Raw genomic sequence first — 55881 nt, forward strand, 5'->3', positions numbered from 1 at the left:
CAACCGACTAAGTCACTCGGGTGCCTCTGTTCAATCATACTTTAAAGTGTTCAGAAAGAAAAGAGGGCTTATTCATTTTAGAAAAGTCGAACGTTAGAAACATAAGGAGGTTCATGAAGTGATTCAGTGTTGCGAATATGTGTATTCATCTTCTGTTAACATTGAAGGAAATGGGCCCAGAGGCAACTTAAATTTTTTCTCCTCGGAGCAGCCTTTTGACCACTTTACTTAAGCAAATCTTTCCTCTTATTCATAATCGTTGTACTCAGCTCAGTTTGGTCAAATGATCACAATCCGTAAATAAATACTTATTTGTTGGTCTTTTTGTTTACCGTCTCTTCTCCCCCGCAAGACGCTCAGCCCCATGAGGACAAGAGCTGTATCTGTTTAACTCACAACTGCAAACTCAGAGGGCAACGGAGTGCTTGGCTTGTGGTAGATATTTCAGTATTTTTTGAATGAATGAATAACCAACGGATGAGAGTTGAGAACATTTTGTCTTAAGTTCAAAGACTGTCAGGTGTCGTAAAAATCTGGGACCTGTACCATTGTGTGTGTAACCGTGTGTGTTTTCTTTCTGCTTTTGAAAGAAGGAAGGAAATGGAATCCTTATCCTGAAATATCCTTCATAGGGGCCAAGGTCAGGCCGTCCTCAGGCAGCCACTTTAGCATTGAGATCATGCTGAGCTGAAAACAGGCCCAAAAGACTCGGGAAGAAACTTTGAACTCCCCCATCCCCCACCAAAGAATTTTTTTTTTTTGAGAGAGAGAGAGAGGGCACAAGTGAGCAAGGGGCAGAGAAAGAGAGAGAGAGAGAGAGAGAGAGAGAAGTGGGGTTCCCCCGAAGCAGGGCTCGAGCTCACCCAAAGTGGGACTCAGGCTCAGCCGATTCTCCCTTACCAAAGGATTTAGACAGAGGACCTATTCCAGGAAGAGAACCATTAGCACAGAGGGATACAGCATAATATGACCTAGGGGTGGCACACAGGGAGGAACTTGGTTAGCAAAGTCTGTGAGAATTCTTCTCTATGTCCCATTGTTTCTGTATGGGCCAGCAGACATCTGTTTACCCAAAATTTACTCTTTTTCATTTTTCTGTGAAGTGACTTCCTTCCCTTTGAAGTCCCAGCCTCCTATCCCCTTCTCCTTATTTCCAGATGACATAGATACCTCATTTTGCCTGTCTTTGGAACGTTCCATGCATATATGGATTCTCTGTATGTACCAAATTAAGTTAGATTTTCTCCTGTTAATCTGTCTCATGTGTAGGGACCAAGAACAGGCTGTCCCCAAGGTGGGCTACTTTGGCATGAAGATTATTTTGAGTGAAAAGCAATCAAAAGCCAGCAGACTCAGGAAAAGCTGTTTACCTCCCCCTCAACTGCCTGCCTGTACCAGGAAGAGCTTTATTTTATTTTATTTTATTTTATTTTATTTTAGAGACAAAGTATGAGTGGGTGGGGGAGAGGGGCAGAGGGAGAGAAAGGGAATCTTTTTTTTTTTTTTTAGTTTTTTTTTTCAACGTTTATTTATTTTTGGGGACAGAGAGAGACAGAGCATGAACGGGGGAGGGGCAGAGAGAGAGGGAGACACAGAATCGGAAACAGGTTCCAGGCTCTGAGCCATCAGCCCAGAGCCCGACGTGGGGCTCGAACTCACGGACCGCGAGATCGTGACCTGGCTGAAGTCGGACGCTTAACCGACTGCGCCACCCAGGCGCCCCAGAGAGAAAGGGAATCTTAAGCAGGCTCCACGCTCACTGTGAATCCCCATGTGGGGGCTTCATCTAATGATCCTGGGATCATGACCTGAGCCGAGCAGGACGCTCAACTGACCGAGCCACTCTGGTGCCCCAGGAACTGAGCTGTTAACAGAGATTCCATTTTACCTAAGAAACGTACCTGCCTAATAGGGCATATTTGTTCTCCAAACCTTTCCTCTCACCTTCCCGCCAACGGCCTTCCTCCCCTCTGTATCCTCAGACTCCTACCTCTTTCCTGAGCTCACATAGGCTTCGTGTGGCCTCACTGTCTTTGGAATTCCATGTCTGTGTGGCTTCCCTGCGCGCGGAAAACTGAATTGATTTTCTCCTGTTAATCTGCCTCCTGTCAGTTTGATTCTTAGTCCAGCTGGAAGGACCTCGAAGGGCAGAGGGAATTTTTCCTTCCCAACACCTTCTCAGTAGTTTGTTGGCGTCTAGCCTTGACACCCTATAATCGGTTTCTTCCGCTGAAATTTTGGAAGCACCACTCCTTTGGTCCAGATACACTGACTTTCTTTCATGTCCGCTCACCATGTCGAAGGGTCTTGGCACAGGCTCTGCCCTCTGCCCTGGCTCTGCTTTCCTGTAAGTAGCGCTTACTCGCTGTAGATCTCAGCGCGATCATTGCCGTGTGGGAGAAACCTTCCTGGATCCTGGCAGCACCCCTGGTGCTGGTTACCACTGCACCATGCATCTTTCTTTCCTACGAGTCATTGCCACTGCAGTGGTGTTTGAAGAATAATTTGACTCTTGGCCTCTAAAAAGGAAACTCTCTGCCCTCTCTACTGCACCAACTAAAGGAAGACTTCTCTGTTCTTTCCTGCTCAAAGCGAACACATCTGGCACTAAATTTTGCGTGGCTCTTTCACCCACACCAACCGGTTCTCCAACGCCAGCTAGGAGTCCTACGGTTCAATAAAATTTTGATAACTATCAGCGTCAGACCTGACAAGTGAAGGGCTCAGTCCCAAGAGACTGCCTGCTTCAGAGGCCAGTGGCAGGTTTGGGCGCGCCATACTTCTGACCAGCCCACGGTGGTCTAAGGGTTCCCACAACCCTCTCCTGGGAGTCAATAATTTGCTAGAATGCTTCACAGAACTGAGGAAACACAGTCTTTGTATGGAGGTGTCATTAGGTGGGCACGATCGATTAATCATTGGACATTGGTGACAAAACCTTACCTCCAGCCCCTCTCCCATCCCTGGATGTTGGGATAGGAGGTAGGGAATTTAGCGGAAATGGGGTGGCAGCTCCAACCCTCTAATCATTTTGTGGGTTCCTCTGGCAACCAGCCTACACCCTGAGGCTATCTGGGAACCTTCAGCCACCAGTCACCTCATTAGCTTACAAAAAGACACTTATCTCTTTGAAGATTCCAAGGGTTTGAGGAGCTGTGTGGAAGGGAAGTGGGAGGCAGACCAAATTTATATTTATTATTATCTCTCAATATCATAGTCTCTCTCATTAGAATTAAGCGCCCTGAGGACAGAGACCTCTGTTTGGTCCCTGCTCTATTTTCTGTGTCCGGCACAGTACCTGGTACTTAGTGATGCTCATTAAGTCCCGCTGAGTGAGTCAGTAATAAATGCATGCATGCCTGGGTAAGTGAATACCTACCTGACACCTTTTTCTCTCCCCAACCAGACTTTCTATATTTGAGAATCCAGTATCAGCAGCTCAGAAACCCCAAACCACACTGCTTTGGGTGCTTGCTGCCTTTGATGACTCTTGATGTGAAAGATGGCTTTCTGTCCTAACAAGCAGGCGGTTTCCTTTACCTGCTAGTTGAGCTCATGAGGCAAAGCCTTTTTCTGTACGTGGGTTTGGTAAAGGTCTTACTGAGGGTCCAGACTCCAGATCTATTGGGATTCCTGGGCTCAGTTTTGTCACTGGTTTAAAAAGGGGGGCTAACTCTAGTTATTTCACCGTTTGAACTGGCTTAAAGGAGAGGGGGTGGGCACGGATGCATTCTGAAGCCTGTCAGTCATTACTCTCCCCTCCCAAGCTTCGCCCACTCTAAAGCTACTCCACCCTCAAACCACCTTCTCTGAGGCAGAGTAATCTTTTCCTCTGATCATCACTGTCCTAGGGGCTTCTCTCTTCTTCTCACCTCATTCTTAGCTGGAGGAGGCACTTTCCATCCTCCTCCACAGCACCCCGCCCCCAAGATAGGGGTCTCAGACTTTCCCCTCAACTCCTCACAGTGCGTCACACCTCTTTATTCTCACTGAACATTTATTTAAAACTTCTTCCACTCCATTATGTAAGACATGATTTCTCATTAAAGAACATTTGGAAAATGAAGATAAGCAGAAGAAAACTAAGCCACCTAAGATCTCACTTGCCCCGCCCCACCCACCTCCAACCAGCGTTAATATTTTGATGTTTTCTCTTCTAAGTTTTTCCTTGCATTGGTATTTTTAAAACATAGTTGTAATCATACATCACATTAAATTTTACTTTCTACTTTTTCTCACTTGTGACGTTGTAGGGGAGGGAAAATAATCTCTATCCATTTCTGGGTTCTGTGGCTGAGACCCTCCACCTCTCATACCAAAAGATTAACAAGAGAAAAACAAAACACAAGTTTAATAACATATATACAGGGGAAATACCCAGGATACTGAACAAAACTCCCCCAAATGGCCCAAGCCACCATCTTAAATATCATCTTCAACTAAAGGCAAAAGAAAGATGTTTTGAGGGAGAAGCCCTTTATGGGAAATTAGCAGGAAAAGTATCATAAAGGGTATGGTTGTCCTGTAGATTTAAGTTGGTGCCTCCTCTGTTGATAAGATTCTTTTGTAATTCAGAGCCATCCTTCTCTTTCTGGTACAGGAGGGAGACACCTGTACATATGGAGCTTTCTTTCATGGATGTAATTGTCCCTTACAAGAAGGACAAAAGATCGTCTCTGTCTGCGGTTTCTTAAAAATAATCAGCTCAAAATAATCCTTATGCTCAAGAAGCATACTTTGAGGTGGCACATTCAACGACCCTTCAAAGTCAAAGTCATAACATTTTCTAGTTTTATAGCCCATAATTCCTAATGTCCCTGTTCGCTTCACCTTTCCTTGTGGGTAGACTCTTCGGTGGTTTCCAGAATTTCACTATAATAAATGGGAAAATAATGCATAATCTTTGTATGTAAATCTCACAGTGTCTTTTTGAGACAAGATGATTCTCAATCCCATTCTTTGCCAGGGAGCTTTTTTTTTTTTTTTAAGTTTATTTTGAGGGAGGGAGGGAGGGAGGGAGAGAGTGTGTGTGCATGCTTGAGTAGGGGAGAGGCAGATAGAGAGGGGAGAGAGAATCCCAAGCAGGCTCTGTACTGTCAGCATGGAGCCCGCCATGGGTACATGAATTCATGGATCGTGAGATCATGACCTGGGCCAAAACGAAGAGTCCAGCGCCTAACCAACTGAGCCACACAGGTGCCCCGGGAAGCATTGTTTCCAAGTTCTTTCAACACTTGGGGGAAAATACATTTCCATTTCCCCCATCTCTTCCTGCCCCCTTTGCTGTAAACCAGTGTTGAAAGACACTTCTAGGTCCAAGATGGGCCACCTCTGTTCAAGGTACCATGGAAGCAAATCAAAACTTGAATACCTTTTGTGTCCCTGCAAATGTTCCACTTGATCAGAAACTCAGTGGCATTTCCAGTCAACCAACCTCCAAATGCCAAGCCAGCTTGGGACCTTCTCACTCCAAACAAGGCTGGCTATGTGGCTCTAGTCAATCAGATGTTTTCTATTTTTCTCTTCCTTGTTCTTTATTCTTTATCCTATAAAGGCTTCCTGCCTTCTACTCCATTGTGCAGTTCTCTGAATGGAGACTGCCCATTTCATGAAGTGTTTAACAAAGTTTGTTTGTATTACCTACTTTTTAAAATTATTTTTTAACTCCAGTGTGGGGAAGCAGAATATACCACCTCAAAATGTGCCACTTTGGCATGTGGATTACTTGGAACTGTCATCAATCAAGACCCAGCAGGCTCAGGAAAAGCTTTTTGCCTCTCCAAATTCTAATTCTAACAGAATTTAGAAAGGGGGTCTGTACCAGAGAGAGAGCCATTACCAGAGGTAATGTTTTCATCCAAGAGACTTATCTACACAGCAGGGCAAACATTGTGTACAAAACATTTGCTCTTCTCATCCTCCTGTGAATCACCTTTCTCCCCTTTGAAATCCTAGGCCCCTACCCCTTTCCTTAGCTCAGGATAGTATTAAAGCCTCAATTACCTGACTGGCTGGGTCTCATATTTTTATGTGGCCCCCGAACATACGAAACCAATTTTTTTTCACCTGTCAATCTGTCTTGTCAATCTAATTGTTATACCAGCCAAAGAACCTAGAAAGGAAGAAGTGAAAGTTTCTCCTCCCCTGCACCAGACACCTCCCTTTTAAGGGCTGATTCTCTATTTTAATGCTTCTATATCTTATCTAAGTTGACTTGCAGGAAGTTAACCATTTTCCCCCCTGTATTATTCCCTTCCCAAGCATCATCAGCCATATATGAATCTTGTACTCCGTACCATGCACTTAATACTGGTTTCATATAATCCCACACTGCAAGCCCTATAATGGCTTTAGAAATGAGAAAATAGAAACAAGAAATGAGAAAATAGTCTTTGGCAAAGGCCACTCTGCTAGTAAGGGCTTTTGACTCCAGACTGCTTGTCTCCAAAGCTATGCCGTTTCCCTCATGCAACACTTGGGAAGAGGGGGATCCACTCCTCTCTAGCCTTTTTTTTTTAAATATCTATTTCTTGTGAGATACACACACACACACACACACACACACACACACAGTGCGAGCAAGGGAGGGACAGAGAGAGAGGGAGGGGCAGAGAGAGAGGGGGACACAGAATCTGAAGCTGGCTCCAGGCTCTGAGTTGTCAACACAGAGTCTGACTCAGGGTTTGAACCTATGAACCATGAGATCATGACCTAAGCCGAAGTCGTATGCTTAACTAACTGAGCCACCCAGGTGCCCCCACCCCTCTCTAGCTTTGAGTCCCCGTCTTCCTCATCCTCTGGTGGATGATGGGTGGTGGAGTGGGCACTGCTTTTTTTCTAGCTTTGGTTGTATATGGCAGTTTCTCTTTGCCTCAATTTCAACATTTGTAGAGTGGACACAAGTACCTAGGCCAGCTTGTCCTGTAGGAGTCATGTGAGCACCCATAGGATAAAACTTTACTTCACATGAAAGCAATTGGCTCCTTGCAAGAGGTTGTGGGATGTGGATGGGGGTGGGAGAGGGGCGTCATAGAAAACTCACCTGTTGTTGGGATGTTCACCTTACTCAGGAAGTCCCTACCCTCCTAGCCAATTATGCCCTGTTTCCATGTTGCCTCTTCAAATGCTTTATAAAATTTGCTCTTTTCCCAAGTCCCTTGAGAAGAGTTTCCACTGCTTGGGAGTCACTGTGCTCCCCCGATCCGTGCGTTGCTTTCTTTTGAATAAAAGACATTAAACAAAACTGTTTTCGTTTTGTGATTTGGCAGTTCAGGCCCCCTCAGACCTGGAGCATCAGATCCCTTCCCACCATTTTCCTTCAAGATGCGTCCATAAATATACCAAAAGTAACTATCCTCCTCCCCACGTTTTTCATTTCATTAAAAAGGGAAACTCTATGAGGGGCGGGGATTACATACATTTTATTTGCCAGACTGACCTGGCGGGGATTCTCAATAAATATTGGTTGAATGAATTACACAACTTTAAATATTTATACATGATCACCTCTAGTTCTGCGTCTTTTATAATAGATTCGAAGTGTGTCCTCAGGTTCAGTGTCTCCATTGAGATGGGCTTTTGTACAGCCCTAAGGCACGACCTTCTCACCTACAGCACGGAGTGTAAATAGAGCTGAGGCAGCAGTCCTTGTCTTCAGTCCAGACACACTTTAGAATTTCCATCCGGCCAAACATAGTCTTCTGCCTGGCTTCTCTGTCCTTGTGTTCTTTGACCTCCAGGTCCTGTGGATCCACACTTGGCTCTCCGGTTATTGGGGATTTGTGGTGAGACCTGCTCCTAATGCCCACAGAGGTCATTCATGAGGAACCAGTTTCATAAGGGCAGAGATCACACCTGACCAAAATCAGTGTAGGCTCAGCACAGTGCCGGGAACACGGTTAATGAGGTGGCTAGTGAATCCCTTTCTGGCCACTACGTCTGCTTCTTCTGGAAATGTCTGCCATTCCTATATTCTTGCCCTTTTGGCTGCCAGACTCTAGGTCTACTCCTGACCTCCAAGCCCTAGAATGGGAGCTGTCATTCTTACGACGGACGCTGCATTTACATTTTGTGGAGACACTGCTAAGCCCCTTGCTTGGGGTTGGCTGATAAACTCACCATCACATTTCCAGGAAGAGATGGTTACCCATTCATGGTTTGAGGACATTTCTCAGGAGTGGATGGAATTAGGAACTCATCTGAAGGACCTCAAATCTGAAGATAGTCGCTCTGGAAGGAAGTCAGTAATTCATTCTTCCTTGATATTTCTGGTCAATTCAGTGATTTTTTTTTTTTTTATGGTGAAAAATTTTATATTTAGATTTAGCCAGCTGGACTCAGTTTAGATGATCCCAATTTTGTTGGCAACATCCAAAACATCATAGTCGGGAGCCAGTCGAACATATGTTTCCTTTTCTCCATCAGGCCTGATCAGAGTGTTGACCTTGGCCACGCCAATATCGTAGAGCTTCTTCACGGCCTGTCTGATCTGGTGCTTGTTGGCCTTGACACCCACGATGAAACAAGTGTGTTGTGTCTTCCATTTTCTTCTTCACGGCTGACTCGGTAGTCAGGGGGAGCTTGATGATGGCATAGTGGTCAAGCTTGTTTCTCCTGAGGCTGCTCTTCCCAGGATATTTGGGCTGCCTTTGGAGACGCAGTGTTTTGGGCCGCCGGAATGTAGGTGACGTGCAGATCTTCTTCTTTTTTTATGACTGTGGACACCTTTCAGCACTGCTTTCTTGGCCTTCAAAGCCTTTGCTTTGGCTTTGGCTTTGGGAGGGGCAGGGGCTTCCTTCTCCGCCATCTTCATGAGGCAGAAGCAATGCACTGCTGTTTAGTTGACAATCTCATAGGTAAATAACGTTGGTGTGTCTGGGGATATGGGTGTAGAGTCGGGCTCCTCCATCTGTTAGGCAGATATAAAGATCAGAGGTAGAGGTGGGAGGGCTCTGGATCCCACCAGAAGACCCCACCATCCCAGACACTCTTCCTAGCCAGGGTCACCCAATTATTACTTAAGTTCCAACCACATTTATCTTGTTGAATGCTTAATGAACTGCACTTTACTTCCAATAATCCTATTGCTTTTCCTAAGTAAAATGCTAACTAAGCAAAGTGCTTTGCCCATCCTCATCTTTTCTGATCTGGTTGGGAGGAGAGACAGGACAGTATCACTACTTCTGCGAAGCGTGATCTGTGAAGGATTAAGCTTTAAAGCTTAGCACGTTAGTAGTTTGACTAGGGAGAGGGTGCGAACACGATGCAACATAGCTAGACCAAAGAAAAGCAGCAGAAATTTCTCCCACCTCCGGCTTACTGGTGGTTCAGCAGCAAGCTGGCATTGCCTCCCCAGCCCTCTGAGGCATGACCCAAGCCTTGGACTTTTCTCAACCCAAATCTTCGGGATCCTGCTGATTTTCCCTAGAACTTCTTCTCTCCCTTTCTATTTGTTCCATATTACCCCATTCAACTCCTAAAACAGAATTCGCATTTATTCTGTTTATTCTTGGGTAACCCTCAGCAAAGAGAATGGGAACATACCGGGGAAACGTTTAATATCAGAGAATACAAGATCTTTGGGGCCCAAGACATTTTTCGCTAAGCTTGAACCAGGAAAAAGGATGAGACAAGTGGGGTGAATCTCAGCTCTAAAGCTTCTTACCTTTTGAGGTATTTGCACTGAGAAATAAAGTGTTTTTTCTGGATTTTCCTCTGGAATAGTTTTCTATTAAAAAAAAAAGAAGAAATCATAGGGTCAGCTCGACAAGGCCAAAGAGACACCCAGAGTCTAGAGAAGGGAAAGCAGAGATGGGAGAAGGGGCAAGAAGGAAGAGAGGTTCTGGACCAGGAATGGGGAAAGGAGAAGCTCTTGTTGGTGAGTGTTATTATAATTATTAATAACTTCTTTTCAAGAAGACATTGCCTGATTTTTCAACTGTGCTGTATTTAAATAAGTTTAAAAATATGTAAGATATAGAAGTCCTGTGAGCTATGAGCAGCCTACGGTGATGGAAGTATAATGGGAAGTAATATTGTTAAAGTTGCAAGTAAATTTTTCCATTAGCCTGAAGGGTCCTTGGAGCAAATATGTGAGGATCACTGATGGGTCAAAACGACAGAACTGCATTATAACTTAAACATCAGGCCAGAGTCACGCTTTTCTACCTGCCGTCCTTTGAAAAAGAAATTGGGCCTGTTGAGTGGCCCTTGTGAGCTGTGGAGGGAAGGGAAGATTCCATGGATCACATGGTGAGCATTACTGGCTGGGTCAGAAACAGAGGCCACCAAAATCCTGCACAAGACAGAATTCATAAGGACTTGGGGAGACACATGGGGTTTCAAGGACTATACATCCTCATAGCCATGTTACCCAAGTCCATGCAGAAATTTCAACTAAAGCAAGAAGGGCCTTAGAGAATAAGATCAGGCTCCAGGAAAGATAGAAAAAGGACTCACATCAACGCAAGTGATTATGTCGTAAACTGGGGTCTCTCCAGACGGGGGGTAGTAGTTAGGAATTTCCTGATGAGTGTCCATTCTCTTTCTCTCTTCAATGGACTCTGAAAGTGAGGCGGGAGAGAATCAGGGCCAAACCTCCTTCCACTCACCACCCCCACCAGCTCACCCCCTGGAAGACCCACTTAAGGTTACTGCCATGCTGAGTCCCTACAACTGAAGGGTGTTTCAGGACATGGGACTCTCAGTGCTACACTCAGGGAGATCCCACGATGAGCTGGTTACTCTCAGCACTTCACTTCCCAATTTTTGGACCAAGTCAGCCAAAAGAGGAAGCAGAGCAAGTCAGAAATGCCTTCAGAACTCTTTCAAGAGGGAAGAAAGATTTTAACATTTGCAATTTATACACAACTGATGCTTAGGTCCCTCCCCAACACCCCACACAAACAGTATCAGTGGGAACCTGAGAAAACAAATCAGCAGGGCTTAGGGATGCAGAGCCTGGGATATGGCACGGAAAGGGGCAGAGACAGACTTCTCCAGGAGGAATGCATCTAGACTGAGGTACAGAGTAAAGACAGGTCTCTGGAGTTGGTCCGGTGACGAGGGCCAGAACTGGTTTGGGGCCTCTGACAAGGATGGGGATTGGAAGGGCTGATTAGGGTGTGCCGCTCTATGGGACCTCAGAGTTGGAGGCTGTCACCTCCCGGGTCGGGGGAGCAGAGTCAGCAGTGTGGGGTTTGTGTCATCAGGAGAGTCACGCCAGTAAGTCCCTTTGGGGGAAGGGTAGGGGTGGCACTGGGGAGGGAACTGGGAGGAGTTTGGTCTTAGGGGAGGAGTTAAGGACTCCAGCACTCTCTTACTCCAGAACTAAGGAGTGAAGGTTGATTGTGTTCTCCTTGAGGACACAGAGTATGGCTTCTTCATTTCTGTATCCTTAGTGCCTAGTATTGAGCCTGGCACACAGCTCAACGTATGTTTGTTGAATAAACGAGGGAGCACATGCACGGATGAGGCTGAAGGCAAAAATAGTGTATGCTCTACCTTTTCTTTTTTCTCTCTGCATAATCAACAGAACTGGCATCAGTGCAAAGGCAATGATCAGCAACAGCACCCCCAGGGAAGCCAGGATCATGGAGGATTCTGAGTCAGCAGCCGCACCTTTAAAGATAGAATAGGTGGGGGCACAGGGAAGGGAGAAGAGTCAGATAGGGAAAATGACCCAACTTTTGAGGCAAGTGCCACCTCCCTCCCAGTCTGGTAAGTTCCCGGGGGTCTCCAGTTTTCATGGGCTGTTCCCAAGGGGACCAGGGACTGAAGAAGGTATAGGTCCTGAGACCAGAGGCCCCTGGAGAGAGAGAGGAGAGAGAGTCACCTTCACAGAGCTTCCAGGCAAAGATGGGGTTTGAAGAGTTGCTGCTGATGGGGTTCCGGACCACACAGATGAAGATCGTGTCCCTTTCTCCCAGCCTCCAGGATATGGGGAGGATGGAGCCATTATGGGACTCATTGGCTGCCTGCCCCAGGGACTCCCAGCTGTAGGTCACATCCTCTCCTCCCTGGTCCATGAAGCATGTCAGGTTGGTGAGACAGGTGCCATTCTTATTGTTCTGCAGACCCATGGTAACTTTGGGCTTTGACAGGTGTTCTGCAAAAGAGAAACAGACCACCAAGGGTAGAAACTATGCCTTTTCTGAATTATTCTTGTAGATCTCGGACTGAATCTCTGTGGTGCTACAGAGCAGAGAGGGAGCAGCAGTTCAGGGAAGAATTCTTATTCTTATCTGGGAAAGAGCTACCTAGGTCTGCTTTCCCACAGCTACCTAAAAGCACCAATAGCAGTAGAAATAATAATAATACAACAAGAAAGCAGCTGCCGTTTTCAACGCACAGCTATACGGCCAGCCTTGTGCTAGGTGCATCGTAGATGGGAGCTAATTTTATCTTTTCCAGAGGCTCCCCATTCTTCTGTCCTCAGGCTTCCTTGAAGCGACTTTCGCTTTACTCTCCGGGAGAGAATAGTGTGGGAATAATACCTCTGGTGTCCCCCTCTCTCTCTTCTGCTCACTGTTCTCCCCTAGAGAATGAGCAATTTGCTCATTGAGATGGTGAGAGCCTGACATCCACCCTCTACATTTCTCTACTACATCTGTCTACTTTGCGCTGTTACGATTTCTGTTTAGATGTGGTTTGACCTTTTCCCCCTCCCCCAGCTAGTCTGGCCACATAACGCGTGTCCCCCTGATCCCCTCAATTATGTCTATATGGAGGGCCACCTGGCTCAAGGTCCACAGCCTACATCTTAAGGGCAAACCTGGAGGCCCATCTCCTGGCATCCCTTGTACTGTAGCATCCTTGTACTGAATAGTGAGACAACTATTCTTACAGCTGGTTGAGTCATTGTTTTGTAAGTTCATCTTCCCTGAGTGATCTAGAGTTGGGGGAAAATACTTCTCCTATCTAGCTTCGTCAGAAAAAATAACTGATATTTTTTATCTTCCTCCTGATTCTTGTGTCCATTTCTCAATTGGTTGGCGTTGGTAGGGGAGAAGGTGTAATTGATGTTTATACACAAAAGTCTTTCTAAGATAGGGATCACTTTCTTCCTCATTACAGATACGGAAACGGAGTTTCATAGAGCTGAAGTAACCTGGCGAAGGCTATGCAGTTAGTAGGTAGAGCAGCCAGCATTTGGCTTGTGTGGTCGCTGTGTCCCACATCATCCATTGTCTATACTGCATTGCCTCTCGCGGTCTCTGAACAGGAAGGGAACTTAGGTGTCAACTACATACACTTCATCCATACAAGAGTTCCCTCTTCCACATTCTTGCTAAGAGTTCATCCAACCTTTGCTTGAACAGCTCCAATATCAGAGTTTACCACCTTATGAAAACAGTCATCCACTTTGGGAACCGATTCTGCTCACCATAGACACGCAGCCTATACTCCTGGCTGAAGGAGTCTTTGAGGGAAGAGCTGTATATCACCATGCGGTAGTCACCAGAGTCATTCTTACTCAGTTTGCTGAGCTTCAGGGAGTAGTTTCCTTGTAAAAACTTCACCCTTTCCTTGTTACGACTGTGGGTCACTATGACGTTGGCTTGTCTGTCTGGCATTTTCGGCTCTATGGTGACGAGAGGGGTTGTGTTGAACGTCCAGACGATAGTGTCTATCTGAATTCCTGGGAGCTTCAGAGGGAAAGTCACAGACCCACCAAGGTTACCAACCAGCTCCTTCGGGGCTCCAGAGGTTGCTGGCCCTGCAGAGACAGAGAACCGTAAAATAAACCCACGTCCCTGCCCTTGTCACCAATTATTCGTCTGCTTTGGGTCCTGGGAAGGTCCTGAGAAACCCTGTGGTGCCAACCCAACCAACCTCTGGGAAACCCTTTGAAACCTCACTCACACGAAGGCACTGAGGTCAGAGCGCCTTGCCTGAAAGCAGCGACTGCAGGCGAACCCATCCCTTCCCAGAGACCTCAGTCTGGGAGGACCACACTCTGAGGTAGGTCATAAGGCCCGGCTCCACCCTTGACAAGTTCCCGTTAGGGGACAAGTGGGGAGCTTACTGTCCCCTTCCCCCAGACTCCCTTGGGAGAACTGATCTGGATGCAGAAGCACAGACCAGACACTGGGGAGGGAGCTCTAAGTTCCTAATGATAACAATATCTGGGAAACTTGGTCTTCTGTTTTAGGGTAGATTAAGGTGCCTTCAAGATCATCCCTGAGTGAGGTTCTCATTGACCTGAATTTCAGTGTCCTTCGTTGAGTGGAAAGGCAAGGGGTGAGTTATTGGATGCCCTGCAGTATGTCCAGGGGCACCCGTGATCCTTACGCCCAACGATTAGGACTTGTAGTGAGGCTTATTGGACTCTTAAAACAATGCTTAGAGGAAGGATTCATATATATATATATATATATATATATATATATATATATATATATGGAACTTGAGCCACAATGAGGTTAAATGACTTGTTGAAATTACAGTCTGTAAGAGGGAAAGCCCACATCAGTACCCACAGGGTCGAGGTCTTATAGGTCACTGTTTACAGATGAGAGAACTAAATGCCAGAGGCTGAGAGAACTTACTCAAGGATCACGAATAGTGGTGAACCAAAACCAGAACCCAAAGCTTCTGAAAGGTGTTCTCCGTAAAAGCACAAAACCCAGTTTTCTTCCCTTCTGCCTCTTACCGTAATGCGTCACGCTGAAATTTCTAAGAGAATTTTTATTAGTTCCATCACGGAAAGCACAAAAAGGAAAAAAAAAAAAACCAAAAAACGAAGAAAACCTTTTTTTTTTTTTAACGTTTATTTATTTTTGAGACAGAGAGAGACAGAGCATGAACAGGGGAGGGGCAGAGAGAGAGAGGGAGACACAGAATCGGAAACAGGCTCCAGGCTCTGAGCCATCAGCCCAGAGCCCGACGCGGGGCTCGAACTCACGGACTGTGAGATCATGACCTGAGCTGAAGTCGGACGCTTAACCAACCAAGCCACCCAGGTGCCCCGAAGAAAACCTTTTTAAGTCATCTCTCTGCCCAGCGTGGGGCTGGAACTCATAACCCCGAGATCAAGGGTTGCATGCTCTGCCTACTGAGCCAGCCAGATGCCCCAAGAAAATCTTTTCCAAATCCAACAGAGCATCCAAGCTATAGGTTGCTGACCATTGTAGTATAACGAGGTAACTGCTGGTCCCCGTTATGACTTTTGTAGGCTGCTTGCCCTTTTGCCGTAGTTGGTCCTTCGACCATAAAAATATTAAAAATTATATTTTATGACTGCATTGGCATAACGATGAATTGTAATGCCAGCTGGATTCATTATTATATATTACTTGTTATCATTATACTTACTTTTCTTCTGATTCTGAAATTAAAACTATCGTAGGTCCCGGGCCCTGTGCCTCAGTGGCTCTGTATGATTGACCAAGCATCCAGGTTCTATTTCTATATGTTGCCATACTTTTTAAATCGAAGTAGAGTTTCATGTTGGTTTTAGGTGTGCAACACAGTAAGCCAACAATTCTATACATGACGCAGTGTTCCCTATGATAAGCATAGTCACCACCTGTCACCAGACTAAGTTATTACAATATTATTGACTCTAATCCCTGTCCTGTACTTTCCCCCTGTGACTTATTTATCTTATAGTTCAAAGTTTGTACCTCTTAATCTTCTTCACCTATTTCACTCCACCTCTCAACCTCTCTGGCAACCACCAGTTTGTTTTCTGTATTTATGAGTCTGTTTCAATTGTTTTGGTTTTTGGTTCCACATATCAGTGAAATCATATGACGTTTGTCTGTCTCTGTCTGACCTCTATCACTTAGCGTAACCCCCTTGGGTCCATCCATGTGATTGCAAATGGCAAGATCTCATTCCTTTTCATGGCTTAGTAATATTCCATCATGTATATACATCACATCCTCTTTATCCATTCATCTATTCATAGACACTTGGGTTTGCTGCCACATCTTGGCTATTATAAATAATGCTGCAATAAACAAAGGGGGGTGTATGTATCTTTTCAAATTCGTGTCTTCGTTTTCTTTGGGTAAATACCCAGTGGTGGAATTACTGGGTCATATGATATTTCTGTTTGTAATTTTTTGAGAAAACGCCATACTGTTTTCCACAGTGGGTGCACCATCTACATTCCCACCAACAACGTGCTAGGATCGCCTTTTCTCCACATCCTCACCAACACTTGTTATTTCTTGTCTTTTGGATCCTAGCCATTCTGATAGGTGGGAGGTGATATCTCATGGCGGTTGATTTGCATTTCCCTGATAATTAGTGATGTTGAGCATCTTTTCATGTGTTGGTTGGTCATCCCTACGTCTTCTTTGGAAAAATGCCTCTTCAGGTTCTCTGCTCATTTTTCGTTGGATTATTATTATTATTATTTTAGCATTGAGTGTTACCATAATATTTTCTACCCCTGTGGCACCGCTGTAACTTATCCCTCTTCTAGTAAAATACAAATTCCTGTACTGGCCTATCCAGATATCGAAAATGGCTGCACTATTTTTTCCATAGTCTCTGTTACAACCCAACTACTCTGACAGAGTTCCCAATATAGTTGCTATGTATTAAGGTTGAATCCGTGCCCATCCCTTGTTGTAAAGATTATGCCTAATACGTAAAACGATCCTGAAAACTCGGAATTTTGATCCCTTTGCACAGGGATCAGCAACCTATAATCCATGGGCCAAATGTGGCCCGCTGCCTGTTTTGGTAAAGAAAGTTCAAATTGAACACAGCCATGTTCTTTTGCTTACGTAGTGTCTCTTGCTGCTTTTCCATTACCAAGGCTGACTTGAGAAGTTACAATAGAGATTATATCCTCTGCAAAGGCTAAAATATTGACTATCTGACCCTTTACAGCAAAAGTTTGTCAGCTCATGATTGGATGAGAAAACCGAGATTCAAAAAAAACCCTAAGTAACTTGTCCAAAGGCACAAAGCTAGTAGGTGATGATTTGTTGAGGATTTAACCCAATGTCCCCCCATTGGTTTAGTCTGAAGGCCCTGGGGCATTTGTGCCAGCTCTAGCCCTCTCCCCTTCATCAGCTCCCAGGAGGGCTCACATGTCAACCCTGAAGACTTTGGGCCTCACAGATCCTGGTTTCCCCTTCATGTCCTTCGGTGAACTTCCCTCAAGCCTGAGCTGAGCTGCCGGTGCCCCAGAGTAAGGGAATCTGATGCCACTAAATGTTCACCTAGTCCCCCTAGTCGCTCGATCACAGTTTTGGGATCTTGACCAACCTTTTTTTTGGGGGGGGGGTAAATTTGTGTCCAAAAGTACTGGCTTCTTCCCAAACTTTTTCTTTGCAGGGGAGGGGGTTAAATTTATGGCTTCTTCCCCTGGGTAAATGCCTTTTGAGGGGCTGATTCCTGTTCGAAACATTTCTGGCCCCTTGTCCCCATAATTTATCAGTCAGTGCCTGTATATTTTAGATCCATCAAGCCTTTATTAAATCATTATGTTAAATAATCTGATTTTTCAAAAAGCTTCTTCCCTGCATCTCTAATACTGAAGTAGGATGGTTTCCAGTGGTTTAACCATCTCAACGGGTGTCTAAACAGTCCCAGTACATGCAACAGACAAAGTCCATTTTGTTTTCAATTTTTGACGGATCCACTAATGTTTGTGTCCTTTTACTTCAACAATAAGGTGAATATTCTGCCGTCAAATGAAGGCTGGGTATCCCCTGGCCCTAAATAGGTGCAATCCTGGATTTAGGGCACCTTTGAATAATATCATTTTCGCATGAGGTTTGGGGGGAGATGTGTAAGCTGGGGAGGTGGCAAAATGCAAGGATGTGGCTTTAGTGGCTGTGTGCACCCATTAAGGCCATGCACGATTATTCTTCTCACTTGTTCACACATGTGGTTCTATTTTTGCAGGCTGAATGTCAAGAGCTGCAGATTTCGTGTGGCTATATATATATATATATATATATATATATACCATGCCTCCAAATTCATTGCTCCTTGTCAGTATGAAATTGGAAGACCTCACGGTGCAAATTGCCCACAGGAGCCTAGAGGGAGTCTATCGTTCCACCTTAATTGTATCTTCAGGATGAAAAGACGGGTCATGAAAGAAGAAAGTGGTTCCATGCCATTCCCCAAATGTGAGTTCAGAGGATAGGGGGCCGGGTGGGTGAGTCCTAACCAGTTTTATTTCCTCCTCTGTGGAAAGACCTTCCCAGAGTTTCACAACTCAGTTTTGCAGAGTTGGTGGGGGGAAAAGGGATCCAGAAACAAGAGACTTCTCTTCTCAGTATTTCAAGACTGAACCGAAGCTTCGCGTTCTGATTGGCTTTTCCACCTGCCCTGATCCTATCGAATTGTACCATGCCTAGGTAGGTCATGGTTTCCTCTTTCAGTCACTCCTTCCTCTAGCAAGGATTTATTTTGCTCCACATTTGTGCCAGGAGTTCCATATTTGTGTCTAGGAGCTGAGGATATAACTAGGGAGCAACTCCTACTCATGGGGTCAGGAGATAGTCATTAATTAACTACCTGTATGGGTTATAAAACGGGATGTAGCAGGCGTTTGGGGAACCTACAGTAGGGAAAGTGAACGTGATCTGTAAGATTGGGACACTCTAGAGATTGAGTGGATACTAACACCTACCAAAAAGGCCCAGGAGGATTGGGCCTCAAGAGGCTCATCTACCCTCCCACCTGGAGGACCAGTGCAGTGACTGTCCTAACTCGCCTCTTCCGCATCCACCTTACCCATTCCTCATTTTGTAGCAGCTGCATGGGTTGGGTAAGACTGACAGGCGCCTAGCTCAAGGGGTAGCCTTCCTCTGGCATGGTAATTAGCTCAACAGTATCACATGACCGGGGCTGACTCATCAAAAAAGGCCAGGGCTTTTGCTCAAGGGCAGGATGACCCTATGATGCCGTGAGAAGACATGACGTCACTAACTACCACCGGACAAGCAGCCAGCCTCCCTCACCTGACTCCCAGTTTCCTTTGTACCCCACATTTTTTTGTGCTTTATCCGTCTCTCTGCCCGTCCAAGTATTATTCAAGACCCATAAAGCCCTTTCCTGAGCAAGCCTCCACTTTTTTCTCACGTCCACCCCCTGAAATTTACCACACTTGATTTTCTACTTTAAAGTCCCCAGAAGGAGTTATTCCGCTGGGCGGTGGGTGAACGTACCATTTGTTGACCAATAACTGGTCACCTGGTGGTGAGGTCTGGGGTCACACCCAGGGAGGGATGGGGATGGCCAGGCCGTATGGAACAGTGTGCAAGGGGTAGTGCTCTGGCCTAACGGGGAGCCAGGAGACCCGGGTTCATTCTGGTTCCTCTGTGATAAGCAACAAACACCTGGTATCACTCTTTAGCTCCTAAACTGGTTTAATGGGCGTTAGGCTTTTTTATTTCTGAAAGTAACTCCATGAGATAGAGGTTACTAAAACTTCACCTTATTGATGAGGACACTGGGGCTCCAAGATGCTGAGTGATTTCCCCACGGCCCCGATCCGAGAAGTGGTGGATGTGGGACGAGAAGCTAGCGGGTCCTTCTGTCTCAGAGGCCTAAGCTCTTCACACGGCTGCCTTGCCACTGAGCACTTTGAGTTTCAGTGTTTTCAGCTCTCATAGAGAAAAATAACCTTTATTTGCCAGAATTTGGGGTGGATGAAGGGGCGACATGCATTTGAAAGCATTTTGAGAAGTTCAGAGCCGTCTGCCAACGGGGGGTGGGGAGGGGAGCCTTATCTAGGAGACAGGCCTTGAGAACACTTCTCATTTTTACTTCTCATTTCCCTAAGGATGGCTAGAAGTGAGAAACAGATTTCCCCAAACTTCTTTGGTTGGCTTCTCAGCAGGATGAACTTCTCAGAAGATGGTCTGGAGCCTAATGCTTTTGACCATTCGCTGGCTAATTCACGGCAGAATGGTTACGCCCAATCACCCCGCATGGTAAGAACTCCCGCAGCAAACGTCCCCTGCCAACCTGCCTTTGGAGGTGGCGGGGGTGGGGGGGGAGCTGGAGCAGGAGGCCCTCTGCCTTCTGTCCCGGCCAAGACTCTGATGTTTTGACAGCAGGAGCATCAGCCCTAAGACACTGTTCACAACAGGAAGGGACAACAGCTCCTCCCCTTTGTCACGTATCTTTCCTCTGGGTTATCACTTCCTCCACCGTAACCTGTTTCCCCCCACAAGACTTAAGAGATGAGTGGAGAAGGGGGGAGCTGGGTGGCTCAGTTGGTTAACGGTCCATTAACGGTCCATTAGAATGTACCAGCATCTCATGGCATCCTCTTCATGGAAGCCAGAGCATCTCAGAGCCGGGAGAGACCTTAGGGACTACGAAGTCCTATCCCACCTCACAGATGAGGAGACTGATGCTCCCTCCAAGGGTCACAGTGACGTGTTCTCAGTCAGTGGAGCCAGGACTCCTCAGGCAGGGCTTCCCAAGCTATGCCCCCGCCACCCCTGAGGCCGGTGGCAGTGCCTCAGGGTGTTTCTGGAGAGCTGAGAGAAGGTCCAGGGGGTGAGAGATGGGGAGGGGTGATGGGAAGGAGGCTGGGGAACTCTTCTTGAGACAGGGAGGCTTCCACTCCGTGCAGTAATTTACATGTTTGATTCTGCATAAGGTTGTGTTTCATAAAAGCAAACTATTGCTTAAGAAAGAAAAACACCAATTTTGGAAACTACTGTTCCTTACCCAACTTCCCCTTACCTCACCTACCACAGAAAGAGGATTTTAGATCAGTCTTAGGTACGTGAGACAGAGGTTGCCCCTCGGTCATCTACACCCCCACTCCCTCTTGGCTCTTCTGGTCTTTTCAACATCTCCTCAATACCTGCTCACCCACGTTTTCTGTTTTCCTTTTTTTTTTTTTTTTTTGGAGAGGGGTGGTGGAGGGGCAGAGGGAGAGAGAGAGAATCTTAAGCGGGCTCCACGCCCAGCGCCGAGCCTGACGTGGGGCTTGATCTCACAACGGTGAGACCATGACCTGAGCTGAAATCAAGAGTCGGATGCTTACCTGCCTGAACCACCGAGGCTTGTTTTCCTTCTTTAAATTGTCTCCTCGGGGCGCCTGGGTGGCTCAGTCGGTTAAGCGTCTGACTTCGGCTCAGGTCACGATCTCGCTCGAGGTTTGTGGGTTCGAGCCCCTCGACGGGCTCTGTGCCGACAGCTCGGAGCCCGGAGCCCGCTTCGGATTCTGGGTCTCCCTCGCTCTCTGCCCCTCCCCCGCTCACGCCCTGTCTCTCTCTCTCTCACTCTCTTTCTCAAAAATAGAGAAACATCAAAAAATTTTTGAAAACATTGTCTCCTCAGCCCCGCTGTATCACTTAGTCCTCCCAAAATCCGCAAGCGAGAAGCAGACTATTGAGCCCATTTTCCAGATGAGAATCCTGAGTCCACAAGCGCGGTTTCTTGGCCCCTCTGAACATGGCCAGGGTGGTTCCTGTTGGTACATCCACATCCTGAGCCTGGAGTGACCTGCTCTCTTCCTGGGCAACTTCAGTCCCTACCTTGGCCTCGGGTAGCTGGAGAGGTAAGGAATCTCAACAGCTCTCCTGGGGAAGATTCAGCTCAAATTCGCAATTACAGAGGGCTTCTCCGGGGTCCAGCGCATTGTCAGGCAACTGGGTATCATGAAAAGAACACTAGCTTTGGAAACCCAGTCCCTGCCCTACTTTTTAACGGCTGTACCATCTCGCCCAAGATACCTGACCTCTCCAGCCCGAGTTTGCCCATCTAAGAACGGAGGGTGATGACGTCTATCTCACAGGCTCATGAGGACACGGTGTGAAAAACGTCTTGGATGCGCAGCAGGAGCATAATGCATGCGATTAGTACTGTACGTGTTTGGTACCTGGTATCTCATTTAAAACATCACAATAATTCTGCAAGTTAGGTTATGTGCTCGCGTACAGAGGCCGAGGACCTTACTCACGACAATACGACGAGGTCAAACCCGGGGGTCCTTGTCCAGGGCTGGCACTGCTTCCTCTGCCCTGCCCACTAGAGGCCCTAGGACAATCGTGGACTCCCTTCGACCACGGGGGTGTGTAGCATCCAGTGCTGCCCACAGCTCGAGTTCCAGGTAAGCACCTGGGGGTTTGAAAAGCCCCGCTGTTTCCTCCCCCACTTCACATTTTTCAAGTTCCACTTCTGATTACTGTTTCTATTCAGGGAGCCGTTTGTAAAGCGAAAGCCCACGGTAGGACCACCTGCTTCGAACCAGGAGCTTCCTAAAAGCATGCAAAATTCTAATGAACTCAGGGAAGGCGAGGGTCTGCTGATGCTGAGCACGCAGTGAGGTCGGGAAGGATTGGGAGCAGCGACCGACTGTGTGGTCTGGGGCAGGTCGCCGCAGGAAGTCGTGGGGTGCCCACAAACGGACCACCTGTGCCAAGTCCCCAGAAGGAGACCTCATGGGGGTGCCCTGCGAGTTGGGTGACTGGAGAGATAGTCCTAACTGATGGGGCTCCAGGTCCTTTCTGAGAGCTCTGAGGTTAGTAACATCTTCAAAGAGTAGAACCCTTGGGACCGGAGAAGCAACAGCCTCAGTCCTTCGTGTTAGTAAACATAAAGTGCCTACAGTAGGAGACGCTCTTCTGAGTGGACACGGGTTGAATTGGCCTGGTTAAGAGAGAAAATTCAAACCTTTCCTGCCATTAACCTGCCTGTTATGCACAGTCATTGAAAATATCTTTCTAAGTATATTTAAAACCTATTTTTAAATATGGACTTCTAAATATTTAAAAAAAATATATACTTATAAATAAGGAAACATTCACCAGTACGCTCTCATTTTGATTTTAAAGTTGCCCTCCAAGGGAAGGAAGGCTGAGGCTCGGGGAAGATAACATCTTTTATTTAATTCATGGCAGAACACAGGTCTTTCTGATATTCAGCACCCTTCCTTCAGCCCTTCCTTCCCTGGGACAGTCAGAAGGGGCGACTGTCCCCAGAGCCATTCCTTCTCCTCTCGTTTCTTCCTGTCCTCTGATTTAGAGGCCACGAGATGCAGAAAATACTATGAGATGAGGGAGCAGAACTTCCTGAGTTGGCCAGAGTCCCAGAGTGGACCCCAAAGCCTAGAGGTGTACAGGATGGGGAAGGCAGTCAGGACAACAGGACGGTCTGGACTCACCTGGATGTTGGCAGAGAAGGACAAGGATGAAGCATGCTAGGTAAGCAAGCATGTTGTCTGGATGTCAGTCACTCAAATGATTCTGCCTCCTTCGCACTGTGCACACACCTCTCCTTTAGCTGACGTTTTTATAGGAGGGACCATGAAAGTGACATGTGACCATGAGCTGTCTCTAGTTTTGTTTTTTTTTGTTTTTTCATGCTTGTTTCACTTTAGTTGTAGGTGGTCAATGAAAGGTGTCAGGAGTGAACTGAGTCCCAAAGGTGATGCAGATCCCATTTTACAGAGAAGAAACCCGGCTCCCAGAGGCTAGGAATTGATTAAGGCCACACAGCCAGTCTTTTCTGCTATATTACATCATCTGTCAGATATTCAGAACAGAGGAAATGGAAGCAAAGAGAAGGTCAGAAGGAGGAACAAAGGGTGGCACAGGGAATAATAACAGTATTTATTGGGCTTTGCTAAATCCCAGGAGCATATGCATTTTTTGTTTTTAATTCCTGTGAGATACCACCATAATTCTTATTTCCTAGACTTGAAAGTGAAGGCTTGGACAATATTACAGCAAAATTAAAAATTAAAAAGTTAAAAAATTAAAAAATTAAAAAATTAAAAAGTTATTTTCATTAAAAGAAACCATTATGAGAGGCAAAAAGGCAAGCCATATAGTCTGAAAAGATATTTTTAATACTTTAATTCCACAAGAGTCTTATATCCATAATACATAAAGAAGTCTTACATATCAATAAGAATTAGGCAGATGACCCAATGCATAAGCGACTGAAATAGATACTCCATTAAAATTTTTTTTTTAAGTTTGTTCATTTATTTTGAGAGGGAGAGAGAGAGAGAGAGAGAGTGGGGGAAGGGCAGAGAAAGAGGGAGACAAAGAATCCCAAGCAGGCTCCTCACTGCCAAGGCAGAGCCCAACATGGGGTTCGATCCCACAAACCGTGAGCTCATGACCTGAGCTAAAACCAAGAGCTGGATGCATGACAATCATAAATGTGTCTCACTAGTAATCACAGATCTTCAAAAAGCAGAAAAAAAAAGTTTCTCTTGGATAGAAGCCCAGGAGTATGATTGCTGAGTCAGATGGTAAATGTCTGTTTAATTTCTTAAGAAACTGACCATTTTCTAGAGTTGTAACATTTTACATTCCCACTGGTACTTTCGGACAGCTTTGATTCTTCTATATCTTCATCAGCATTTGCTATTGTTACCATATTTTATTTTAGCTGTTTTAATAGATGTGCAGCAGTATCTTACTGTGGTTTTAATATTTAGTATTTAAATCTCTGATCCATCTTGAGTTGATTTTTGTATAAGGTGTGAGGTTTAGATTGAGGTTCATTTTTTTCTGCCTGAAGATGTTCAATTATCCCAGCACCATTTGTCGAAAAGATAATCCTTTCTATATTTAAATGATTTTGCAATTTACGGAGAAATCACGTGGCCATACTTGCATGGGTGTATTTTGGGTTATCTATTCTGTTCCATTCGTTTACATAATGGGATTATTGTTTACTAGAGCCCAAGTCTACCATTTTATTATTTCTTTGTTTCTCCTTCTTTTTAAATTTTTTTTTTCAACGTTTATTTATTTTTGGGACAGAGAGAGACAGAGCATGAACGGGCGAGGGGCAGAGAGAGAGGGAGACAGAGGATCTGAAGCGGGCTCCATGCTGTCAGTACAAAGACCAATGTGGGGCTGGAACTCACGAATCGTGAGGTCATGATCTGAGCAAAAGTCAGACCCTTAACCAACTGAGTCACCCAGGTGCCCCTTGAATGTTTTTTATAGTTTCATTTTGATTTATCTACAGTATATATATTTTTTAATGTTTTATTTATTCTTGAGAGAAAGAGAGAGCACGAGTGAGGAAGGGGCACAGCGAGAGAGGGACACAGAATCCCAAGCAGGCTCCAGGCTCCGAGCCGTCAGCACAGAGCCCGACGTGCGGCTCAAATCCACGAGCTGTGAGACCATGACCTGAGCTGAAGTCAGACGCTCGACCGACTGAGCCACCCAGGCGCCCCATATCTACAGTGTATCTTGAACAGATTTTTAAATGGCTGCTTTATGCATTTTATTACACGTACATAAGTTATGGTCTACTGGTATTGACAGTTTACCAGTTCAACTAAAGTGTAAAACCTTACTTGTATTAGACTCTTTTACTATCCTTTCCTGATAACTTATCTTAAATATATCCTTTATATACATTGAGGACCATGTAAGGTAATGTTATAGTTTTTGCTTCAATTATCAAATATAATTTAGAAAACTCAAGAGGAGAAGGATAGTCTATTATATTTATCCATATATTTAAAAAATGTTTGTTTATGTATTTATTTTGAGGGGGGAGGGACAGAGAGAGAGAGAGGGAGAGAGAGAATCCCAAGCAGCCTCCACCCTACGTGGGCCTCAAACCCACAAACCGTGAGATCATGACCTGAACTGAAATCAGGAGTTGGACGTCTAACTGACTGAGCCACCCAGGTGCCACCTCTCCAGCTTTTAAAATTATCTTGTGGTTGTGTTTTATATACAATGTCCAGTATTTTTATCTGTACTTAGTGGGGAAAATAAAGAGAAATGTGTCTACCTCATCTTTTCTGGAACGAGGAGCACGATCATGTGTTTTTATATCCTTTCTCTCTTCTGACTCCAATGAAATCATGGTGAAATCTTTTAAAAGGACTTTGTTAATTTGTGAAATGAATTCAACGTGGATAACTTTTCTTTTTTTTTAATTTTTTTTTTTTAATTTTTTTTTCAATGTTTATTTATTTTTGGGACAGAGAGAGGCAGAGCATGAACGGGGGAGGGGCAGAGAGAGAGGGAGACACAGAATCAGAAACAGGCTCCAGGCTCTGAGCCATCAGCCCAGAGCCTGACGCGGGGCTCGAACTCACGGACCGCGAGATCGTGACCTGGCTGAAGTCGGACGCTTAACCGACTGCGCCACCCAGGCGCCCCTTTAATTTTTTTTTTAACGTTTATTCATTTTTGAGACAGAGAGAGACAGAGCATGAACGGGGGAGGGGCAGAGAGAGAAGGAGACACAGAATCGGAAGCAGGCTCCAGGTTCCGAGCCATCAGCCCAGAGCCTGACGCGGGGCTCGAACTCACGTACCACGAGATCGTGACCTGAGTCAAAGTCAGACGCTTAACCGACTGAGCCACCCAGGCGCCCCATGGATAACTTTTCTTATCTGACTGGAAAAACACGGTAATGATGGAAGAAACATTTTCAAATCTATTAAAGTCTATAGCCTTGTTGAAAACTAAGATAAACATACATCTAAAAGGAACCTTGATACCAAATTTATGAAAAGACAGGAAAAGAAAATTATGGACCTGTGTCCCTTATAACATAGTTGCAAAGATCCTAAATGAAAGGTTAACAAATCACATCTAGTGGCATGTCGAAAATATGTCATGATTAAATATCACTTATTCCAGGAATGTGAGAATAGGCCAATATTATAAACATTTGTCAGTATAATCCATCACATTGACTAAAGGCAGCATAACGTATGATTATCTCAGAAGCCATAACAAAATATTTGGTAAAAGTTAATATTTACTCATAATTTAAAAAAATTCGTGAATGGGGCGCCTGGGTGGCGCAGTCGGTTAAGCGTCCGACTTCAGCCAGGTCACGATCTCGCGGTCCGTGAGTTTGAGCCCCGCGTCGGGCTCTGGGCTGATGGCTCAGAGCCTGGAGCCTGTTTCCGATTCTGTGTCTCCCTCTCTCTCTGCCCCTCGCCCATTCATGCTCTGTCTCTCTCTGTCCCAAAAATAAATAAACGTTGAAAAAAAAAATTTAAAAAACTCGTGAAAAACTATAGCAAACATCATACGTAAAGGCTGAACATTTAGAAGCAATACTATCGAAGTCAGGAATAAGATGAGAATTGCTCTAGTTACGGCTACTATTTGTTAATGAACTAGTGTCTTAGCCTGAGCAATGAGACAAGAAAAATAAATAAGCTGTATGTGGTTTAAAAAAAGAGAGAAATATTACCACTATTTTCTGATCACATCACTGCTGATATAGGGAATGCAAAAGAAACTGCAGACAAACTATGAGAACTGATAAGAGAGTAAACAACGACTCCAGCAGACAGCCATAATTTTACACAGGTAATTTTTCTCACTTGGCTTACAGGTTGACACCTGTTTACTTATCTTGATCTAGTTTGATGAAGAGATAGAAGGGTATTTCACCCAATGTTACACAGAATTTTATTAGTAGAGTCAGAATACAACACAAATATTTTGACTTCAAGCCAGTGATTTTTCCATTATGAGGTATCACCCATTTGTAAACATACTTCCACAAATGTGGACATGGCAGAGACAGCAGCTTTGAAATACTGCGATTTCGAATGCTGACCTTCTTGGCAAAAAAATGAGGTTGGAGAGGAGGTGTTTCACGGAAATCCATCCAGCCATGGTTTTGAAGCAGATGCCTCATTCTTATTTAATTTCACTTTAGTGATTCCCACCATGGCTTTCCTTGTCCTAGAGCTGACCAAGCCAAAGTTTATGGGAAGATAGGAAAAGAAACTATTTTGATACGAGAAGCAGCAGAATTGGGCAGAATGACATCAGTGAAAAATCCTGGGGCACCCCATCAAGCCACATGTGGAGACAGAAACTAAAACAATTTTCAGGCTGTGCTGAAACAGAAAATAACTACTTTTGTAACATAACACATATTAACAGCATGTGTCATTTAATCATTTTCTCTTTTTAAATTGGCCCATGAGACCCCATTCTTTCTTGGTTGTCTCTTACCCAAGCCTTCTCATTTTCCTTTGTTTAATGATGCAAATTTCCCCCCTCCATGAATATTGAAAAGTCTCTGGCTTTAGTCCTTAGACTCGCTCATTTCTTTATTTACCCCAATTCCTTAGTCAATTTCATTCAGTCTCTTGGTTTGAAATACCCAATTTTGTTTTCAGCTCTGACCTCTTTCCTGAATTCCAGGCTTGTGTATCCTACACTGGGTCTCCATTTGAATGTACGAGGCATCCCAAACTCCCCCTGTACCAAATCAAACTCTTGCTCCCCTCCCTCTTACCTCCTCCCCCACTTGTTTTCTTCATTTCAGTAAATTATAGCTCTAGTCATTAAGGTTTTCATGCCAGAAAATTACAATTATCCTCGACTCCACTTTCTCATATCTCATATCCATTCATCAGCAAATTCTATTGTCTTGACTTTGGAATATGCTCAGAAACAGACTGCTTCTTATCAGTCTTACCAACCATCACCACTGCCATTTCTTGCTCACACTATTGCAAAGGCTATTTAATATCCTTGCTTCTACCTTGGTCTCCTGGAACTTATTCTTCACAGGTCACTAGAATGATCTTTTTTTTTTCTTTTTGAGAGAGAGAGAGAGAGAGAGAGAGAGAGAGAGAGAGAGAGACCTCGTGAGCATGTGCATGAGTGTGGGAGGGGCAGGGGGTAGTGAGAGAGAGAGAGAGAGAGAGAGAGAGAGACAGAAAGAGAGAGAATCTTAAGCAGGCTCCATGCCCAACTCAGAACCCAACTCAGGGCTTGATCTCACGACTTGATTTCACGACTGTGAGATCATGACCTGAGCTGAAATCAAGCTTAACTGACTGAGCCACCCAGGTGCCCCTAGGGTGATACATTTAACACGTACACCGAACCATGGTATTTTCCTGCTTACCAGATCACTTAGGATAAAATGCAAAGTACTTTTCAAGGCTTCTGACCCTACATGATGGCTCTTAGTCACCTTTCTGATGTCATCTCCTAATTCTTTCCCCCAGCCTGTTCCACGCCCGCCACGCTAACCACGTCACTGTTCCTGAATGCCCCAGGCACACCCCAAGGCTTTTGCACTAGAAGAAAGCTCTTCCCTCAGATATCCACGTGGCTTTTCCTTCCTTAAGATTTACTTAGTATTACTTATTAGAGGGGGTTTCCTTGTCCCCCTGATAAACTATCACTCCCTGATCTTTCACTTTCTTTTTTTAAATTAGAAACATTTTTTCTTCTTAACTGTTTATTTATTTTGAGAAAGAGGGAGGGAGGGAGGGACGGAGAGAGAGGGAGAGAGAGAATCCCAAGGAGCCTCTGCACTGTCAGCACAGAGTCCGGCTTGGGGCTTGAGCTCACGAACCGTGAGATCATGACCTGAGCCAAAATTAAGAGTCTGACGCTTAACTGCATGAACCAGCCAGGCACTCCTCTTTTACTTCCTATTCCCTTACATTATTATTATTATTGTTGTTGTTTTCTGTAGTATTTACCACACTAAAATCCAAAAATCGTAAGAAGAAAGACTTTGTTTTGCTCACTACTCTATTCTCAACAACTAGAACGTTGCCTGGTACATAGCAGGTCCTCAATACATGTGTTGAGTGAATGAATGACCGTCCGGAGTAATAGAAATTGAGTAATTGTGAATGACACCCACCATTCCTTTTTTTCTATTTGGAGAGGAAAATTGGGAGTAGAAAAGGGATGAGATTTTTCAGGGACTCAGAACTCTATCATGGCAGAGCAGAAGGTGGGGGAAGACTCTAGGGGATGAGAGAAAATAATGCTTGTATCTTTCCAGGGGGAAATCTGTGTCGTCTCAAAGCGAGAAATGGCTGTTGCTTTAAACCCTGACAGTACTGTTACAGCTCATGTCGTTTTAGAAACGTCTCTTTCAAGATTATTTCTTTTTCAAAACACCTGTGATTAGAGTATGTTTATGCAAAGTGACCATGTAGCAAACACTGCAGAACTTTTCTTATGATGTGATTTGGCACCCGATTATCATGTAATGGTTTTCTGTGTGAAATTACTCGGTGTGGCATTAAAACGTGAAATAGAGAACTTCAGCTTCCGAGCTAAAAACTATACGGGAGCATTTCGAGAGCTTTCTCACTGATACACTTTCACCACAGTTTCACAGGATTTTTGGACATCTTCAATAGAATGCGTTTTCCAACTCACTGTGAAATAGTGAAATTAGTGTTCAAAAGCCCCCGGGAATGCACGTATATAATAGCCTGATACTCGGAGACTTCATAGAAACCGGCTGCGGTCTAATGAGAATATACTACTTTCTCACTGGCCCGTGGCTTCCCTGCAACCCAGTTGTAGAGTCTATACTCCTGGTGGCAGAGCCACGCTGAAATTGCCAAGCCCAGTGCTGGAAGCTGGGAGCAGATTCCTTTCTTCTCTGGGCCCCGGCTCCCTTCCTGACGGCTCGCAAGTCTGGACTCTGGTAATTGCCGCGTCCGGCTGTGTCAGCGAAGTTTCAGACTGTGACTATGCTTTCCTGAAACTGTCTCCAGTTTCCAAGAGTCACCTCAAGCGGCCAAAGGTGAGAGAGAATCATTACCAGATCGCACGTGTCTTTCGTGCATCCTGGTTTCTATGCCGCTTAACCTGTCTCAGTTTCACCGATCACGCGGCATGTCCTTTGGGGAAGGAGGCTCTAGAAAGGAAGGCTTTTGTGTGTGTGTGTGTGTGTGTGTGTGTGCGTGTGTGCCCAGATGTGAGCAGATTCCCACACGCTGACATCGGACACCCAATGATCTACCTCAATTACCAGGTATGGCAGGGGACCCTCTCGAAGCCCACACCCCTGGTTGGTGCTCCTCATCTGTCCTTGACGCAACTTATATCACCCGCTGGGTCAAGGGTTGAAAACACAGTCGAGAGAAATGGGTCTGCCGTCACAGAAACCGAGCTCTGTGGTGGGAAATACACACACAAGACAATAACTACCATGCCGAGGGCAAGGACTGTGATGGGTCAAGTCCAAGCGCAGAGTAGTCCTAAGGTGGGGTCTGCCAGTATGTGTCATCTTGCTCCTATGATTCATTGTTTCTTCAACTGTGGAAGTAGAATAATACTGCCTCCTCATACCTACCTCATGGGTTGTGGTGGGGGCAGAGCTGCGGTGGGCGTGAAAGAACTTTGTAACTCTAAAGGGCGATAACACGGTGACTACAAGGCATGCGGGGTGGCGGTGGGAGGGCATGGCCTCCTGACAGCCGTCCTACACAGGGATCCTAAAGGTTTCACGGCGTGTGGAATTATCCAGATATCTAGAGCTCAGACTGGTCCCCGGGCAGTTCAGAACTTCCGAAACGTGAAAAGCAGGACAGGAGAAAGGAGAGAAGAGGAGCTGTGCTGACCCTGGTCTGGTGCCTGAATCAGTGGAGACTCACTCAATCCCCAAAGACTGGGAAGTGGTCTCTTTAGGCAGGGCCGGTCCCAGCCCCCCTCTCTCTGCTGGTCTTCACTCCGGTATCTCAGAACGCGGGTCTTCTCTGGGTCTAACCTCTATTTCCCCTGCTTTCACGTACCATCTTTTCCGTTTGGTCGGAGGAGAAAACCATTACAAGCTTTCTCTGACACTTCTCCATCCAACCCCTTTGAGGGGATGGGACATGGGGGAGGAGGTGAGGTAAGAAATGTCCAATACGCTTGCTGTCCATCCGTGTGCCCACAGATGGTCCATATTCCTTGTCATTCACACCAGAGCTGTCCCGCTTGCCTGGCTCAGCAGGACTGATGTCTCTCCCTCTCTCGTGCTGGCAGTGTTGCCCAGAGAGTGGCTAAGCAGACAGATGTTCCAGCCACGTGGCCCACACTTGAGTCCTAGTTCTGTCCCTCCCTCCTTGTTTGGTCTTGAGCAAGGCGACTGAGGTTCTATGCCTCAGTTTCCTCGCCTGGGAAATGGGGATAACCGTAGTCCTTAGTCCACAAGATTGTGAGTATTAAATGAGATCATCTATATTGACATGGCATAAAGACTACCTCATAGTGAGTCCTCAATAGACATTAGCTATCTTTTTAATTGGCTCATTTAAAGCAGCTTCTAATCACTTATAGAGAGCCAGGCACAATTAGATGAAGTCCGAGTTCCAGACTTCATGAGAGGAATCCTGACGAACCACATGCCTGGATTGTCTCTCCAGGTGCCTTCTGCCTTCAGTGTTGGTGTTCCAACACCCCCCACCACCCCCAACACCACTACAGAGAAGGCACCTCACCTGCCCCCTTCAGGTAAGCCACAGTCCCTCTAACTAAAACTCATCTCAGATTCCGTAACTCTTTGCTGCCCTCTGCTAACAGAGGTGTGCCAGGATTGGGTGGGGACGGATGGGGGAGGTTAGCGGGTGGCTGAGGGGTGTGTGGGGTGTCAAACGTGCAAACGTGAGGTGTCTGCTATACCTCGTCCCTGTTTTCACAGGGCTTGGGCCACCAGTTGCAAATTCTGACATTATATTCGTATCATGTAGATTTTCTACAAAGAAGAAAGAGAACTTGGCAGAAGGTCACCATTTGTCAGTTGCTTCGTAGCTGTGCAAAGTAAAACAGATTTACAAAACACTCTGGGAGACGTGTCGTGGGGCTGGGGGCCCTACAGGTTAGTGCAGGCTCCATAGGTTAAAAAGCCTCAGCCCCATGAGAATGGCCCCGACTTCAGACACCAAGTCCAAATAGTAGGTCCCCAGGTTACCCACAACTTCTGTCCAGCGAGGCTACAAATTGAAGGTTCTAATGACCCGTGTTCCTGGATTCGATTATTTGCTAGAACAACTCCCAGAACTCTGAGAAACGCTTGTGTTGACCGGTTTATTATATACTAAAGGATATGATAAAGGATACAGATGAGCTGCAAGGTGAGGAGATGTATTAGGCGAGATCTGGGAGGATCCTGACCCCACGGAGTTGGGATGTGTCACCAGCCTAGAAGCTCCTGGAATCTCATACTATTGGGATTTTTATGGAGGCTTCATCACGTAGGCGTAATCAATTATTAACTCCATTTCCAGCCCCTCTCCCCTCTCTGGAGAATGTGGAATGGAGCTGAAAATTCCAAGCATCTCATCTTGGCTTGGTCTAGACCACAAATCTCCAGGATTCGCAGTTTCCACAATCTAAAAAGAGAATCACAGCTTGAGTGATGTCTTTTTGATATTGGCCCTGGAAGGTCTAGAATGCCTGATTCAAGTGTCTAATACATTTGATTTGGGAGGACATCTTTGGGTTTAAGGGAGAAGGGAACATTACAAAATTAGTTTCCCTACATAACAATATGTTTGTGCCAGGTGGCTGATGTGTGTCAATATTAGGGGATCTCTCTTCTTGGGAACCGAGAGCGGTTTCAACGAGGGAACTAGAGGGGAATGCTGTCCGCACCCCCTCCCCATTTCACTCTGCTTCTGAGACCTTCTGCTAGTGACATTTTCACCTCTCCCCCATCCCCAAAAAGTGAAGCATGTTAACAACCACACCTTTCAAAGAACCTAAAGCAGGGGCGCCTGGGTCAGAGTCTTGATTTCGGCTCAGGTCATGGTCCCATGGTTCCTGAGATTGAGCCCCGTGTTGGGCTCTGTGCTGACAGCCTGGAGCCTGCTTCGGATTCCCTCTCTCCTCTCTCTCTGCCCCTCCCCTGCTCGTACTCTGTTTCTCTCTCTCTCTCTCTCTCTCTCTCTCTCTCTCTCAGAAACACCTTTTCCCTTTGGGTGTCTCCTCTCTTTTCTTTGCAGGAGCCTTTCCGGCTTGGTTTCTGGCTTTGCAGGAAGGGTGTTAGCAGACACACTGTGGTCCTTCTCTGTGGTCTTTCTTGGTTCTCTCACCATGAACTTTGTTCTTGGGGGTCAGAGGGGGGGGGTCAGAGGACATAAATGTGGGGTCGGGATGGGCGGTGGATGACAGGCTTTGGCCAGTCTGAAAACTGCTTTTCTTTCCCTTCACACTGTTCACCGTTGTTTCAAAAACCAATATTGTTGTGAAGTTTAGACTTTATGCACTTACTTCTTCACGTTCTCATTTGTTTCTCTACTCAATGCAAACTGAGATTTTCTCCCAGGATTCATTGGAAATTGGTGATTTGTTAAATCCGATGGAGGCCTTATTCCTTTTGAATACGAAGGAACAGATGAGAATAGGAATGGAGAATGAGAATGTCTATTGTAAAAAATCAAATCATAAAGGGTAAAAACTACTCAAGCTTGCCACCCTAGCGGGAGACAGACACTAGTGTTCAGTTTTATGTAAATTATTTCAAATTATTTTGTATTCCTATGAGCTATATTATACACAACGCTCTCCACGTGAACAGACTGTGACAAAACAGGAGTGTATCATATGTATTTGCTTATAATTTTTTTCCTCAACAATATATCACAGACATTCCTTTTAGATGAAAACATTCTGTTCTGTCTCATTCTGTATTATGACTCCATATCGTCCCACGGATGTGTTTATGTTGGGATTTTTCATGCAGTCTCCTTTTGGTTGGTATTTGTAAGTTATTTCCAACTTCTTTTATTATAAATTCTTTTGTAATGAACATTCTTTTATGTTTCATTTATCCTCGTGCAATTGTGCCATTATGTTTCTATATAGATTATTACAAGCAGAACAATGTACGAAGCGTATTATATAGTGAAAAATTTGACAGGTAACACCAAATTTCCCTCCACAAAGCTTGCATAATTTATATTTCCATAAACAGTGTATGTGTCTGATTTCCTCTGATTTTTTTCATCACTGGAATCGAGCAATTTTTTTTTTCTAATTTGATAGTTAATATTATCATTATTTGTTTAATTTCCATTTCCCTGATTCCCAGGAGGAAATGCGCATTTTTCATGTGTATTGGGCCTTTTCTTATTTTCATCCTGTAAATTATCTGTCGGTATACTTTGCAATAGACTCATCTCTGTAACCTTATTACATTTCATTTCTGCAGCATTTGATGTTGTGAATGTCTCCATTCTTCAAATTCTCTCATTTCCTGCGAACTTCCTATGCTCTAGTATTCTTCCCAGTTTTCTTTTTTAAAAAATATTTATTTGTGGGGGGGGGGATTAGAGAGGCAGAGACAGAGGGAGACACAGAATCTGAGACAGGCTCCAGGCTCTAAGCTGTCAGCACAGAGCCCGATGCGGGGCTCAAGCTCATGAATGGTGGGATCATGACCTGAGCTGAAGTTGGATGCTTAACGGACTGAGCCCCCCAGGAGCCCCTTCTTCCCAGTTTTCTAGCGGATCTTTTTCAGTCTCCTTTGTCTTTGCCTTTTTCTTTACCGTTCCTTAAATTTAGCAGCTGGTATTACCAGGGTGCTGTAGACTGAATGTTTGTGGTCCCTCCCCACCCAATTCATATGCTGAAACCTGATCCCTCATGTGATGGTATTCGGATGTGGAGCTTTTGGGAGGTGATTAGGTCATGAATCCTCATGAATGGGATTAGTGTGTTTTTTTTTAATATAATTTATTGTCAAATTGGCTAACATACAGTGTGTACAGTGTGCTCTTGGTTTTGGGGGTAGATTCCTGTGATTCATTGCTTATGTACAACACCCAGTGCTCATCCCAACAGGTGCCCTCCTCAATGCCCATCCCCCATTTCCCCTCCGTCCCATCCACCCTCAGTTTGTTCTCTGTATTTAAGAGTCTCTTATGGTTTGCCTCCCTCCCTCTCTGTTTGTAACTATTTTTTTTCCCCTTCCCTTTCCCCATGGTCTTCTGTTAAGTTTCTCACGTTCCACATATGAGTGAAAACATATGATATCTGTCTTTCTCTGACTGACTTATTTCACTTAGCATAACACTCTCCAGTTCCATCCATGTTGCTGCAAATGGCAGGACTTCATTCTTTCTCATTGCCAAGTAGTATCCCATTGTATATGTAAACCACATCTTCTTTATCCATTCGTCAGTTGATGGACGTTTGGGCTCTTTCCATAATTTGGCTGTTGTTGAAAGTGCTGCTATAAACATTGGGGTACGAGTGCCCCTATGCATCAGCACTCCTGTATCCCTTAGGTAAATTCCTAGCAGGATAAATTCCTATTGCTGGGTCGAAGGGTAGTTCTATTTTTGATTTTTTGAGGAAACTCCACAGTTTTCCAGAGAGGCTGCACCAGTTTGCATTCCCACCAACAGTGCAAGAGGGTTCTCGTTTCTCCACATCCTTGCCAACATCTGTTGTCCTGAGTTGTTAATTTTAGTTACTGTGACCGGTTTGAGGTGGTACCTCGATGTGGTTCTGATTTGTATTTCCCTGATGATGAGTGATGTTGAGCATTTTTTCATGTGTCCGTTAGCCATCTGGATGTCTTCTTAGGAGAAGTGTCTATTCATGTCTTCTATTTATTCACTGGATTATTTGTTTTTCAGGTGTTGAGTTTGGTAAGTTCTTTATAGATTTTGGATACTAACCCTCTATCCGATATGCCTTTTGCAAATATCTTTTCCCATTCCGTTGGTTGTCTTTTAGTTTTGTTGATTGTTTCCTTTGCAGTGCAGCAGCTTTTTATCTTGATGAGGTCCCAATAGTTTATTTTTGCTTTTAATTCCCTTGCATTTGGAGACATGTCGAGCAAGAAATTGCTGTGGCTGAGGTCAAAGAGGTTGTTGCCTGTTTTCTCCTCTAGGGTTTTGATGGCTTCCTGTCTCATACTTAGGTCTTTTGTCCATTTTGAGTTTATTTTTGTGTCTGGTGTAAGAAAGTGGTCTAGTTTCATTCTTCTGCATGTTGTTGTCCAGGTTTCCCAAAACCACTTGCTAAAGAGACTTATTTCCATTGGATACTCTTTCCTGCTTTGTCAACATGATACTCTACATGGAAAACCCGGAAGACTCCACCAAAAAGCTGCTGGAACTGATATATGAATTCAGCGAAGTCGCAGGATACAAAATCAATGTACAGAAATCAGTTGCATTCCTATGCACCAATACTGAAGCAACAGAAAGAGAAATCAAGGAATTGATCCCGTTTATAATTACACCAAGAACCACAAAATACTTAGGAATAAACGTAACCAAAGATGTAAAAGATCTGTAGGCTGAAAACTATAGAAAACTTATGAAGGGAATTGAAGAAGACACAAAGAAATGGAAAAACATTCCATGCTCATGGATTGGAAGAATAAATATTGTTAAAATGTCAATGCTACCGAAAGCAATCTACACATTCAATGCAATCCCAATCAAAATTGCACTGGCATTCTTCTTAAAGCTAGAAGAAACAATCCTGAAATCTGTATGGAACCATAAAAGACCCCGGATTAGTGTCTTTTAAAAGAGGCCCCAGAGAGCTCCGTTCTTCCAGCTCCGTCCTTCCTTCTACCACACGAGGACACAATGAGAAGATGGCCATTTATGAACTAGTAAGTGGGCCCTCCCAGATACTGAATCTGTTGGTGCCTTGATCTTGGACTTCCCAGCCTCCAGGGTATGAGAAGTAGATATTTGTTGTGCAAGTCTCCCAGGCTTTGGTATTTTTGTTCCAGTAGCCTGGATGAACTAAGACATGGGGGATTTCCTGCTCAATCTCCTTTTCACTTTACGTATTCCTCCCAAGAGAGATCCTTCGTGTACATGATATGATTTCCACCACAATTTGTGTGCTGACTATTCACATTTCTGGGAGGTAGCTCAGATCTCTCTCTTGAGCCCCAGGTGCACATATTCGACTCTGTTTCAGACACCTTAATCACAACATATCCCAAACTGAACTTATCTTTCATGTCCCACCCACTAATTTAGTCCCCCAAGCCAACAATCGGCTCTTTCTTTTCCCTTTCCCTCCTCCCCCCCCGGCTAAAAAACCAGGTATGGACTTCTGCTGATTCTGACTTCTTCCCATCACCCTCTCTACTGCTGCTGCTGCTGAGTCCTTCATTACTGTGTAGCTGGAATCTTCTAACATCTCCTTACTTCTAATCTCATCCTCCTCTTCATCAGCGTTCTTTCTAATCTGTGGAATGAAGCACATCATCCATCAGCTCAAAATCTTTACTTACTTCTCCTTGAAAGGGGTCGGGATAAAACCCAAACTCCTGACCACACACACAAAAGCCTTATTGATCTGGACCTGGTTTCCTTTTTTTTGTTTGTTTCAGTCACACAAAATATCCTCAGTTTCCCAATCTAGCCACGTTCTCTGCCTTCGCAGATGGTATCATATTCATCTTCCTTATGTAACACACTCCCTTGCTCTTCAAAGGAGTCTCACCTATTGTCTGTCTCCCAGCAGCTTCCCCCGATCACACAGTTTGTGTTGGGTGGTCCATCCATGTGGTCCCATTATTCTCCATTTCAAAACCATATTTACACATGAGACTGTGAGCTGCTTAAGAGCAGGCAGGTGTAGGGGCGCCTGGGTGGCTCAGTCGGTTAGGCGTCCGACTTCAGCTCAGGTCATGATCTCGTGGTCCATGAGTTCGAGCCCCATGTTGGGCTCTGTGCTGACAGAGCCTGGAACCTGTTTCCGATTCTGTGTCTCCCTCTCTCTCTGACCCTCCCCCGTTCATGCTCCTCCGTCTCTCTCTGTCTCAAAAATAAATAAACATTAGAAAAAAATTTTTAAAGAGAGCAGGCAGATGTATAGCTTTCATTTCTACAACTTCAGACGTAGCCCAAGAGATATCTAATAGGGGTGACTGGGTGGCTCATTTGATTGAGCATCTGACTCTTGATTTCAGCTCGGGTTGTGATCCCAGGGTCATTGGTCTTGGAGTCTGCTTAAGATTGTCTCTCTCTCTTCCTCTGTCCCTTTTCCCTGCTTTCTCTTTCTCTCCAAAATAAAATAAAATTTAAAAAAATTTAAAAAAATTTTTAAAAATCTTTAAAAAAAGGAATATGTAATAGATAGAAGGAAAAAGGAGAAAGGAGAAGAGGAGAGGAGAATCTGGCCTCTGCTCCCCAAAATGGCTCTCACCAAGATTAAGGTCACTAGTGAGCACACAATTACTAAATACAATGAGTACAGTTTCTGCTAACCCGGATACAGTTTTTGAAACATCACTTTCTCCTAGACTTCCCTCTGTCCATGGTGGATCCTTCTCAGTTTCGTCTTTAGGGTCCTTTTCTTCTGCTCACCTCTTAGGTGAGGATATTGTCCTGGGTCCCCTGCTCTCTTAGTCTCCTTGGGATGTGCCCAAGTTGGAGCCTACGCGGACACCTGCAGTGTTGTGCTGCCTCCTACTGGAACTAGGGAGGTTGGGAATAAATCTTGTTATCCCCCCAGGGCTAGCTTCAGATGCTTCCGAGAAACACAGAAACGCGGAGCAGTAGCCCTTTTGAAGACTCTCTGGAGAGTCCAGGTCTGAGCAAAGCCCACCCACGTGTGGTTTCTTTCGCTTCCTTCTTTTTCTCTTTCTCTGCCCTTGTGACTCTGCCTCCTCCTCCCACGCACCTTATTTATGGGTCTCTTTAAAATCTTCCCTAGCTAACTCCACCTCAAGTTCCCTCATTCTACTCCTGTCTCATCGTCTCTACTCTAGTCTGCAGATTTCTTGTAGCCCACACTGGGGAAGGAGCAGAAGACTGGAGTGGAGGAGAGCTGATCCATGACCTTATTCTGACTCAAAATCTCAAGTATAAAATGCAGGCAATACTGCCTGTCCTTCTCACCTCACAGGGCTCCAATGTGATCAAGGGAATGGGGTGTCGTCCGTAGTTCAAGGCATTGAGCTGACTCACTTTCCCCAAGCTGATCTTTTGGGGGAGGGTAATTACTTTCATCAGAGGAGTTCGCAGATGGAGCCGAGCCACGTTTTTATCGGTGCCCTCTCTGTTGAATTGGAAATGTCTCCAGTTCAAAAATAGTTACAAATAAGCTGTATTAGGGACTGTGGCTTGCTGTATGGGTCCCCAAAGGGCCCTAGATGGGCAAATAATTCATTTAGGTTCAAGAGGGATGGGCCTGAAATTTCTGGAAAATCCCTCCTTTTGGACCAAGTGATCTTGCTTTTTCAACTAACGTTCCGTGGATAGGCTAATGTAAAGGTACAAGCAGTGACTTTATCATTAAGGAGGAAGAGCCTGAGGGTGGGGCTTAGGGCATGGGAGACCTGATTTCCCAGACATTCTGTCCTGAATGACACTTATATATGACCCACTCCTCTCATGACTTAGACGTGGCCCCGGCCGGAAATCCCCTGCAGGCTTGGTGGGCCCTGACTAATTTTACCTTCTGGATTAATTGGGGTGATTCCTGCCTGGGAAGCCAAAAGCAGATACTCTCTATCAGGGAACCCTAATCATTTTTGAGCCCTTCTGAGAACCCAGTAGTAGCTATGGATCCCCTCTCGAGAAAACAGAACCAACTGTGCCTTCAAAGTAGCTCACTTCACCGCTGTGTGTCACATATGGTGGCTTCCTGTTTTTGACCTCCAAACTCCACCCATGAGCTTGCTTTTGTAAAAGCAAAAAGTGGGTGTTTTCCTCTAAACTTGGGCCATGATTTCAAGGGCTCTGGAGCCCTCAGTCCGCTGCTAACCCGGGGTCTGGCCTGTCTTCAGCGTTCCTGGGACATAACATGCGTCCCCAAAGGCAGAAGTGGTTTATACCTCTGGGACTTCTACTGCTGCCTCATTTACTCCTGGCAAACATTCAAGGTACTTTACGTGCGTCGTGTGCCTGTGATCGTATATGGGAGGCACAGTGAGATAGAAAAGGGGGTATGAGGTGGGGCTTAACCCCGGGAGTGGAGTGTGGTCTCCACACAGCAGGTACACCTATGTTGGTAGCAGCACCGTGGAGAACCTTCCTGAGCCTTGGAGATAAGGCTCTCTCTTTTCCTATGGGGTCATGACAAAAACAGGGCTCTGGGGAGATGGGGAAGTAGGCTTCTTATATTTCGTTCCACGGCTTGAGGTCTGGGAAGGTCTGGTGTTTTGCTTTTTCTGTTGTTGTTGTTGCTCTTTTCTTTTCTTTTCTTTTCTTTTCTTTTGCATTTTGTGTTTATTAATTTTTATTTATTTATTTATTTTCTAGAACGTTTTTATTTTTTATTTTGGGGAGAGAGAGACACACACACAGAGTACAAGTGGGGGAGGGGCGGAGAGAGAGAGGGAGACATAGAATCCGAAGCAGGCTCCAGCCTCCGAGATGTTCGCACGGAGCCTGACTCGGGGCTTGAACCCACTGACCGAGAGATCATGACCCGAACCGAAGTCGGACGCTTAACTGACTGAGCCACCCAGGCACCCCCTCCTTTTTTTTTTTTTTTTTTTTTTTCCATTTTGAATATCAGCTCCAAACTGAAAGCTGCCGCATTTTCTGCTAGTTACACACCCTGCTCCCTGTGGCATTCTCTGAGACCTCTAGCCAGGGGCTGTGTCCTGAGCAAAGATAAATGATGTTGTCATTCCCAAAGAGAGATCTAAATTGTAGGAAAGAAAGCTTGCCCTCTCTAGGGTCTGTGAATGAGGATCTGAGCAGAGGCCTTGGGAGCCTCAGTATCAAAGGAACCCCCAACATCTAGTTGTTAAGAGTTAAAGGCCATTCCTCTGCCATGGGCTTGTTCTGGTTCCCCTCACGTGCTCCGGGGCTGAGCGAACGTTCCTTTCTGTTACAACTACTCAACCTCCCAGTACTTGTCTTTCCAGGTCAGCTGAGAAGCGAGAGGTAAGCTATTGCCTTTCTCACTATTCCTCCGAAGAACTATTCAGGCATTATTATATTGTATATCTGAAACGAACGTAGTGTCGTATGTAAATTACACTTCAATTTTAGAAATTACTTCCTTAAAAGGTTTGTACAGCTTAAAATAGTTGACCTTATCAGAGAGCTCGTGATAACTCCATATTAGTATCTTAAAAACTCACCTCTTTCCTTCCTTAATAGTTTTGCTGGAAACCATGTGACTTTAGAGTGGGGAGAACTTCCTCTGGAGGGCCTCTTTTGCCTCCCAGAGCAGACTCTTAGGTATGAAATGATGATTCTTTTGGTCTGAGTCCCCATGTTCCCCATTTGAAATTTGCTTCTGTACTGACAAGAAATATGGGTTGGCACAGGAAAGAGCTGCTTCATTTTCTATTGTAAACTACATGTAAACACAGGTGCTTTATCCTCAGCATCCAGAGACGTAACCAACCACTTTTTCCTGTTAGAATTCAATCAAAATAGGGGTGCCTCAGCGGCTCAGTCGGTTGTGTGTCCGATTCGTGATTTCGGCTTAGGTCATGATCTCATGGGTCATGGGATGGAGCCCTGCGTCGGGCTCCATGCTGACAATGCGGAACCTGCTTGGGATTCTCTCTTTCCCTCTCTCCTGTCCCTCCCCTGCTGTCTCGCTCTCTCTCTCAAAATAAATAAATAAAAACTTTGTTTTCAGTTTAAATTAAAAAAAAAATTAAATCATAATAGTAGCCTTCTTTGCAGTCACTTCCCTCTCTTCTAACACATGTGATTGTTAGGAAGGCAAATCAAGATTTTGTCAATGTCCTTTAAAAACGGAAAGAATACATAAGTGTATTATAGGTAAGAAAGATCAGTTTATCTGAATTTAGTAGACAACTATCAGACTAAACCGCCGTCTTCATACCCCAAATTGTATTACAACACTTCTTTAATTTTGCAATCTAGATTAGGAAAATTAATCCTTATTTCTTCCTTAACTTGTGAATGAATTATAGAAGCCTTTTAGATGACTAGAATATCTTTTATTTCTTTTTAAATGGCCAAGAATAGCATCCTTCCTACTGCTGCTATCTTGAGGTTTATGTTGCTTTTCCAGGCCACATTTTCATTAGTTCAAAACAAAATTCTCCTTTCCCTTGTGATTTTCAAGCCTGATCTCAGCCCGTCTGAGGCTGCTGGTTTTATACTTCAAGGTTTCTTTTAGCTGCTTTGCATTGATTTTTGGTATCTGAAATCTTGAATGCTCTATGTTTTTATGTTTTTGGATTTTTCTTTTTTTGAGAAGTCCCAAGCACCTCCTCCCCTACTCCTCTGCTTTCTACATCATGATAGCCATCTTTTATTCATTTATCAGGATCCAGCCATAAGACGGGAGTCTACTGGCCCAGTTTGGGCACCTATCATATTTAAGAAACACAGTTCATTGCTTATGAGTAATTAAACAGCAACTCAAATTTCTACTTACAGTCTCTCCAAACATGTTAAAGGAAATCCAGTGTGTAAACTGGGAGCACTTATGTACACATTTTGTCCTGTCCGTCCGTCCGTCCATCCATCCATCCATCCCCCCGTTGGGTATTAAATACCAAACGTCAACCAAATATTTTGGGGATTTAAAATTGAGCAGGACATGGTCTTTGCCTTTGAGAAACTCACAAAATTCACGACTGTGTGTCTGCTACAGTTTCTCCACGTCCTTCACACTAAATTTTGAAGTTCTTTTGAGCACGTGGGGGATACTCTTGCCAGACGTGATCTTCTTGTCCTTAGAAAGCAACATCCATTCTCACAAGGAGAAAGATGCAGGGTATAACTGGGCCTGGATCATACCTTGAGTCTACATGCTCTGTAGTCTTCATTCTTTCTCATTGGACTCATCCTCCTTGCTCTTTCTCCAAGGAAACTTTAGGGAAATTCTCTGTTTCAACAGAGGTGCTGGGTCCTTTCTGTCTCATCACCACATGTCCTAGGCCAGTGGTGCGGTTTTGTGTTATCTCTTGTGCATATCGAGAGACCTTTCAGACCTTTACTGAGAAATAAAGTGGTGGCTGATTGCGGGTTGAGCTGTCTTCCTGAGCATATGTCTGACCCTTGTTGGAGAGTCTGCCCAGGATGACTCAGGCCAGTAGTTCTCAGCTGGAATGCGGGTGAGACATTTGACCGGATCTGGAGACTCTTTTGACTGTCACATCTGGAGAAGTGCTGCTGGTATGTGGTGGGCAGGGGCCAGGAATTCTGCTGAACATCCTGTAATGCACAAGGACAGGCCCTACAACAAGGAATGATCTGGCCTAAAATGTCAATAGTGTGCCAAGTCTGAAAAACATCGATCTAGGCTCTCTCTTGCCAGCACTTCCATTAATTCACGTGGAAACAAGTAACAGAATGAGAACAAGTCCAGGACATATGTCTGGTGATTTGAAAATCCTGGGGGCAGTGTCCTGATTTGCTGCACGCCCCGAGAGACCAGAGTTCCTGTCTGCATGGCTGATATCAGAGCCTCGCACAGTGCCAGGCATACAGTGGTTCCAATACCATTATCGGCCCTGAATTGATTACGTCACAGAGATCATAATGTGTGGAATGGATCAATCCGAAGGGCCGTGGAAATGAATGCCTAAGTATGTCTGCAGAGGCACTAGGCACAGAGGAAGTGCTCGAAACATGTTTGTGGAATGGAGAGCTGGATACTTGGAAGAACTAATGAATAGAAACTTGAAAGCTCTGGGGACACAGGCAGTTTTAATCTTTTACGAGCTGAAGAGAGTGCTTTTGGAAATGATAGACTTGTGGAAAGTGAGCAGCTAGATATCTATATAATGTTCAACAATAAGCTGAGGTTTTGTGTGGTGGAATACGAGGCCAGAGTTAATGTAGATCATACTTCCTCTCTCCTCTACCAGTAGGTTCTTTCTACTGCTTTTTCTCAGCCTATAGGTAGATACCGATAACTGTCTATCCACCTCTGTCTACTTTGTTCTTCTCCCTCCACAACGAGTCAACAGATCTCCCCTCCCTCTTGCACCTTCCTGGCTATCATCTTGTCTTTTCCTTGCCTTAGCCAAACAAGGTTTGGGTGCCCTCATGAAAAAAGAACAAAAGAGCAAACACAAATAGGAACAAACGGGAGGTTAGTTAGAATGAGAAAAGAAGTCTCAACGTGTCACAAGTTTCCCAAAGCTGAGAAATACTACAAAATTACGAACGCCAGAAAACTAGCATCATCTCGCTATGAACGAAACGTCTTCATGCTTCTAGAATACGTTGCCACTGAACAGCTCTGACTGTCATTCGTTTCGAACTTTGCGTCTTCTCTACTTCCCCCCTACTCCTAGAGAATCCAACTGAAAGATCAGGGAACACAAGCCCAGAGAGGGGATGTGACTTGTCACCATTTTATTCGAAAATCTACTGGTATGAGAGCAAAGGAGAGAGCGGAGGCCAGCCTCAGTGTCGTTTTTCTGTCTGGTCTGGGGCAGAACTAGGTGAATTATCAGCAACATCCCATTGCCCGTTCCTCAAGCTGCGGCTTTCACTGAATTCTGGATCAGGGGCCAGGCCTCCTAGTGAAAACCATACTCACTGCTTCCAAGCAGAAACCCCATCCTTCTTCCCCGTCCCACACCTCAGGCCAAAGCCTGGGCCGCCCGGCCGCTCTGCCCTCTCTAAGACGGCTCTCATTTTCATTCACAGATGCTTCAGATGAAATGACCGTCATCTCTGGCAGCAACGTGACTCTGAAAATCTCCAATGTGACTCATAACTACAAACAATTAGCCTGGTTTTACAACGACAACCAGAAGATTGTAGAACAGGAGTCCAAAGGCCCTAAATACTTCAAGTCTCAGTTTAAGGACAGGGTCCGTCTTGGTCTTGACCACACACTCTTCATCTATAATGTCCGGAAGGAGGACAGCAGCACCTACATCCTGAAGGTGTTGAAGGAGTCTGGGAAAGAGATATCTCAGTACATCTCACTGAAGGTGTTGGGTGAGTTTGGGGAGCCCCACTCCAGGGCCCCAGATGGACCACTGGGAGGTTTCCCTGGGCTCATGGGGACCCTCTCTGGGAGGAGGAACTTCAGGACAGGCTTAATTCATTTCTCCCGGAGCCCGTTCCTCTGGGGAGTGAGCCTGGGCCGGCAGAACCCAAACTGAGAGCCTTGGGACATTTAAAACTGTGAAGAGAGGGAAAACCACAGAAATGGTTTCTTCTCTCTTCTCTTCACGCTCTTCCGTGATCAACCCAAATCAGTTCTGAGCTTATCTTAATGATATACCTGAACACAGACTTCATCAGACTCAAGGAGAAAGCTACAAGAGATACAGAATGGGGCAGGGAATGTTAAAGCAAGGCTGTTTACTTTTCAGAATGGATGGGACAAAAACTTCCACTCATAGCTCCAGCCTAACTGGTATATGTGGAATAAGGACTAATATTAAATTTGGAAGCAGACAAACCTGGGTTAAACTCTGGATACTAGCTCGCTTACTAGCTGTGTGGCCTTGGAGAAAGATCTTAACATCACCATATTAGGTAAATTTCTTTTGATGGCGAAGTAGCAGAAACTAGTTTGATATAAATTTGGCAAAAAAAAAAAAAAAGTCTATTAAAGAAACTAGACCAATTTAAAGCAATTCAAGGGACCTAAAAGAGGCAGGAAGGGCTGAACCGAGGAAGAATGAGGCCAGTCTAGAGTCCCCACCCTCAGGAACCTGTAGACTAGGCCTCTGGATCCCTGCCATTTACATGACTTACTCTCAAGGCCTAGACTTTTGTAACTCTTGGTTTAAGTTATCAGAATTTATTTATTATTATTTTTTCAACGTTTATTTATTTCTGAGACGGGGTAGAGCATGAATGGGGGAGAGGCAGAGAGAGAGGGAGACACAGAATCCGAAGCAGGCTCCAGGCTCTGAGCCGTCAGCACAGAGCCCGACACGGGGCTCGAACTCACAAACCGTGAGATCATGACCTGAGCCGAAATCGGTCGCTCAACCAACGGAGCCACCCGGGCGCCCCTGAATTTATTTATTTTTTAGAGTTTATTTATTTATTTTGAGAGACAGAGAGAGCATGAGCAGGGAGGGGCAGAAAGAGAGGGAGAGAGAGAATCCCAAGCAGGCTCTACGCTGTTAGCACAGAGCCCAACATGGGGCTTGATCTCACGAACTGAGAGATCATGACCTGAGCTGAAATCAAGAGCCACTTAATCGACTGGGTCACCCAGGCACCCCTAAATTCTCAGAATTTAAAGAGAGAAACTGATTAGCCCAAGTTGGTTCAGATACGTGTATCTGATGAAAACATTTACGGCCCGAAGGGTCAGGCTATAGAGCAGAAACATGGTTCCTGGGGACTCCTCCCTGGTGTTGAGGTAAGCAATTCTTAGAGAAGAGGGGCAGGGCAGACATCCCAGACAGGTGAGACCTGAGAGCTGTGGAGTCCCCATATTATGAGGATAATTATATCTTGCTTTTAGGATGTCATGAGAATCAAAGTCAATAATGAGAGTAAAACATCAAAAAGTGAAAATAAGGGTTCCTTTCCAAACCAAATCATTTTATCATGCAGTTTCCTTCCACCAGATAATTACCAAAAATATAAATACAAAATCTCTAGAAAATACTCAGAATATGTCTGTAATGTTCTTTCTCCCCTGAAACAGTGTAAATGAAGAGTGTTGTGTACAATCAGGTCCCACCAGCTCAACCATCCCTGTTCTAAGAGGCTGGAGGCCCCTTCTTTCTCACTTCCTCAAAGTCACATGAGCCTGAAAATTTGGGACGTTTTTGAAGGTTCTGGGAACAGGAAAGAGTCAAAGTCTCTTACAGTGGTCTTAAGAAAAGCCCAAATCAGGGGCACCTGGGTGGCGCAGTCGGTTAAGCGTCCGACTTCAGCCAGGTCACGATCTCGCGGTCCGTGAGTTCGAGCCCCATGTCAGGCTCTGGGCTGATGGCTCAGAGCCTGGAGCCTGTTTCTGATTCTGTGTCTCCCTCTCTCTGCCCCTCCCCCATTCATGCTCTGTCTCTCTCTGTCCCAAAAATAAATAAACGTTGAAAAAAAAATTTTTTTTTAAAAAGAAAAGCCCAAATTTGTATCATCTACCAACTTCTGTGGTAAATAGTCCCACCATGGCCAATTCCAAGTTCCTAATGGTTTCATAATCAGCTTGCAACATTTCTGAATATTTTAAATTCCCAAAGCTGGTGTGAGGTAAGCGCGTGTGTCTGAAGATAACACCATCAGGAAACTCATTCTTCAGTACAGACCTTGAATTTCTGACAGCTCAAGGGGGGCATCTTAGAGCCAGACTCTCTGTTGGCCCCAAAAATCCCATCCACAAAGTGCCCCAGTGCATGCTTCTCAGCGTGTGAAATGTGGACGATATGGAAGACAAGGCTAGACCACAGGAAATGCCAAAAAACATTATGAAAATGTGCAGGGGAAGTCCAGCAATCTGAGGGGGATTTCACATTGGAGATGGGCCTAGAGTCAGGGAGACCAGACAGGCAGAACCCTCCCATCTCACCCCACACCCTTGCAGCCAGAGGCAAGCTCTGGGCTCGTCAATTCTCTGACGCATTTAATCCTTTGACACCTGAGCGGCCCTGACTTTGCAGGGGTTTCATCCGTGGCCAGAATGGAAAGGCGCCAGCGGGTCTCAGGTAAAAGGGGCCATGGCAAAGGAGGGCACAGATGCTGAGATTACTTTTTAGCCCATCTGGCGGCAGGATGACAGCAGTAATGATGATGTGACCTCCAACATGCATATAACGCTTGTGCCCTGCAGAGAGCACTTCCCCATGGATGATGCCATTTTATCTCACTAACACTGTGCTATGAGGTGGAGTCAGTTTACCAATGGGAAGGAAAGTTGAGGGGTTACTTACCTTGATAATGTCACTCCATGAGAGCCAGGACCCAGGCTGGTCTCACTCCAAAGCTACTGCTTTGTCCTTTGTATCTCATAACTACTCCATCCATCCATCCATCCATCCATCCATCCATCCTTTTGTCAGATACTTACAGAATTCCTGCTATGTGGCAGGCCCTGTTAAACCCTAAGATACCAAAGATAACGGATACAATGCTGTGCATCATGGCTTATGCATCCTGGGAGTTACAGGAGGCTCTTCTCTGTAGCTCTGCCAGAGTCCGGCAAAGGGCTTTGCAGTGTGCTGGGTGGCACCTCTTACCCCAGGACTCTTGCTGAATCTGAGCCCAAGTGCTCTTGAAGGACAGATGGGCCAAGAGGCCAACTCTGGGCTGATGCTGGGAAGGATCCCCAAGGAGCTCAGACAGCTGGGATACCAAGTCTGATTCCAACCAATCTCTGCTGTCCTTTCTGGCCCACACATAGTCATAACCCCATTTTGGGTCTGGGGGCGTGGCTTCCCCCACCCCCAACACACACACCATATCCATTTTAGCTTCACCCCTAAGGAGCAGCCCTTCCAGTCTGAACCTCCAGACCTCAAAGCTGTTCACTGGCTCCCTCTGTAGGGGCCTGTTCTCCATGACACCACTTCCCGTCCCTACCTAGCTCCCTTTGTATTTTGTTAGCCAAACGCTTGTAGCACCAGTGCCTCATAAATGCGTAAACCCATCGTCTCATCTTACATCCTCCTCGTCTTCAGATCCAGTACCTGAACCTGTCATAAAGATTGAGAAGATACAGGAAGAGAGCAACAGATGTCATCTGAAACTGTCATGTGAGATCGAAGGCCTGTCTGCAAGCTGGTATGGGGACTCGAGACCATTTCCAAAGGAGATCCATAGTAATGTGCTTGAAATCACCGTTAATCCACAGAATTACTCCAAGAGTTATACCTGCCAAGTCAGCAATGCTGTGAGCAGCAAGAATGACACAGTCTACTTCACTTTACCCTGTACTCTGGGTAAGAAATATTCCCAAGGGAGCCGAGGCGGGGTACGGGTAACTAGTTTGCTCTTGATTCAAGAGAGCTGTGGGAATCCTATTCAGCATCCTGCTTGGGTGGAGAGTCCCAAAGGCATCTGTGAGACCTGGGAGATGGGTTCTACCCCGGGCTCTGCCACCGCCTCTCAGCAAGCTCGCCTGGCTTTTGTGGAGCTTACCGTCCTTGCTTGCAAAGGGGGGCTGACACTCCTGCCCAGCTCTAACAATGCGTGGTCCTAGAATCTGAGGTCTGGGGAACTGTAGGACAATCAGATGTCAGCATTGAGCAGGGGAAAAGTGCAAGTGGGAGAGCAGACCAGACCCAGCTGAGCAGGCGCATAGAGGGGTTTCTGGGAGACGGCCTAAATTAACGAAGGCAAGAAGGGCCGGGTAGATGAGCACAAGCCAGAACAGGGGTAAACAGGAACGAGGGCCTTATCCTAAGGTAGAGACTCTCTGCTTTTTAGAAGGACAGACTTTGGGGGGCGCCTGGGTGGCGCAGTCGGTTAAGCGTCCGACTTCAGCCAGGTCACGATCTCGCGGTCCATGAGTTCGAGCCCCGCGTCGGGCTCTGGGCGGATGGCTCGGAGCCTGGAGCCTGTTTCCGATTCTGTGTCTCCCTCTCTCTCTGCCCCTCCCCCGTTCATGCTCTGTCTCTCTCTGTCCCCCCCAAAAAAATAACGTTGAAAAAAAAATTAAAAAAAAAAAAAAAGAAAGACAGACTCTGGGTTTCATGTTTCAGATCCTCTGTCTCTTGGGAGGATCCATTCACTTGAGCATCTCTCTTGGCTCTCTGTCAAGCCTACGCAAGTCCTGTAGAGGGGTAGCTGGGATCAGGCAGGAAGCTCGTAGGCTTTAGAGTCAGACACCTGGGGTTAATCCCGGAATTGTCACTTACTAGTGAAGCAAGTTACTTCGCTTCTCCAAGTCACGACCTTCGCCAAGTCGTGTCCTTCCTAATAAACAGGCAAAATAGTAATCCTTATCTCATGCTGTATAAGGATTAAATGAGATAGTACAGATAACCTGCCTAGCACAGTGCCTGATGAGTCTTCAATGAATGGTACTTCAATTACACCCAGTTCCTTCGATTCTGGAGATACTAGGAGTTTGGGGGACCCCTTAATAAATTTGAATTACTATCTCCAGCATTCTGGGCCCTGTACTTTCCATGGACCTCTGAAACGACATCCCTGAGAATCTGTATCCATATCCATATCCTTCCAGAATAACTCACGCCTGTGGTGCCAACATTTACCTGAGTTTCCTGTCAGGCACCAGGGACCATGGCCCTCAGAGACACTGCTCTTTCACGGTCTTCCCGGACCCGGTCTACTCTCCCACCTGTACTGATTTCTTCACCTCTGCTCCCACATGCAGACTATGGGCACTGTATACTTCTTCATTCTTCCCAACTGACTGGCCATGCCTCTTCTCGTCTCTCCTGCCACCACAGACCTGATGGGACAGTTTGGCGTCTGGCCACGAGACTACCTTCATATCACCGGCACATCCTGAGAGCCAGAAAAAGGAAGAAACACAGCCCCTGTCCTTTATAAAACGAGGGTGACCGCTCAACTACAGAGAGGCGGAAAACAACAATATAGCCCTTTTTATTTTGGAAGTGCTAAACCACTGTAGTCACTTTTTAGCCACCCAAATTATTCTAGAAAAGCATCCCTAACTTATCACCCATTCTCTTTGTCTTTTAATTTTCTGCTCCCTCCTCCTCTCTGTTCTTACCCCTTCTCTTCTCTTCCCTTCTTTTCTCTCTTCCCATTCTCTTTTTTCCTCTTCGTAGGTGTAGATGGTGAGTGGGGTGGAAAAACAGAGGGGGGAAGCAATCCTTCCCTCCCTGAACTCTAGACACCTAACTGTTTGGCATTTTCTTTCTCTTTCAGCCAGATCCACTGGAGTAGCCTGGATTGCCACGTGGCTAGCGGTCATGGCACCCATTGTTCCTGGCCTCCTATGGCCCTGAGATAAGCTCTTCTAACTCAGGAGTGAAACTTGAAGATGGCTGGGTCTTGCCTTCATCAGCCAGACAGGAGCTCTGGTTATATGGGATGAAAGAAAGTGTGCTGTTGGGGCATCTACAAGGATTTTCAAGTTAACTTTTAAAAAATTAGAGTTAAGGGGTGCTTGGGTGGCTCAGTTGGTTAAGCATCCGACTCTTGGTTTCGGCTCAGGTCATGGTTTTACAGTTTTGTGAGTTCAAGTCCCCTCATCGGGCTTTGCACTGGAAGAGTGGAGCCTCCTTGGGATTCTCTCTCTCTCTGCCCCTCTCCCACTCACGTTGTCTTTGTCTCTCTCAACATAAACAAATAAACTTAAAAACATTTTTTTAAATGTTCATTTATTTTTAAGAGAGAGAGAGAGAGAGAGAGAAAAGGTGCGAGTCAAGGAGGGACACCGAGAGAGGGAAACACAGAATCCGAGGCAGGCTCCAAGCTCTGAGCTGTCAGCACAGAGCCCAATGTGGGGCTCAAACCCACAAACTGTGAGGTCAAGACCTGAGCTGAAGTTAGATGTTTAACCAACTGAGCCGCCCAGGTGCCCCAAAATAAATAAATAAACTTAAAAACAAACAAATAATTAATTTAATTAAATAAAAAAACTACAGTTGATATTTTATTTTATATCGTTGGTTGTTTCTCAGCGCCCATATATAGATACACATGCATTCTTCCCACCAGAAGATGTGATCAAACGATGTTTTCTTGTGTAAATAAAGATTTGAGAGGACCATCAACGTTAAACTGTCGGACAAGGCCTGCTCCCTTGGCCTGGACAATCGAGATACAAAGGGGAAGAGCCGGGGATCACGGGCTCCTTCTGGCGTTTCAGTGTGTGTGAGGAGTTACTTTGTGCTCTCTCTGACTCTTGCTCCCACATCCATGCCCGATTTTCTGGGGTTTCAACTTCTCCCCACCCCGAAATTCTGGCCTCCTCTCTGAGGAGCATGCTCATTAGGTTTCCTGGGAATATGGGGTCAGGCTTACCCCTCAGGAGTGAGCAAGAAACTTTGCCACATAAAGAGTCCCTCCCAAGCCTTTCCTGGGGGAGCTGAGCAACCGTACTCCCTTTGTGTGCGACTCTTCAAGTCCTACCTGTGTCATAGGAGCTAATAAAACCATCAAATGGGCAAAACGTTCTCGCTAGTGTCTTCCACTGCAGGAAGGTGGGAGACCCCAGGCCTGGCACTGACAAAACTTTCCACATTTCTGCTGTGTGTTCCCCTCCTCCAAGGCTTGTGTGGGCCTAGAGCTGAGAAGGCCCTTCAAGGATGTGCTCCCCATTCTGGGCACTGCCCCCCTACAGATGACGTTCCTTCTACATCAAACCAGCCTTCCCTGCCGTCTAGCCCTCTTCTGTGGAAGAAAATACCATGTGTTCGCCATTCTCATTTTCCTCCTGGGCTGGCTGTCCCGGTTAATTTTATGTGTCAACCTGACTGGGGCACAGCGGTGTCCCGATGTGCGGTCCCACACTCTTCTGTGTGTGTCTGTGAGGGTTTTCTGGGTAAGACTAACATTTGAATCAGTAGACTGATTCCCTAATGTGTGCGGGCTGCATCCAATCAGGTGAAAGTGTGAGCAGACTCAGCCTCCCACAAATATGGGAGAATTACTTCTGTCTGACTCCTTTTGAGCTGGGACATTTGTTTCTTTCCTGCCTTCAGACGCCAACAGCAATCCTGGGTCTCAGATCTTGGGACTTGTCAGCTTCCATAATTACGTGAGCCAATTCCTTATAATAAATCTGTGTGTGTGTGTGTGTGTGTGTGTGTGTGTGTGCGTGCGCGCGCGGGCGCACGCGTGTGCACCTCCTATTTGTCTGTCTCTGTAGAGCCCTGCCCAATGCACGGGCCAATAAAAAAGCTACCTTTGTCAGCTCCTTTTTCATTTCGTTGGGGCCATGGGACTGGTTTTAGCCAATAGAAAATGGATGCAATTGATGGGACAGGAAGTGAGGGACCCTGAGAAGTGGAGCCACATAACGAAAGGGACCTGGCTCCAAGCCATTGCATGGAAGGCAGCTGCCTGGTTTACACTACACATGCATAAGAAAGTTTGGGTTTTGTTTGTTACCACAAGATAGCCTGGACTCCCTAAGACACCGACCATCCCCTTCAGCCCTACCTGTGGTCCCATCCCAGCCTCACCTCTGATTAGCTTGCACCCTCCAATGGGACTGTCTGCTTTCTGCATGCAGTGTCCTTCCCGTTTCCTTTGCTCTTTCTTGGCAGAAGAAGAGGTTTTCTTGAGGACACACACACACACACACACATCAATGGAATCAAAGAGCATCTCTGGGGGAAAGCAGTACGGGAAAAGAAATGTCACTTTATACCATAAATAAGCATAGTCCTCGCTGCTAAAGAACAGGCACACCTCTCCCAGGATGGAGTTTTGACTGGGTCTAGTTACTTGAAGACCTGAGGCAAATCCTCACCTTTGACGGTCCAGATCGCCAACACCAATTATTCCCTGCCTCTCTCTCTCCAGGCAGTGCTAGATACTTCATTTGTTGGACTTAGTGCAGAATGAAAATGTAGGACCCCACCCCCCCGCCTTGTTCAAAATGCAGGGAAAAAGTGCCATTAAATGCACTAAAATATAAACCTTTTCCCTTTATTCTGCAGTCTTTCTGTATTTGGGATGATTTTTTTTAAGTTGCTGTTAAATGTTCTAAGTAAAGGAAATTAAACGTTTCTGTTATCATTGTGAATTTTATTGTTTATATTTGCAACGCCAGTCAGTTTTGAATGAAATATAAGAATATTTAATTCATTTAGGGGTAACTCAATTGAATTACTCAATTCATGTTTTTTTAGCTTATAGATACATGTGCATTTTGTCTTTGCCAGAGTAATAGAAATAATGCAAAAAAAAACACCTAACTTAACTGTTTTATTTATTTTTATTTATTTTTTAACGTTTATTCATTTTTGACAGAGAGAGACCAAGCATGAGCGGGGGAGGGGCAGAGAGAGAGGGAGACACAGAATCTGAAGCAGGTTCCAGGCTCCGAGCTGTCAGCACAGAGCCTGATGCGGGTCTTGAACTCACAGACCTTGAGATCATGACCTGAGCCGAAGCCAGACGCTCATCCGACTGGGCCACCCAGGCGCCCCAACTGTTTTATTTTACTTCTTTGTTTTTGTTTGTTTGTTTTAGTGTTTTTATTTATTTTTGAGACAGAGAGAGACAGAGCATGAACAGGGGAGAGTCAGAGAGAGAGGGAGACAGAGAATCCGAAGCAGGCTCCAGGCTCTGAGCCATCAGCACAGAGCCCGATACGGGGCTCGAACTCACAGACTGTGAGATCATGACCTGAGCCAAAGTCGGACGCTCAACCGACTGAGCCACGCAGGCACCCCAGTTTTATTTTACTTCTTGTGCACACACATTTTTCCAACACTCTCTGGAAGCCAGTGGGTTTCGTGACACAATTCCTTTGTAGTCATTTTGAGTCTCCGTGAACTCCTACGCATCGTTGATCCACTGAATTCTGTACTCATGGGGTACCATGAATGCTGCATTTGGAGGAGGCAGTCAGAACAGGACGGACCATGCATACTGCACCGTAAAGGACTTCATTCAAAAGACACAGGTTGCAAGGTGACATTATTGAGAATGCAATAATATCAAGATGGTGACAGCGGAGCACCAGACCAAGTGTTCTTGCACCAAAGCCTCTGAACAACCCAGTTGCAGCTGGGTTGGCCTCAAGGATACCTGACACCTTACACCGAGACAATACCTTCTCTGGGAGTTCCAGTACAAGGACCAAGCCTGATTCTCACGGATTCCCCAGCCTCTCATGTGTTCCCATACATCAAAACTTAGCGGGGTGATTATCAGCGAACTCAAGTGTTAAAAAAAAAAAAAAAAGAGGAGCACCTGGGTGGCTTAGTTGATCAAGTGCCTGACTTTGGCTCGGGTCATCCTCTCGCGGGTCACGGGTTCAAGCCCTGTGTTGGACTCTGTGCCGACGGCTCGGAGCCTGGATCCTGCTTCAGATTCTGTGTCTCCCTCTGTCTCTGCCCCTCCCCCACGTAAGCTCTCTCTCTCTCTCTCTCTCTCTCTCTCTCTCTCTCTCTTTCAAAACTAAATAAACATTAAAAGAAAAAGAAAAGGAAAACCACCCAAAAATGGAGTCACTTGTGCCCATGCTGCCTAGGTTAATACCTAACTTAACCACAGTTTCAACCTCTCCTAGGTTGAACCAGTCAATCTGGAATTACCTCATTGCTAGTGAAGTCACCTGCCCGACAGACCCTTGCTGTCCCCTAAAGGAAGGTGATCTTGCCTGAAACGATCCGGCTCTTTGCTAGTAACTTGTCCTGCTCCCTTCTGCCTGTGAAAGTCGCTCATTCTGTACTGCTCCTCAGAACTTCTTTCAATGT

The 55881-nt window shown here is 45.5% G+C and overlaps 2 protein-coding genes and 1 long non-coding RNA gene across 5 annotated transcripts; 2 read left to right on the plus strand and 1 right to left on the minus strand.

Moving 5' to 3' along the window:
- Positions 1–7397: 7397 nt before the first annotated feature.
- On the minus strand, positions 7398–23210 carry SLAMF7 (SLAM family member 7). The gene is made up of 7 exons (XM_006943035.4): positions 23105–23210; positions 13385–13717; positions 11834–12106; positions 11503–11619; positions 10459–10562; positions 9665–9727; positions 7398–8908 (listed from the first exon to the last, which is right to left on the minus strand). Exons 1-7 carry the CDS (start codon positions 23154–23156, stop codon positions 8837–8839), a joined length of 1014 nt encoding a protein of 337 aa, XP_006943097.3. The 5' UTR covers positions 23157–23210; the 3' UTR covers positions 7398–8836.
- On the plus strand, positions 21179–32160 carry LOC109495794. Its single transcript, XR_002739216.2, has 4 exons — positions 21179–22051; positions 22141–22462; positions 22966–23144; positions 32078–32160. It is a non-coding gene; the product is annotated as an uncharacterized LOC109495794 (long non-coding RNA).
- An 8171-nt stretch (positions 32161–40331) lies between these two features.
- On the plus strand, positions 40332–51704 carry CD48 (CD48 molecule). Of its 3 annotated transcripts, none has more exons than XM_019822315.3 (4): positions 40332–40521; positions 45242–45538; positions 49189–49449; positions 50850–51348. In XM_019822315.3, the coding sequence occupies exons 1-4, from the start codon at positions 40443–40445 to the stop codon at positions 51026–51028; spliced, it is 816 nt and encodes a 271-aa protein (XP_019677874.3). In that variant the 5' UTR covers positions 40332–40442; the 3' UTR covers positions 51029–51348. The 3 variants fall into 3 exon arrangements, with proteins under 3 accessions (XP_019677874.3, XP_019677875.3, XP_006943098.2); XM_019822316.3 differs by having other exon boundaries at positions 50926–51347; XM_006943036.5 differs by lacking the exon at positions 50850–51348 and adding an exon at positions 51371–51704 and having other exon boundaries at positions 40333–40521.
- Positions 51705–55881: the final 4177 nt, after the last annotated feature.

This window comes from Felis catus, chromosome F1, assembly GCF_018350175.1.
Source record: "Felis catus isolate Fca126 chromosome F1, F.catus_Fca126_mat1.0, whole genome shotgun sequence".
Classification (NCBI taxonomy): Eukaryota; Metazoa; Chordata; class Mammalia; order Carnivora; family Felidae; genus Felis; species Felis catus.

What these genes read in the sequence shown, in the direction of transcription:
- CD48 (XM_019822315.3), top strand. Translation starts at nt 40,443, where the DNA reads ATGCGTCCCCAAAGGCAGAAGTGGTTTATACCTCTGGGACTTCTACTG. An exon ending in ACTCCTGGCAAACATTCAAG is followed by an intron (nt 40,522 to 45,241) that starts GTACTTTACGTG and finishes TTTCATTCACAG; the next exon opens with ATGCTTCAGATGAAATGACC. An exon ending in CATCTCACTGAAGGTGTTGG is followed by an intron (nt 45,539 to 49,188) that starts GTGAGTTTGGGG and finishes CCTCGTCTTCAG; the next exon opens with ATCCAGTACCTGAACCTGTC.
- SLAMF7 (XM_006943035.4), bottom strand. Translation starts at nt 23,156, where the DNA reads ATGCTTGCTTACCTAGCATGCTTCATCCTTGTCCTTCTCTGCCAACAT. An exon ending in CCTTCTCTGCCAACATCCAG is followed by an intron (nt 13,718 to 23,104) that starts GTGAGTCCAGAC and finishes CTGTCTCTGCAG; the next exon opens with GGCCAGCAACCTCTGGAGCC. An exon ending in CAGTGCAAATACCTCAAAAG is followed by an intron (nt 8,909 to 9,664) that starts GTAAGAAGCTTT and finishes TCTGCCTAACAG; the next exon opens with ATGGAGGAGCCCGACTCTAC.